The sequence below is a fragment of the Helianthus annuus genome, chromosome 7, assembly GCF_002127325.2.
Source record: "Helianthus annuus cultivar XRQ/B chromosome 7, HanXRQr2.0-SUNRISE, whole genome shotgun sequence".
NCBI lineage: Eukaryota > Viridiplantae > Streptophyta > Magnoliopsida > Asterales > Asteraceae > Helianthus > Helianthus annuus.
In genome coordinates this window covers 24,221,327-24,293,415 of record NC_035439.2, presented here as the reverse complement: position 1 = coordinate 24,293,415, position 72,089 = coordinate 24,221,327, and the positions used below count along the sequence as shown (strand labels likewise).

The 72,089-nt window shown below is 38.0% G+C and overlaps 1 protein-coding gene across 1 annotated transcript; it reads left to right on the top strand.

Annotated features, from left to right (window-relative positions):
- Nucleotides 1-32,365: 32,365 nt before the first annotated feature.
- Nucleotides 32,366-33,228, top strand: LOC110866600. The gene is made up of 3 exons (XM_022115743.1): nucleotides 32,366-32,380; nucleotides 32,487-32,801; nucleotides 32,902-33,228. Exons 1-3 carry the CDS (start codon nucleotides 32,366-32,368, stop codon nucleotides 33,226-33,228), a joined length of 657 nt encoding a protein of 218 aa, XP_021971435.1.
- The last annotated feature ends 38,861 nt before the right edge of the window (nucleotides 33,229-72,089 follow it).

The following is a 72,089-nucleotide window of genomic DNA, read 5'->3' as shown; positions in this document are numbered from 1 at the left end:
AGGGTGCGAGCCTTAGAGATGGCAACACAAACCAATCTCACCACTCGGATTCAGGAAGCCCAGCGGGAAGCACATAAACCAGAAAACCTATGAGTTGAATCACTGCGTAATATGGAAGCGAAATTAGTTCCAAAGGAACACGGAACATTATACTCATGGAACGAATTTGGGGACCACCCTTCGGCAATCTATGAGCACTTATTTTGGACGAAGCTCATAAGTCGAGGTACTTGTTCCGCCCTGGATCCGAAAAGATGTACCTAGACTTAAAAGATTGATATTGGTGGCCCAAGAGGAAATCCGACATCACTGTATATGTGGGTAACAACCTTACTTGCGCCAAAGTTAAGGTAGAATACCAGAACCCACCAGAATTGCTGCAACAACCGGAGATTCCCGTCTGGAAGTGGTAATAGATCTCCATGGACTTCATTACAAGGCTGCCAAGAACAAAGAGGACACGACATGGTATAGGCGACTATCGATCGACTCACGAAGTCTACGCACTTTATACCTATCAGTAAGAAAGGCAGCACAAAGAAGTTAGCAGAAGTACCTCTCAGAGAGACTGTGGCACGTTAGGGAGTACCTGTATCTATCATATCCGACCAGGATGGTCGCTTTGCGCCAAGGATTTGGCAGATGTTTCAGCAAGCCTTTGGTTCACAGTTGAACCTTACTGTCGCATTTCACCCTCAGACGGACGGCCAGAGTAAACGAACGATTCGGACATTGGAAGACATGCTACGTGCTTGTGTGATGGACTTTGGTGGGAGTTGGGGTACTCACCTGCCCTTGGTGGAGTTTTCCTATAATAATAATTATCACACCAGCATTCAGGCCGCCCCATTTGAAGCTCTACATTAACGTAAGTGTCGGTCCCCGCTGTGTTGGGCAGAGACCGAAGATGAACGGTTTATGAGCCCCGAGATTGATTCAGGAATTTACGGACAGGATAGTTCAGATACGTGATCGTATCAGGTCAGCACATGATAGACAGAAGAGTTATGCCGACAAGCGGCAGAAACCGTTGGAGTTTGAGAGTTGGAAATATGGTTTTACTAAAAGTCTCGCCTTGGAAAGGCATGGTACGATTTAGATAGCATGGGAGGTTGAACCCACGGTATATTAGAGCTTTCGAGATCCTGGAAAGGATCGAGACCATTGCTTACAAGTTGAAACTTTCAGAAGAACTTAGCAGTGATCACGACACGTTTCACGTGTCTAGTCTTCAGAAGAGTCTGACTCAAGAAACAGTCATTATTCCCGCAAACAAAATTCACATCACGACAAACTCCGATTCATAAAAAAAACCTAAAAAGGTTACCGACTGGAAGGTTCACTAGACATGAAGAAGTCGCATTAAACTGTCAAAGTTCGTTGGAATTTATGTCATGGCCCAGAGTTTACTTGGGAGCGTAAGGACCAAATCAAATCAGAATATCCATATTTGTTTCACAACTCCCCTACAACCGATATCACAGCTTGAATTTCGGGACGAAATTCTTTTAACGGGGGGAGAATGTGACAACTGGCACTTTTCTGTATATTCTGTACAATGTTAAACAGAAATTAGTGCTTTAACGACTGTGCTGATTTAACTTAATGACATGAATGCTTTCTGATTATTGTCATATACATACATGTGCATCACATATTGCATAATGTCATATCATTATTGCATGCAACACTTTATTAATTCAAATGATGCACGAAACAAAGTTAGCACAGTTATGAGACAAACTAGAAGTACTGACGGGAGTTCAGTACTCAGACAGACAGGATATTAAGACACAGAATGAGCCCGAAACCAAGAGTTACACTAGAATAGTGTGTAGGAAAGTAGGGATCATGAAACTGCTTACCTAGTGATGATTTAGGTACCGGAAAGTGCTAGAAACACACTAAAACTGCAGAATTCTACGGAAAATAACCAAATTCAGCAATTTTCAGCATTTTAACAACTAAATATAATGCAGAAATGTGGTTTAATGGTCCAGAATACTTTCCTAAGTGTCGGGAATCAAAACTGTCATTAAAGGTAACATAAAGCACACTAAACAGCGCAAATTAGCACCTTAACGAACCGGTAACCAACCGAACAACCGGACACCACCCGAAACACCAAATTTTCACTAGAAGCGTTGTTTTATCATTTCCGAGCTAGTTATGGTCACAGGACATCATAACACATCTAATAAGTATATAACACCTAAAACACTAACTAGTCCTCTTGATTTCTAACTAATTCATTCAACTATCCATTACAACTTAACTAGCACCCCCCCCCTATTTCACAGTTAGACACGTGGGGCCCACCCCATGATTTTCTGACAATTGTTTAATGGATTTGTTTCATACATTAGAGACATTTTACCTAATAGTTTATGTGTTGTTGGAAGACTTTGTTTATAACCTTAAGACTTAGCATAACATTCATTTCATCACCTTCCAACTTACACCAACACCTCCCTTCTCTTCCCCTTACCTACGGCCCAAGAACCACCCACACAACCTCCATTTTCTAGTCCACTAACAAGCAATCTAAGGGCATTCTAAGGTGTTATAAGCACATTTAAGAAGGGTGGAGGCATCGGAACTTGAAGGACCACTCTCTAGAGCTATTAACCACCAAGTTCATCATCTTCTTCAACTTTAATCTCTTCCCTAGCCTTGTGCTAGTAGTAAGACTCTCATAACCTCATTTTACTTCTTGTTATGTTGGTTAAAAGATGATATAAATGACTAATCATGAAAATCATCAAAGATTAAGAACATAATTCTTAACATAAAGCTTGAAATCATAAGAAACTATGTTGTTTAAGTATATGTATGGTACTTGATTGTTGATTATTTGTGTTTATGATGTTAAACATCATATGAAACTTGCTAGATTGTGATTAAACACATGATCTAGCAAGTGGGTGGGTGATCTTGTGAAAAATCAAGATGAACATCCTTTATGTTCATCATGAACTTGAGAACAAAGATGATTTTGTGTAAAATGAAGATGAATACATGATGTTAGTTGTCAGACCCCGACCACGTAAAACAACAAAACGTGGCGGAAATGTCGGGGAGTGTTGTAACAGAATTATTGTTTCACAACCATGGATTAAACAAATTTCGTTTTATTGAATTAAATGAGTTACAATGTCTTAACAATAAAGAAACATAACAAAAATTAACTAGTCTTGCATCTTTTAATGTCATTAAGGTCTCGTCCAATCCTATGTGAGCATGTATCAATATCATCATCAAATATCATCAAATATTGTACCTGAAACACATGTGAAAATACGTCAGCATAAAAATGTCGGCGAGTACATAGGTTTTATGAAAAATAGGATCCATGACTTAGGTTTAAGAAAATGTTTAACCAAAAACTTGTCATGAATCCAGTTTAAGTGTTTGCTTTTATAAAACGTTTGAAAATCGATGATAGATATGTATAGTTAAAAGAATGATGTAAGGTTAAATGAATAACCAAGTAAAAATGAGTTTGTATAAAACAAACTATTTTGTAAAACAATGTCTTGTGAAAAATATGTATTTGTGTAAAAATGTATAAATCCAAATGAATGATTTAAATAACGCTACGCCATGTAATATAATACAAGCACTTATATATAGGAAGTACCGGCGGCGTATCCACCATGCTTGTATCACATTACACACGTCTCGTTACTCAAATCACTTACCCACATAAACCACCAATGTAAATTGCCCATGTCTAAACCGTTGTCAAATGTCAATCAAGTATTGTGTAAACAAAATGTCATGTATGGCAAGTGAAATATGTAACAACCAAACCATAGGTAAGAATGCACAAACAATGTACTACGTATGCAACGGATGGACATACATAGCATGATACCAAGTATAAGATGTCTTATAAAACGATGTACTAAGTATGATGAACATACATAGCATGAAATGTTATGTAAAACGATGTATTAAGTATGCACACAATGGGCATACATAGCATGTGATGTGAAATGTACTAAGTATGATGAACATACATAGCATGAAATGTTATGTAAAACGATGTACTAAGTATGCACACAATGGGCATACATAGCAAAAACATAATAAAATCATGTACTAATAGTGTACTAGTGAATCATAGCAAGTATATGATATAAAAGCATGAAATCATGAAAGTAACAAGTAGGCACATGTGTTTCACCCCAAAATGTTTGAAAAACAGTAAAAGAGGGGTCTATGTACTCACTTGAGGGTGCTTAGAAGTCTTAGGATAACCACCAAGCGAAGCTAGAAGATCACGGAATCAAACGGCACCTATATAGGTATCTACATTAATAAACGGACCTATCGGAGGATCGGGTAGTACAAGGGTTCGTAAACCAAATAAGTTTGGGAACTTATGTAATATGGCTTAACAAAGCCTACGTACTAAAACGAAACCTATCCTAAGTGCTTTTGACCCATTACGACCCGTTTAGGTAGCTTACGCCACTTTAACGCGTCGTTTGCGTAAAACGCGTTTGGAATGCCTAACTAGTCCTATGACAAGCAAGGTATGCCTTAACATGTTTAATATTGTTGTTAAATCAGATTAGATGTCAAAAATTTCGTTACATAGACTTAAAATGAATTTATGCATAAAAAGGACATTTTGGTAATTTACCTAAGGCATATAAACTACCTATCATATAACTAACTAAACGTCGTGACCATAAGGTATAACCTCGGAAGGTTATTCCCTATACAACTATGGTCACCTAGTGTGTTTGGTCGGATCCTAAAGATCGACCAATGGGTCGGGTTCGTAAGCATAAGCGATTGATTAGATCGCTTACCTTTACGACCCTAAACAAGCACAAATCTAAAAGCGACGAGCTAAACATGCTAGAACATGTTTAGTAAAGTTAGAAAACAGGTTTGGTATTAAAACAAACGGTTTTAATACCCTAGAGTAGTTTGGTTACAAAATACGCGAGAAAACGCATTTTGGCCGAAACTACGACTCGTCACTTAGCCTAGATAACGTGGTAATCAGTAAGTATAGTTACTAGGGACTATAACCATCGTGATTACACTCACGTTATGAAGTTCAAACGAACTTCGCATTGACCATAAACTGGTTAATGCAGAAAGTCAAACGCAGTTTGACTTTAACGCTAAAACGAATGAAAAACGCGAAAGAATACTTACAGAAGGTCCCCGCAAGATTCGAACCCGATTCACTCTCAGGTAGGAAGCATATACTTCCACTTAGAGAGTGTAGAATCAGATTCAAATGTGAGGAAGAATGAAATGGGTGAGGGGTATTTATAGATTTCCTTGAACCGTTAAGATCGTTCGTCGAAAAACGTGATTTGATCTAGACCTTACATGTGGGCACATGGTTTTCAAATACCATGGGAGCCCCTAATGTGGACTACGTTCATTGAATACCATCCCATGGTTTTGCAAAACCATGGGTGAAAACCATTAACACTTCAAAATGGACTAGGTTCATTGAATTTGCCAGAAATTTCAAAAATGTTCCCTACACTTGTAAAACTTGATTTTTTTTGGCACTTCTAAACCCCTTTAACCTCATTACAAGGCTCTAAAGTGATACTAAAGTATAGGGAACTTAAAATATGCTCACAGACATCACGGATGTCGGTTCGTTTGGCCGTACGGTTGCGTTATTCGGTTAATTACGACGGAAGTCGTAACGAACGCAAAAACGATCCAAATTAAGCGACGAATGGAATTTTATCATGCCAATCACTAAAATAAAATATTTTAATGATTACATAAATTTTTGGATGTCCGGATATATTCAGGACGTAAGATATGCGAAAAAATGCAAACTTATGCACTTTTGACGCTTTTAGTCTTTATTGATCAATAAAGTTTATTTTAGCATACCGAACCCTTCAAAGCCTATTTCTAAGCTATGTAAAGAATATTTAGGGCATATTTAACTTATGATCAAGTTCCGGAAGGTCTGTTACAGTACAAATTGACATACTTTCGCAGTTTGTCGAATTTAGTCCCTGTAAGCGAATAAACTTAATTTCGGCATACCAAACCATCCAAAACTTATTTCTAAGTTATGTAATGGTTATTTAAGGTATGTTAAGCCTATTTCACTATTCCGGAGTGTTTGTTGCATTAAACTGGTTATATTTACGCATCAGATCGCGTATAACCTTCCAGAAAGCGATTTAAAGCCCGAAATCGAACAAGAATTGATACGTGCAAAAGATACACATATTTATACAGATCCCAAGTATGAAATACAATATTTCATTGGCTTGGTATTTATTTGATGGTGGTGGTGACACAGGTGTCACAGTCTCCCCTACTTTAGGAAATTTCGTCCCGAAATTTATTCGTAGGAGTCTATCTGTAACCTTGTGTCAAATAGCCACCAAAGATATGCAAGGCAATATCCTGTCATTTCCTTAACGGAGACTCTTCAGAAATGGAAATGAAGGAAAAATCAGGGATATTCATTTCCCTTCGAGGGAAAATTTTCAGAAACGAAAAATGCACAGAATGAGTCATTTTCCTTAATGGGTATCCTTCAGAAACGAAAATGTACGGAATGAGTCATTTTCCTTAATGGGTATCCTTTAGAAACGAAAATGCACGGAATGAGTCATTTTCTTTAATGGGTATCCTTTAGAAATGAAAATGCACGGAATGAGTCGTTTTCCTTAATGGGTATCCTTTAGAAACGAAAATGCACGGAATGAGTCATTTTCTTTAATGGGTATTCTTTAGAAATGAAAATGCACGGAATGAGTCATTTTCCTTAATGGGTATCCTTTAGAAAGGAAAATGCACGGAATGAGTCATTTTCCTTAATGGGTATCCTTTAGAAACGAAAATGCACGGAATGAGTCATTTTCCTTAATGGGTATCCTTTAGAAACGAAAATGCACGGAATGAGTCATTTTCCTTAATGGGTATCCTTTAGAAACGAAAATGCACGGAATGAGTCATTTTCCTTAATGGGTATTCTTCAGAAACGAAAATGAACGTAATGAGTCATTTTCCATAATTTCTTCAGATACGAAAATGAACGAAATGAGTCATTTTCCACAATTTCTTCAGAAACGAAAATGAACGGAATGAGTCATTTTCCAAAATTTCTTCAGATACGAAAATGAACGGAATGAGTCATTTTCCACAATTTCTTCAGATACGAAAATGAACGGAATGAGTCATTTTCCATAATTTCTTCAGATACGAAAATGAACGGAATGAGTCATTTTCCACAATTTCTTCAGAAACGAAAATGAACAGGGTTAACTCTAGATACACGACAAAACTTGCTGTGGTTTCTGTGCACTAAATTCCATAATTATGTATGCATCCATAATTACGTAATTCCTTGCACAGTCCGCACAATTTGTTTTGTAATGTTTTGGGGAAGAATATCAAACTTATGATGAGGGTGACTAGACTACCATAGGGTCCTTTTAATTAGGTCGACAGATGATCTTTTTAACTAGGCCACCAAGGAGTCCTTTCAGCTATATCATCACATGATATTCCTAACTAGATTTTTGGATCAATCTGTTTAACTAGACCACTCAAGGGGTCTAATTATGGAATAGTACAATATAATCCAAGGGTCTTTACTATCACATAAAAGCCCATTGAGGATTTAATATAGTACCTTTGGCTCTCCTACTATGAATCCCTTATACGAATGATATGGAAGATTCTACGAGGAATTGGATAACAAAAACTTAGATTACACTGAAAACATAAAAGGGAACACATAAGCACATAATCACAGAGTTGCTTAACTCAGTTATTAATTTGTTATCTTTGGACGCGGATACTTAAAGTACACCAGGAATCCAATCCGTGGATTTCATTTGGCACTTTAATCATTTTCAAGAATCTATCTATGAAGATAGAGAAATCTTAATAGGAATTCGGCTTTGTCCTTATTGAATTGTAATGTACGTATTGAATCATACAGAGAATTCAATTAAGGACTCCGATGAATGTTACTCACCCACAAGGATCTAATTATGAGGATAGAAAGATCCTATATGGATTTTGGAGTTTGTGTAACGAGAGGTGTTCCGACACCTTGCACTAGGCGTGCTTACGTTGATACACAAGGTAGAAAGTTCATGAGGTTGAGGCGCTACATATTCCAAGGCAACATATGAAGCAGAAATTGAAGGTTAAGCAGCAGCAGGGTTTGTAATAGCTTTGCTTTGGATTGCAAAGCGGCACATGTTAACCAAATGTCCCCATCGTCTACTGTGGGTACATTTGAAACAGGGTATTCGATTCGGATGATGACGGTGGCATTGGTTGCACCAAGGAGCAGTTCCCTTATACAGCTTCATCCCTGAGGCGAGTCATGGTGATAGCTAAATCAACGGTCCTCTGGAGTACGATGCCTATTCGCTGGGTAATTGCAGCACCAGGTTTAGACATTTAAGTATTGTTGCGATGAAGAGGCATGTTGAAGACAATGGAAGGCATAGGAGGAAACAAGCAAAAGATAGTCAAAAGAGAATGACAACGCATGAAGATTATGACCATTTGTTTGTTACCAAAGGCAAACAAATGAGATAGTGACTAATCAAAGTAAGCGGGTCAATATAATGTATCGCGAAGACATGCTCGCCTATAAGTGGACACTCACCCCAAGAGTTCCCAGGTAAGAGTGACCAGTCCGATACTGCGGATTTGTACGAACACTCTAGCCTTAGACAGAAGACCCAGGGTACAGGCACCCACTCTTCCAGTTTGCACGTGTTCACATTATTTAGACCCAAACCTTGACGAGTTTGAAAACTCAAAAGGCACTAAGCCAAATATGAGTCAAACTGGAAGGGTTCAAAACCTTATAATAAATCATCCTAGAACAGATGATTAGTTTTCAAGGCAGATCAAATTTATGTTCTTGTTGTGGTTGTCACCAAAGGATAAGTGACGGTATTGTTTTATGACTAAACGCAAGTAAACTCGCGTTAGGGTCCTAGGAAGGTTATAGTCTAGGTCAAAGCATTACTAATAACCTAATTCTCTATAACCATTGGCTCTGATACCAACTTTTCTGTCACACCCCGACCACGTATAACAACAAAACGTGGCGGAAACGTCGGGGAGTGTTGTAACAGAATCATTGTTTCACAACCATGGATTAAACAAATTTCGTTTTATTGAATTAAATGAGTTACAATGTCTTAACAATAAAGAAACATAACAAAAATTTACTAGTCTTGCATCTTTTAATATCACTAAGGTCTCGTCCAATCCTATGTGAGCATGCATCAATATCATCATCAAATATCATCAACTATTGTACCTGAAACACATGTGAAAATACGTCAGCATAAAAATGCCGGCGAGTACATAGGTTTTATGAAAAATAGGATCCATGACTTAGGTTTAAGAAAATGTTTAACCAAAAACTTGTCATGAATCCAGTTTAAGTGTTTGTTTTTATAAAACGTTTGAAAATCGATGATAGATATGTATAGTTAAAAGAATGATGTAAGGTTAAATGAATAACCAAGTAAAAATGAGTTTGTATAAAACAAACTGTTTTGTAAAACAATGTCTTGTGAAAAATATGTATTTGTGTAAAAATGTATAAATCCAAATGAATGATACGCTACGCTATGTAATATAATACAAGCACTTATATATAGGAAGTACCGGCGGCGTATCCACCATGCTTGTATCACATTACACACGTCTCGTTACTCAAATCACTTACCCACATAAACCACCAATGTAAATTGCCCATGTCTAAACCGTTGTCAAATGTCAATCAAGTATTGTGTAAACAAAATGTCATGTATGGCAAGTGAAATATGTAACAACCAAACCATAGGTAAGAATGCATAAACAATGTACTAAGTATGCAATGGATGGACATACATAGCATGATACCAAGTATAAGATGTCTTATAAAACGATGTACTAAGTATGATGAACATACATAGCATGAAATGTTATGTAAAACGATGTATTAAGTATGCACACAATGGGAATACATAGCATGTGATGTAAAATGTACTAAGTATGATGAACATACATAGCATGAAATGTTATGTAAAACGATGTACTAAGTATGCACACAATGGGCATACATAGCAAAAACATAATAAAATCATGTACTAATAGTGTACTAGTGAATCATAGCAAGTATATGATATAAAAGCATGAAATCATGAAAGTAACAAGTAGGCACATGTGTTTCACCCCAAAATGTTTGAAAAACAGTAAAAGAGGGGTCTATGTACTCACTTGAGGGTGCTTAGAAGTCTTAGGATAACCACCAAGCGAAGCTAGAAGATCACGGAATCAAACGGCACCTATATAGGTATCTACATTAATAAACGGACCTATCGGAGGATCGGGTAGTACAAGGTTTCGTAAACCAAATAAGTATGGGAACTTATGTAATATGGTTTAACAAAGCCTACGTACTAAAACGAAACCTATCCTAAGTGCTTTTGACCCATTACGACCCGTTTAGGTAGCTTACGCCACTTTAACGCGTCGTTTGCGTAAAACGCGTTTGGAATGCCTAACTAGTCCTATGACAAGCAAGATATGCCTTAACATGTTTAATATTGTTGTTAAATCAGTTTAGATGTCAAAAATTTCGTTACATAGACTTAAAATGAATTTATGCGTAAAAAGGGCATTTTGGTAATTTACCTAAGGCATATAAACTACCTATCATATAACTAACTAAACATCGTGACCATAAGGTATAACCTTGGAAGGTTATTCCCTATACAACTATGGTCACCTAGTGTGTTTGGTCGGATCCTAAAGATCGACCAGTGGGTCGGGTTCGTAAGCATAAGCGATTGATTAGATCGCTTACCTTTACGACCCTAAACAAGCACAAATCTAAAAGCGACGAGCTAAACATGCTAGAACATGTTTAGTAAAGTTAGAAAACAGGTTTGGTATTAAAACAAACGGTTTTAATACCCTAGAGTAGTTTGGTTACAAAATACGCGAGAAAACGCATTTTGGCCGAAACTACGACTCGTCACTGATCCTAGATAACGTGGTAATCAGTAAGTATAGTTACTAGGGACAATAACCATCGTGATTATGCTCACGTTATGAAGTTCAAACGAACTTCGCATTGACCATAAACTGGTTAATGCAGAAAGTCAAACGCAGTTTGACTTTAACGCTAAAACGAATGAAAAACGCGAAAGAATACTTACAGAAGGTCCCCGCAAGATTCGAACCCGATTCACTCTCAGGTAGGAAGCATATACTTCCACTTAGAGAGTGTAGAATCAGATTCAAATGTGAGGAAGAATGAAATGGGTGAGGGGTATTTATAGATTTCCTTGAACCGTTAAGATCGTTCGTCGAAAAACGTGATTTGATCTAGACCTTACATGTGGGCACATGGTTTTCAAATACCATGGGAGCCCCTAATGTGGACTATGTTCATTGAATATCATCCCATGGTTTTGCAAAACCATAGGTGAAAACCATTAACACTTCAAAATGGACTAGGTTCATTGAATCTGCCAGAAATTTCAAAAATGGTCCCTACACTTGTAAAACTTGATTTTTTTGGCACTTTTAAACCCCTTTAACCTCATTTCAAGGCTCTAAAATGATACTAAAGTATAGGGAACTTAAAATATGCTCACAGACATCACGGATGTCGGTTCGTTTGGCCGTACGGTTGCGTTATTCGGTTAATTACGACGGAAGTCATAACGAACGCAAAAACGATCCAAATTAAGCGACGAATGGAATTTTATCATTCCAATCACTAAAATAAAATATTTTAATGATTACATAAATTTTTGGATGTCCGGATATATTCAGGACGTAAGATATGCGCAAAAATGCAAACTTATGCACTTTTGACGCTTTTAGTCTTTATTGATCAATAAAGTTTATTTTAGCAGACCGAACCCTTCAAAGCCTATTTCTAAGCTATGTAAAGAATATTTAGGGCATATTTAACTTATGATCAAGTTCCGGAAGGTCTGTTACAGTACAAATTGACATACTTTCGCAGTTTGTCGAATTTAGTCCCTGTAAGCGAATAAACTTAATTTCGGCATACCAAACCATCCAAAACTTATTTCTAAGTTATGTAATGGTTATTTAAGGTATGTTAAGCCTATTTCACTATTCCGGAGTGTTTTTTGCATTAAACTGGTTATATTTACGCATCAGATCGCGTATAACCTTCCAGAAAGCGATTCAAAGCCCGAAATCGAACAAGAATTGATACGTGCAAAAGATACACATATTTATACAGATCCCAAGTAAGAAATACAATATTTCATTGGCTTGGTATTTATTTGATGGTGGTGGTGACATAGGTGTCACATTAGTCTTGTACATGGATGATTTCAAAAATGATTTCCTCAAGAAACCAAGTTTAAATTACAAGATTTACATAAACATTGTTTTTAAAGAAATTAATCACATTTTTAGTGATTAATCAAGTGTAGGAACATGTTAATGACAAGAAGAATTCAAAAAGAAATATTTTTAGAAAATCATTTTACAAGTTGTAAAAGTCCAAAATCATCAAGAATGTGATTTATAAATAAATAACCACACTTTAAAGAGTAACTAAGCTTACTTAACATCATGCTAAGTTACTACAAGTTTTTACAAATTTTCAAGTTCATGAAGTAGTGTAAAATGCATGATTTTGGCACTTGGTAAGTATTGTATGAATTGTTGATGATTTGTGATGATTTTTAAAAGAAAATGATATGCTATGAAAGCATGGAAACCTCCATTTTTAAGGGGAAACTATGGCAAAATTTTTTTAAAAATTAAACACTTAGAAAAATATTCTTAAACAAGTGTTTACAAGTGTATTTTAACCATCATTTTCCATGTAAAAATTTGCCATAATTTTTGTTACAAAAATTACAAATATTGGAGGTTGTTTTTGATAATAAAAGTGACTAAATATGTATTTAGGAAAATATATATTTAGGTGTCACCATTTGTGTGATTACTTGTATATTATGTCTATTAGTTATATTATTTTAGGACTTGAAATAATATAACTCACCAAAATACCAAGAAATATAACCCAAAATATTACCAAAATCCCAAGAAAATAAATATATAATTTATACCTAAAATTTGGACAAACCGAACAAGGAATATAAACCACATGAATATTCCAGAATTAAATTCCTAAGTATATTTTGGTAAATGGTATTTTGGAAACCAAGAGAACGAAAATATGATTTTTATAACTACTACAACAATATATCATATTTTTGACAAGAAGAAAATATATATTTTCTTAAATAAAATTTAGAACATATTATTTTGGGGTGAACAATGGATTTATATATATTTCCCAGTTAATCTTGAAAATATATTATTTTTGATGGCTTATATGAAGATTTAATTTTTTTTTCCAAGGAAGAAATATAAATAATTTTTTATACATGTTTCTTAAAATATTTATTTATTTTAAGAATATATTCATATTGGTGATTTTTATTGAAAATAATATTCCGGAAAAATAAATACAAAATTAAGTATAAGAATACTTAATAAATACAATAAAAATACGTATTCTCGTACGTATAAATACACACTAGAATACGCCACCAATACCTGGTAAAATACACAAGTCTAAGAATACGAGTATGAATACACCCATACTTGGGGAAAATATACATTTATAAATACATAATGTGTCAAGTTAAAATATATTATTTTAACAAGTATTCTAAAAATTAATAAATATAATTTAAGTTAAAATATTATTATTTTAACAAATAATTATATACTTTGGAATAATACAAGTACATCAAAGATGTAACACAAAGATACTAAGTCATAACAAACAAGACTAAAAGTCGTGGCATGACCCAGCCGTCTAATAAACAATAACACGTGTGTAGGTTGTAGTATGGCGGAAGGATACATACTTTGGGTATACAGGAGACAGGACGCAAATCTGTGAGTTCATGTCCCCCTTTTCTCTTAACTGTTTTTGGATTTTATAACTCTCGGGGGTGAAATACATGTTACAAATATTTCAATGATTTCAAATGGTATGGTTAGCTAAGGAATGAACTGTTAGATCATGTGAGTGGTGGGTAAAACGCTTAAGACCATGAATCCTCGTAGTAGGACCGAGGGACATGAGTGATAGATCTATTTGGGTGTTGCGAGCCCCACCCTTGGGACCGGGATTTGGCCCATGAGGTGACTATGTCTTCCAGCCGGAAGTCCAGTACAAAATCTGCAAGGTTTGAGCCTTCCTGCACCTTGTCACACATATTAATGTATTAGCTACACATTAATTGATCTGTTCATAGATGCTTTCACACCTGATTACAAAGGCATACTTACAATTATTACAAATGTTTACAAGATTATTCGAACACATACAAAAACACATGAACTCGCTCAACTTTTGTTGATGTTTTCAAAATTACATGTATTTCAGGAAACAAGATGGATCTTGGGTGCATGTGTTGTTACAAGACATAAATTTCAAGTTTTGATGTCATCCACTTTTGATTTGTAAACATAACTTGAGGATTTGTTGGTTGAAACTTAATGACTCGTGTTTGTAACATTTTAAAACTATGTGTTAGTGCATTTATGTCTATCGCCTCCGTCAATCCGATTCATAGCTGAAATAGAAGAATTTACGTGCTTATATTGTAATAGTTAGAGATATCTAGGAAAAGGCAAGGTGGCATTTCTGTAATAATGAGGAATCTCATTAAAGCCCCTTGGCCTATAAATAGGAAGCTTAGATGTTAAGTTTAGAACTTTTGCCATTTGGAGATTTGGAGCTTAGAGGCTACAGAGAGAAAGTAAAGAGAGAAAGGCAAAAGGTGATTCGTGGTGCTTTGTACGATTTCATATTCATCAATAGAATTGTTGGTGCATGCATCTGTCGATTTCTTCTTGTATCGAGTCTTAGATTGCATTGTATAGATTAGGGCACGTTTTACGAGACAATAGGAGAATGTATGTGTGATAGCTGCTGATTTCGCTCATATGATCAAGTGTACACTCAGGCGAAATCAGATTAGCTGATTTCGCTTATGTGGACATGTTGGGATTTCGCTCATAAGGCCCTGTGTCTCTTGGAGGGAAATCTGGAACCTATATATAGGTGTCCATGAGCGAAATCACATAAGAGTTGTACGAATTCCATACCGAAGTGCTGCCGGTGTGAAGACTGACTGTAATTGTGTTCCAGTCAATACAATCAGTAGTTAAATTAAAGAATCAGCTGTTTCTTGTTATTCCGCACATGAAACAGAGTAGAACACCTCTGAACGACTCATTCGGGTCAGGTCACCGATCCTACAATTGGTATTAGAGCTCAGGAGGAGGAGTTCTACAGAGATTAGCTGGAATTCATCGAGATTTCTTTCTTCTACACCTTCTTTCATCATTTCAGAAAGTTTTATCGGTCAAAATTGGATCAAAATTTCACAAACTGTGCGTAATTGGACATAGACAAATCCCTGAAAGTTTGAGACCTAAACACGGACTAAAAATGGACAAAATTGACCTCGGACTTGAAATAATATAACTCACCAAAATACCAAGAAATATAACACAAAATATTACCAAAATCCCAAGAAAATAAATATATAATTTATACCTAAAATTTGGACAAACCGAACAAGGAATATAAACCACATGAATATTCCGGAATTAAATTCATAAGTATATTTTGGTAAATGGTATTTTGGAAACCAAGAGAACGAAAATATGATTTTTATAACTACTACAACAATATATCATATTTTTGACAAGAAGGAAATATATATTTTCTTAAATAAAATTTAGAACATATTATTTTGGGGTGAACAATGGATTTATATATATTTCCCAGTTAATCTTGAAAATATATTATTTTTGATGTCTTATATGAAGATTTAAATTTTTTTTCCAAGGAAGAAATATAAATAATTTTTTATACATGTTTCTTAAAATATTTATTTATTTTAAGAATATATTGATATTGGTGACTTTTATTGAAAATAATATTCCGGAAAAATAAATACAAAATTAAGTATAAGAATACTTAATAAATACAATAAAAATACGTATTCTCGTACGTATAAATACACACTAGAATACGCCACCAATACCTGGTAAAATACACAAGTCTAAGAATACGAGTATGAATACACCCATACTTGGGGAAAATATACATTTATAAATACATAATGTGTCAAGTTAAAATATATTATTTTAACAAGTATTCTAAAAATTAATAAATATAATTTAAGTTAAAATATTATTATTTTAACAAATAATTATATACTTTGGAATAATACAAGTACATCAAAGATGTAACACAAAGATACTAAGTCATAACAAACAAGACTAAAAGTCGTGGCATGACCCAGCCGTCTAATAAACAATAACACGTGTGTAGGTTGTAGTATGGCGGAAGGATACATACTTTGGGTATACAGGAGACAGGACGCAAATCTGTGAGTTCATGTCCCCCTTTTCTCTTAACTGTTTTTGGATTTTATAACTCTCGGGGGTGAAATACATGTTACAAATATTTCAATGATTTCAAATGGTATGGTTAGCTAAGGAATGAACTGTTAGATCATGTGAGTGGTGGGTAAAACGCTTAAGACCATGAATCCTCGTAGTAGGACCGAGGGACATGAGTGATAGATCTATTTGGGTGTTGCGAGCCCCACCCTTGGGACCTGGATTTGGCCCATGAGGTGACTATGTCTTCCAGCCGGAAGTCCAGTACAAAATCTGCAAGGTTTGAGCCGTCCTGCACCTTGTCACACATATTAATGTATTAGCTACACATTAATTGATCTGTTCATAGATGCTTTCACACCTGATTACAAAGGCATACTTACAATTATTACAAATGTTTACAAGATTATTCGAACACATACAAAAACACATGAACTCGCTCAACTTTTGTTGATGTTTTCAAAATTACATGTATTTCAGGAAACAAGATGGATCTTGGGTGCATGTGTTGTTACAAGACATAAATTTCAAGTTTTGATGTCATCCACTTTTGATTTGTAAACATAACTTGAGGATTTGTTGGTTGAAACTTAATGACTCGTGTTTGTAACATTTTAAAACTATGTGTTAGTGCATTTATGTCTATCGCCTCCGTCAATCTGATTTGTAGCTGAAATAGAAGAATTTACGTACTTATATTGTAATAGTTAGAGATATCTAGGAAAATGCAAGGTGGCATTTCCGTAATAATGAGGAATCTCATTAAAGCCCCTTGGCCTATAAATAGGAAGCTTAGATGTTAAGTTTAGAACTTTTGCCATTTGGAGATTTGGAGCTTAGAGGCTAGAGAGAGAAAGTAAAGAGAGAAAGGCAAAAGGTGATTCGTGGTGCTTTGTACGATTTCATATTCATCAATAGAATCACTGTTATATTACGTTCTCGTGTGTTCGGTCACGTTCGTGTACGGATTCCGCACGTCACACGTTCGGTTCGCAATCGTTTCGGAGTCAAAACCGGTCCTAACACTATGAATGGATGAACATCATGCTTTTATCATATAGTGGTTTATTATGATTGAATGCAATGGTATTGAACAAGTCACACATCGTACGCTTCCGCAAAAGTCAGGGTGTGACACGATAAAGGCTCAAAACTCACTTTTTGTGGAAAAGGGTTGTAGTGTAAAAATTGTATATAAATAGTCAAATTTTACAAAGATTTGTTAGGCCCATTTTTATAATTTTCTTAATTAGTTCTTTTTATCATGACGTTGTTAGATGTAAATTAATAAAAACATAATGTTTAGAACTTATTTACCCAACTAAACCAAGATAAGTAAAAGAAAAAGGATTTTTTAAAAAAAAAAGTTTGGGGTGTTTAGCGGTTCCAAGGCGAGTTTTGTGTAAGACTTGGTTTTTGGGACAAACGATTCAAGGTTTTAACCTCCCCCCACACTTAAATTACACATTGCCCTCAATGTGTCCCCAAAAGGATTTACTTTGGTTGTATGTATAAAAAGTACGGAAAATAACAAAAAGTTACAGTTACTGGGCACTGAACATGGGGGCGTGTTGGGTGAACACGGCTCGTGGTCAAGGTTCCAGTAACTGGGGTTTTCAAAAAACTTACAGTGAAGTGAGCACGGGTTCGTGCCTGGTGAGCACGGCCAGTGTCACTTTCTGAAGAAAATTTTTTGACATTAGTGGACTGGGCACGGGTGCGTGTTGGGTGAACACGGTCCCATGTTGTTTGTCTGTTTCAGGTAAAAATGCAGGTTTTTGACATTTGGCTTCTGGTTTCTGGGCTTAGGGACCACTACGCTTAGTGTGTCTAAGCCTCCAATGGTACCTACGTGCTACAATACTACCACAACACAACACAACAAAACCATACTAAAACCTAAATTACGAATGTTTAAGTTTATCACCACCACATCACATCTACACAAACTAAAATGCAGAAAGTAAATTATTTACAGAAAGTAAATTGTCTGAACGGGACGCAGCCCGAGGAAGTACCGTAATGTTCAAAAGATCGGGAGAGTTAACCTGAACGACAACCACATCGCCCGCTGCTACCACCACCTAATCAGAATCCATATCCTGCCCCTCGTCCTCCTCCTCCTTCTCCTCCTCCTCGTCTTGAATCACCTTGTGGTCCTGGATGTACGTGATGTCATTCTGCATGGTAAGGATGTTGCATTCCATGCTACCAATCTGGGAGCTCGAGCTTTGGCCCAAGCAATAGGCATTCTTAGAGACTTGGAGGGTTTCCTGCATAATGTTATACAAATTAACGAGATTAGGAAAATCGCTCCCTCCTTGAGACGAGTCCAAGGAATGGTCCGGGAAAAGGACAGTTTGGGATATCTTCGATTGCCACGATCGCATCCAGGTCGTTTGGGTTCCAAGCCCGACCACTTGCATCATTGAAGCGCATAGTACCGTCGGGGAAATCGATGATAAGATTCATGCTTCAGCATACCGAAAGATCAACCTTTGTCTTACCAACACCCTTGTTGAATGCCGATGGAGTTCGCCGAATGTAATTCTTGAATAGCTTGGCGATCCATCCTCCATAGAAGATCGATGTTTGGGTGTCCGCGGTGGCGTTGGCAGCCATGTTCCGTAGCAGCATGTGGGCGACGTCGATGGGTTGGCCGGTTACGAGACAATGAAGGCAAGTAAGCTCTCGTTAGTTGACTACCCATCCGCTGTCCTTTCTTTGACACAAGGCACCACTAAGGACCCGATGAATGTAGCGTATAAGTGGGTCCCTTATTTTGGTGCTCTTGGTTGAGCTTGGGTTGTAGTCGCCATCCCCGATTGTTACCCATGCAGCTTGACGTAGGTTATCTGGTAGTTCTCTAACGGCTTTAGTGAATTCCGGTTCTGCCGCATCCTCCTCGGTATATAGACAAATGTTGATACCGAATTGGCTGACAGACAAGCTATACCATTCTCCCCTACACCTAAACTATACGGCATCATTATCGAAGAGGTCCGGCTCGGTCCTTCTGAACGTGAGTGTGCTCAAGAATTCCATATTGTATTGATGTATGGACCAGCGTCGGGTCATCAAGAATATACGGAGAGGACCAGTAACAAGCGCATCATATCTCTCCCGCTGTCTAACTGTGTCGAGCGTTTCATAACAGACCTGCGTTGGAGGCTCCTCGTGTCGTGCTTGCAAGATTTCATACCGGTTTTGGTACTCTAATTCAGAGGTCTTGAACCTGAGAAATTTGTGCGATGGCATCCTGCAGGAAAGAACCAGTAAGACAGTTGATACGTCGAAAAATATGCAAAATTTTGATATTAGGTGGTCTAGACACGATCCCGTATATGGGGTCTCAATTAGGCACAGCCCCGTGCTGAAGCAGCATGGCCCCGTGTCGAACTGTTTGGTTCATTAGGAGCAGTTTACCCCGAAAATCAACCCCCAACTATCATTTTTGCATAAAACACCCGTTTACCCTTCCGATTTCAAGCTTTCCCGTCAAGAACAAGGGTTTGGTTAAAAACAGTTTGAATAATCCGATTTCCCCAACAATATTTAGCGATTTACTTCCCGAAACACTAATGTAAACTACTTCTAACAAGATCTAAACAAAAATCTGAGATTGACACGGGTCTAGTTCAAGAACCCTAGATTAAACCCGAATTTTTGGTGTTAAACTACATGCAAATCGTTAAACTAACTACTATGATGTTAGAATCATACCTTGTAGTCAGATTACAGTGATCGATCATTGAAATCCGGCAAAAAACCGGTAGGAACCAGGGTCTCTAGAGAAACGGGTCGTGTTGTATTTGAAAAAGTGAAGACTGAAGGATATATATGTTGTTAGTCAATCGGCCACGACCGCCGTGCCTTATTAATTTTTTTTTGTATTTGGGCGTTTGGGCATGGGGGCATGGCAGGTGGGCACGACTCCTTGTTCAAAGTAATAGAAACTTTATTTTTCATTCGTGTACGTGTGTTTGACCTTTCTCCATGGTTCCTTTGGTACTTACCTGTTTCTCGTCAAGTCTTCAAGGATAATGCTTTCCAATTGTTCCTACAAGATCACTAAAAAGAAAAATATGCATATATACAATAAACACTTGATCGTTTATTGATCACATATCTACCTCTTGAAGATCCATTTCAACTTCCTCATCCTTAATGAAGCCTCGGTAAAGCTTAAGACTTTGTCCATTTACCTTGAAAGGTTCACCATTTGGAGGCTTAATTTCTACCGCTCCATGTGGAAAGATTTGGGTGATGGAAAAAGGTCCCATCCACCTTGACTTAAGTTTTCCTGGAAATAATCGAAGCCTCGAATTAAACAATAGCACTTGATCCCCCTCCCGAAATTCTTTAGATTTGCTTATTTTATCATGTATGTTTTTCATGCGTTCCTTATAAATTTTGGAGTTAGAATATGCTTGATTTCTCAATTTGTCTAATTCGTTTAATTGATAGAATCGATTTTTACCGGCAAGTTCTTGGTCTACGTTTATGCTTTTTAATGCCCAATTGGACTTGTGAGCAATTTCTACCGGGAGGTCACAATTATTCCCATAGACGAGCTTGTATGGGGTGGTGCCTATTGGTGTTTTGTAGGCAGTTCGGAAGGCCCATAAAACATCGTCTAGTTTATCCGTCCAATCTTTCTTGTTTTGACCTATGGTTTTTTCTAAGATTCTTTTTAGCCCTCGATTTGTTACTTTGGCTTGGCCGTTGGTTTGAGGATGGTAGGCTGTTGAAAGACGGTGATAGACCCCATATTTTGTTAAAATTTTATTTAATTAATGATTGCAAAAATGGGAACCTTTATCACTAATTAGTGCTTTTGGAGCACCAAAACGAGAAAATAATCGTTTAAAGAATTTTACCACAACTCTCCCATCATTGGTTGGAAGAGCTTCGGCCTCGGCCCATTTGGACACGTAATCAATCGCTACAAGAATGTATTTGTTACCTTTTGATGGTGGGAAATGTCTCATAAAATCTATACTTCAAACATCAAAAATTTCACAAATAAGAATGCCCTTTTGAGGCATTTCATTTCTTGTTGAGATATTACCTGTTCGTTGGCATGCATCACAAGTTTTTATGAAATGGTATGCATCCTTGTGGATGGTTGGCCAATAAAATCCCGAATCGAGTACCTTTCGTGCGGTGCTTGCAACTCCATGATGTCCTCCATATGATCCTTGATGATAATGGCGAAGAATTTTTCTTGCTTCTTGACCATGGACGCATCTTCGGATAAGTTGATCGGCACATATTTTAAAAAGATTTGGGTCTTTCCAAAAAATAGTGTTTTACATCAACAAAGAATTTTGTTCTTTGTTGATGTGACCAACCTTTGACTAGAGTGCCACTAGCGAGGTAGTTAGCATAGTCGGCGCACCATGGTTCTTCTTGATATTCAACCATTCCCAAAGATTCGGTGGAACTTCTCATTGATGAGTTCTTCCTGAGTCGACTCCAAAGCGGGATCTTCTAAGCATGATAGATGATCGGCGGCAGTGTTTTCGGCTCCTCGTTTATCTTTTATTTTAATGTCAAATTCTTGGAGGAGAAGAATTGTCACACCCTAACCGATGGTGGAAACATCGGAGTGAGACGAAATAGATTGCTCGAGACATCATAACACTAATAATTGTGACATGTATTTAAATAATAATTTTCATTCCATCTATAAAGAATCAATTACAAGGATTCGAATCAAATACAACAACATGAATAATGAAATACAATACAATAGGAGTACAAAATTAAAAGTGTGTATCTAAGCATCCTACTAGATTCCATGCATCACCAACATCATCGCTAATCCTGCAACATGTTTTAAAAGCATAGTTCAATACAAAGGTATTGGCGAGTACACTAGTTTTAGACTCGTGCCATATTTATAAAAGTATTTTCAATCCAACATAGCATTTGGTATACAAGGTCAAACTATCACGCATAACAATATGTCAACTCTAGTGTCCACTAGTATTTAGCATCCCTCGTCACAAAAGCAATGAGACCGTTATAGAATAAAGACTTAACAAAACCCCGTCGGGTGGTGTGCTACTCCTATAGCGCTATAATTGTTTAAGCCGAGTTAACAAGTAGTATGTATTCTAGCATGAACCTAGGCATAACAAGGCATGTATACGGATTGAATTAATAAAAGCATGTTTGTGAATTGTGCGGTTTAACAAGTAAAACATGTTGCACCCAAAGTGTATTTAAAAGGGAAAAATGGGTCAAGTGTACTCACAAATTTGCTAAGTCTTCCAATTATCCGAGTAGTGACGAGTTAATGAGATTTATTGTATGAATGGGTTTGGATTGAAGATTAAGGGATGTGTAGATTTGGAATTTAAAGTATAACAAGGTAAGTATACACGAAAATAATCATCTAGACTTAATACTTGTTCTTGACACATAAAACCCATAGGGGTTAGAATGATTTCATAGGTTTAATACCCATTAGAATCGTAACAAGTTACTAGGTCTTAGATGATGTAATCTGGTATTTTGACGAATGGACACAAATTCATCATCAAAGGTTCGAATACTTTGATAGTATATATATAAGTATTTTATAGATTATGTAATTTATCAATAAGTCCAATAGTTCAAGTATGAGGTAGGAGGATAAATCCTCCAATTAGGAACCTCTTTATTGTCATAGAAATCATGTAGGAGGTAGGAAGGAATGTCTTCCATTTAGGCACCTCTAAGTGTTCACCACTACACTTGATGTAAGAACATACAAGGAGGGTCATGAACTACAAGTAATACAAGAATACTAAACACTAATCTATAAGAAATCATCAAGCAATGTGTGGATTTTATGTAGGACAACCCAAGTTAATCCTAAATAACACCTACATCAAGTCTTGAACTTGAACATCAGTTGTGGGTTGCACCCTTGAATAAAACAGAAAGTTTGTAAGGATTAATCCTCTGATTTTGAATGTATCAACCTTATTTTTAAGCCTAACTAACCATAGATGTGGTTATAAGCATAAGGACATAGGTTTGAGATGAGTTTCCTCAAGTTTACACAAGTTTAGCAAAGATTAAATGAAAACAGAAATGAACAGCCTACTTTGGCGCCTTTTTGGTGATGTTCCAGGCTCTGGATTTCCAGGGAGAACCTCTGGAAACGTAGCTAAGATCAATCCAAAGAAGTAGGAAAAAGAATCGATGAAAACGGACAAGAAATGAAGGAATTATGCTTGTTTGAAGAACTTGTGTTGAATCTGTCCAAGATTCCGAATTTGTAGCTGATTGAGGGTGTTTGAGAGTGATTTTGAGGTGTTTGAAAAGTGTTTGAAAAGTGTATGAAGTGTGGAGAAGAGTGGGATTTTATAGGGAGGTGCTTGGGTGGTTGGTTGGTGCCTATTAAATGTAGAAAACACAAAAACAACTCAAAGAAAACACAAAAGACTACCCAATCGCGAGTTATTTAGAGGCTGATCTGCGGATCAACTCCGTGGCGGCCCACGACAGGTTAGGAGGGGGGGGGGGGGGTTCCGCGGGGCGCGGTGGCCCTGTGGCTGGCCAAATGTTTATGTTTTGTCACTTTTGCCCCCTAAACTTATATATAGTGATATTTTAGGTTGTTTTCAATGCGTTTTAAGTATAAGAATCATATTTACAAGTACGAAATGTAATTATATCATAAAACAAATATTAAACGAGTATAAATACGTATATGTGTCGTGAATAAGCGTCGGATTTGTATAAGTTTGGCATATAGATCGATAGTTTCCAAGTTTTACGTTCTTAACACAAAATATGAAATAAGTGTCGTATGAAAGATGTTTTTAAACGTATAAACATGTATGAAGTGTATATATCATAAGTGTAACTAATATACCAATTTCATTATGATTCATGTCTCCGTTTTTACGTCGATTATAACAAAAGAACGATTACGAAGTTACAAAGTTTCCAAAAATAGAATTTCAAGCAAGGGTTTCCAAATATAGAAAGTATGAAAACGCAGGGCGTTACAAGAATCCACCAGATCAAACGTGGTTTGGCATCTTGTTTCCTGAAGAGGTATCGAATGGCGGCATGATCCGTATAGACTATTGTTTTAGAAAGAAAAAGATAGGAACAAAATTTATCAAAAGCAAATACTACGGCTAGTAACTCTTTTTCGGTTGTTGTATAATTTTCTTGAGCATCGTTAAGAGTTTTACTTGCATAGTAAATTGGGTGAAAGTGTTTTTCTTTTCGTTGACCTAAGACGGCTCCAACCGTAAAGTCACTTGCATCGCACATGATTTCAAAAGGTAGTTTCTAATCGGACGTTATCATGATTGGTAATCTGACTAGCATTTCTTTTAAGGTAAGAAAAGCTTTGTTGCATTCCTTGTCGAAGATAAATGGTGCATCTTTTTCAAGTAATTTTGTTTGAGTTCTAGAGATTTTTGAAAAGTCTTCGATAAATCGCCTATAAAATCTGGCATGTCCTAGGAAACTTTGAATGGCTCGAACGGAGGAAGGTGGAGGTACTCGGTAAATGGTGTTTATTTTGGCCTGATCCACTTCCATTCCTTCGTTTGAGATTTTATGACTGTGCACTATTTCGTCCGTTACCATGAAATGACATTTTTCCCAATTAAGGGCAAGGTTAGTTTCCTCACATCGGGATAGCATTCGTTCTAGGTTATCGAGGCATTGGTCAAATGTATCTCCAAAGATAGAAAAATCATCTATGAAAACTTCCATGGTTTTTTCTATCATATCATGGAAGATAGCCACCATGCAATGTTGAAACGTAGTGGGGGCATTGCATAGACCAAAAGGCCTGCGTCGGTATGCAAAAGTTCTATAGGGACATGTAAAAGTTGTTATCTTTTGATCCTCTGATGCTATGGGAATTTAAACATAACCAGAGAAACCATCGAGATAATAATAGAATTTATGACCAGATAATCTTTCTAACATTTGGTCGATGAATGGTAAAGGAAAATGGTCTTTCCTTGTTGCTTCATTTAACTAATGATAGTCGATACAAACCCTCCATCCGATGACGGTTCGTGTTGGTATAAGTTCATTTTTATCATTAGTTATACCATCATAACTCCTTTCTTTGCACTACTTGGACGGGACTTACCCATGGGCTATCGGAAATAGGATAAATAAGTCTGACATCTAATAGCTCAATGACTTCATTTTTAACCACTTCTTGCATGTTTGGATTTACCCTACGTTGTGGTTATATTATCGTTTTATAGTCATCTTCCATCAAAATTTTGTGGGTGCACATGGATGGGTTGATGCCTTTGATATCCATGAGCCTCCACGCGATTACATTTTTATGTTTTTTCAAAAGCTTTATTAATTTTTCTTTTTCAAAAAGTGTTAGATTAGAAGAAATAATGGCGGGGAACTTACCATGTTCGTCTAAGAATGCGTATTCTAGGACCTTTTGGTAGTTCCTTGAGTTCAAGTGGCGGTGGGTCTTCAAGAGACCGCTTATTTTCTTCTTTATTAAGATCGATGGCCGAAAAGGTTTGTTCTATGGCGACTTCCTCTTCGACGAATTCTTCTTCCATTTCCGTATCGGGTGGCTCCGCTTCACCTTCAATTAGGGGGTCGTCATCATGAATTGGATATTTCATTGATTGGTCAAGATTGACATACCTTTTGTCGGACCCTAATTGAAGTGGTAGGTTGTTTGGTTCCGTTAGGTCAAGGCTTGATGGGATTTTACAAATGGTTGTCCCAACATGAGAGGGTATCATCTAAGATGACAAAGTCGGTTGGGACTACCGCTTGGCTTGTTTGAATTAAGACATCCTCAATCATTCCCGTGGTAATAATCGTTTTGCGGTTTGAGAGAAAAATAGTTTGGCATTATGTTAACGCGAAGATCTTTATCAATTAGCACACTACTAACAAAGATGTTTTGAAAAAAACATGGTACTTGTTTTATGTTCATTTCATGGTATTCATCTTTTATTAGTGAAGTTTGATCATTTGTTAACGTGACGCTTACTAATTCTTCGATTTTAGTAGAAGTGTTTAACTCTTTTAAAAACTTAGCATGAGGAGAAACCAAACAATGATTTTCAAAAGAAGGTTGCAAAACGTGAATTTCTGAAAAAGTTTGATCAAGTTTAAAATCTTTAGTTATAGACTTACCTTCTTCTTGGTTTGGTTTATGCGTGAGTTTTTCATTTCGTTCTTCTATTTTTACCTCTTAGATTATTACCTCTTCGATTATTACCTCTTTAGTACAAGTAGGCTCTTCTTTTTCTTGAGATCTGTTAATTAAGAGTTCTAGATCTTTGAGACTTTGTATGACTCTTTCGGCTTCGGGAGTGATAGTTGGTGGTGTGTCGTAGGTTTCAAACGGATTGGCATCCCAGTCAAAGTTTGACTTTGGAAGCTCAAACCTTGGTTCTTCATAAGTGGTGTATGAAGAACTTGGTGTGGTGTATGAGGTTGATGGTTTGAAAAGGTAACAATGTTGTACCGAATGGGATTCACCGCAAATGGTACAATAAGGTTTCTCATAATCATCCTCAATGTGGTAGGTGTAGTCTTCTGAGTAGTAATCCATTGTATTGGAAGATACCCAGAAGAATAACGAGCCTCGGGATCAGAAATAGAATTTAAAAATCTAACAGAGTGTTGACCACGGCCCCGTGCTGAACTGGCACGGCCCCGTGGGCAGTTCTGTATCTGGGTGTTTAAAAAGTTTATAAGAGAAAGTTGCAGCATAGGGGCGTGTCCTGGTAACACGGCCCCGTGTTAATCCTACTGTAAACAAAAAAAAGTTTAAAAACGGACGTGCAGTTTTGAAAAATGTTAGAATTTGATTAGGGCGCTGATTTTAAGCTTTCTTAAATTCCTTGTGTCCCCGGCAACGACGCCAAAAATTTGACGTGCGTGCGGATCTATATATATTTTAGTATATTTTAGCTATTTTTACTCGTCGATTCAAGTTTTAAATTTATAAAACACGATATTCTACTATCACTGTACACACATGCTAGGGCAAGTGCACCTATCGCGGACGTAGTATAGTGATGGCAAGATACCGAGGTCATCCAAAGAAACAAGAGCTTTTAATACCGGCTTATCGTTAACATCTAATCGAAATAAACTTTGAAGAAAAGATTTTTAAACTATGAAATAGATAAACTAAAAAGCAAAAATAAGATATAAGGAAAAACAAATAGACAAGAAGGAATCACTTGGTTCCAACTCCTCTTTCATGTATCCTTTTGATGATTTCTGCACTTTGGGCCTTTTAAGAGATTATCTTAGTTATAGTGGTAGGCCCCTCTTGTGAAGGCGACGTTACCCTCAACCTATTGGTCTGAGTCAGCAAGGATACAGTCCCGCAAGGTCGGATTATTAAAAGATAATTAAGTAAGTTATTAATGCAAAAAGTGGTGGGCCCCCTTCCAGCCAGCGATCACCCTCAACCCTTTGGTCTGAGTCAACAGTGATACAATCCTCGCAGGGTTGGTTTAAAGTTTAGTAGTAATTTATAGATAAGGGGTTCAAGCGGTTTGCACTTCTCCCATGATGGGTAATACCCGCTCCAGCTCGTGAAGTGTTACTAAGCTTGAACCAGGTTCTCACAGGATCTGTTCACTGAACGAGACACAAAATTTACCCAACCACCCTTCTAACCCCCTTCCAGGCAATTAACGCGCTTTATATAGACCGTAAAGACACGAATATGTGAATCAACAACATATGAAGAATGATTACATAAATTTGCCTTCAATATAAAAAAACTAGTTATTAAAGTCATTAATACATACCCAATTAAAAAGTTGCCAAAGATTGGAAATCAAAAAGTAATACATTAAAGATTTGTCTTCACCAAGTGATGTAAGAGTTTAGCCAAGCATGGCCTTTGTTTGACAAAGACTCTTACTATCGATCTTGGATCCCGAGACTACTACACACACTCTAAATGATGGAAGATGGATGATGGTGGTGGATGATGGTGTTGTAGTAGTGGTGGAGTGGTGGCAAGTGAGAGAAGTGGTTTTCCAAGGGATGGATTGGAATGAAACCAAGCACCCCTATTTATAGCTGAAAACAGAACGTTCATCATGGCTCGTGCCTGCCTGGCACGGCCCCGTGGCCATTAGTCTCTCTCCTCTTCATTAACTGCAGTGTCAGACTTCGTACTAACATGGCCCCGTGTGTTAATGGCACGGCCCGTGGCCAATGTACTTGTTGTACTATCTCAGATTCTGGAAATCTTAGAATTGACCACCCCCCGTGTTGGCTTAGCATGGCCCCGTGTTGAGCTTTAGATTTGTCTTTTGTTGTTGTCTTTTTCTTCTGCAGAGAATTCCTACTGGGCATGGCCCATGGTAGGTGAGCACGGCCCCGTGCCAAAGCTTCCGATTTTGTTAATTCCTTGGTTTGGATGTGGACGGGGGCTTGACGAGTTACGTCAATCCTTCTTCATTGTATTTTATGTTGATTTTTGCTGTTCTTTTGCTCATTTTGTACATTTAAGCTCTTTTGACCCTGTTAATTCAAAAGGAACAAAGAAACGGGCTTTTTCCAATATTAGTACTGAAAAAGGGTTGATTTTACGCCGTAGTTGATATAAAGTATATGTTGTATTTTAAGCACATCAGTATTCTCCATGGATGCGTCCAAAACGTTTTTTCTGAGTAAGATCGGGTGGAGGTGCTCTAAGCCATAAGACTCTCTGAACTTCTTCAGGAATCAACTCTGGATTGGGATTAGCTTCAATCGGTGTGTCATTATAGGCAACGCCCCGCAAGTATTCAAAGTATACTTCCACTCCTTCAATAGATTGAACGTTCATAGTATAAGACACATTTGCCCTTTGCTCATTACCACTTGATCGACATCTTCATCTGATCTGAGTTCTTCCACTATTCCAATGACTTCATCATCTTTCTCTAAGTCATCGTTAGAAATGAAATGCTCCCCAGTTAAACCATCATGATCCGAATCATCGGACAAAACACCAAGTTCACCCTCAGCTAGACCTTTACTTCCATCACCACCTGTGCCTTTGTTTGACTCCCCCTCAACTGCAGCATCAGTTGCAGCTTCCATAGCTTGTGAGCTACTTGGCTGCTCCCTTTGCTGTGGAGCGTTGGGATCTTTGTCTTTATCCAAATCATCTTGTCACTTTTTTAACTCATCTAATTTGCACATGGCTTGAACCTGAAGAGGAGTATTCTCCCCCTGAGCAGCAAAGAACTCAACAAGCTCAATGACAATCCTGCGAATCTGTTCAGTCGCAACAGAAAGTGTTTCATGGGTCAAGAGGAATAAGCCATATCCCTCTTGATTAGAATACCTAAATGGATGGCTTGTCTTTTATATTGAAAGGTTAAATCTTTAATCTTTTCTTTGTTTTATGCAGCTTTCTTTTTATGCTCATCCAATCCTTTTTGCTGCTTCCTGTTCACTTCTTGAATGTCAATGATAACCTTGATTTGTCTTTGGATGGCCTGATGAGCTTCTACAAATTTTTCCCGCATAAGCTCTTGGAAAAGGCTTATCACCACTAGGCGAAGTTCCTCGAGACTGTGGAGCTGAAGAAGAAACCGTAGGCCTTGGAGCGACAGGGTGAGGAGGTCTAGGACCAAATGCAACCTTTAGACGAAACTTTTTCGATGACTTTGGTGTATATGCAGACACAACAGGTTTCTTCAATTGAGGACCAGCAGGTCGAGTATCACGAGGATAAACATAACTCGATGAAGAACAAGGAGGCAATGCAGTAAAAACAAGAGGCACCGTAGAAGAACTAATTCCCACGAATGTAGCAAACAGATTGCCTGATCCTGGGAGTGATGGAAATGTCGAAAATAGTGGTGTAGTCGAAACTCCAAACAAAATCAATGGGTTACCTGAGCTTGAAGACGAACCCAGAGAAGAGATACCAGTAACAAAGACCGTAATTGTTGAGCTGGGAGCAGAGAAAGCAGCTAATACTGATGGAAGGGACACATGAACATCACCAGAAACTGAAGTGACTGCTGGAGCTGAAACTTCAAAAGATGAAACATTTACCAAACCCGAAGACGTTGGAACTGAACTGGATCCTTCTCCAAACCTTCTTCTTATGTACGTAACAATGGTACGAGACACAGAAGCCAAAGCACCACTCGACCTATCATCAGAATTCTCATCATCAATATCAGAAGAATCATCTAGAAGATTTTCCAAGTCGGAAGTCTTTTCGTTCCAGATGGACAAACGTGAGGCCCACTCGGAAGAGGGATCGAGAGAATCGACCTTAGCTCGAAAAGCTTGAAGCTTTAGTTGTTCTCTATCAAAAAGCTTACCCAAGAGATCTTTTTGAACCAACGCTAAATATTTTCTTTCGGTTAACATATCTACATCTTCTTCCTTAACTAGAATCCCCTTTCCTTTAGATGCGCTAGAAGACGGAGCATCCGATTCCAAGGCAACATCTATCACATCTAGCACTCTATCAAACAAAATATTTTCTGAACTTGGATCGGGTTGATCAAATGAAATGTTTTGTATAACCTCTTCCATGATGACATCCTGCACTTGATCACTGACAGACTTATTAACCGGTTCAACAACTGGTTCAGCAGCAGATACTACCACAGTAGGTTCTGCCACAATGGGCTCGGGAACAATAGGTTCTTCAATAACCACCAACGGTTGTTGAAGATCAACCTGAGGCTGAACAACTGCCGGCTGTTGAAGAACAACATTAGCTGCATCATCCTCGTCTTCATCATCACCAAATAAGGGGTTGTTTGTTTTTGCTTAAAACGTCTGCAAGGAGCTTATGTCTGCAGGCGGGCAGACATAAGACCTTAAAGACTGTTTGTTTTTTTTTTAAAGAAGATTTGATAAAGTGCTTTTATTAGCTTTAAAAAAGCCCATATCTAACATCTTCACAACCCCGTCAGATCTTCAAACATATCACGCTCCCCAGACGACTCATTCGCTTCTCCTCCTGCCACCACAGATCTTCTCCTCCCGCCGCCACAGATCTTCTCCACTCGCTATCATCGATCGAACTTCCACAGGTACAATTTTCATCTATCGAATCGTTTAATTTTTTCCGATTGTTTGCGGTTTTCTAGGGTTAGGGTTTCGGTTTTATTTAGGTATTTTTCAATGATTATAGCTTGCATTTGTGGTTTATTCAGTTCTCATGCGTTATTTTTGAATGAACTGGTAGGAGAATATAATGGAAAGAATGCATTAGAGGCTCTTTGTTCTAACATTAGGGTTTAGATGTCCGTACATGTGTTATTATCAATGGCGGTGACTGGTGAGAGTTGGATTTTTGCACATTGTTTTGTTTTACAATCATTTGAGAACAAAAATCTGGCAATAAACTTTAATTTTAGGGTTGAGATTTAGAAATTCATGTTAAATTAGGTGTTCTTGAAGACTATTGTAGCAAAAAGGTGTTCTTAAGAGTAACATAAACACATTACAGAACATGGGCTAGCAGGTATGGTATCCCCATCGTACTTTTGTAATTAACAGAAGTGTTTAGAAATTCTAAAATTGAACTATAAATTAAAGAAACCTCGCCCCAAAAATAAAAGATAGGATCATTTGGATCTACAAAAAATTGGCTTAACAAGAAGAATGCTTTACCTAAAGTTTAAATAAGACCGATGACTTAAATGATTGTCTCATATGTACGTGGATTGGTGGGAATACAACAAAAAAAAGTAAAGAAAAGGATTCATACCTCCAAGATAATCATCATCAAAACTAGGAGTGAGTGTATTACAAAAAAAGTAAAGAAAAGCCTCCAACTTAAATCATCTATTCAAACTTGCCTGCAATACTAACCTTAACCATTTCTTCTATAAGGATACCGCAATCCCAGAATGGTTAGTTATGGCTGCGTTTTTTGTAATTTATGGCTGCGTTTTTTGTAATTTATGGTTGTGTTTTTTTGTAATTTATGGCTGCGTTTTTTTGTAATTTATGGCTGCGTTTTTTATGGCTGCGATTGTATCTTGTTTGTGATTGAATTTTAGATGAAAACTAATGATGATCGACAACAATGGACGCATGAGGCTATCAAATGCATGTTAGAAACATGTCTTGAAGAAATAGGGAGAGTAGGTAGAAATGGACAAAGCTTGCGTAGAGAGTCTTGGGGTAGGGTAGGAGCGAAACTTATGGAAGAGTTCAGATTTGATTTGAATCAAAAGCAAATTAGAAATGCTTTTGATACCATGAAATCAAAATATGTAGGATGGTGCTATTTGAGAAACAAGACTAGAAATCTCTACAACCCACAAACAAATATGTTCACTTTAACACCTCAAGAATGGGATGACTTTAAGAAGGTGTGATTTTTAGAATTCCAATATCTTGTGATATATTAATACTAATAAGAATAATGAGAATAGAAAAGTATTTATTGTAGTCCCTATTAATTTGGCGCAGGGTCACCCAAGGGTAATGTCATTGATAACACAACCATTGCCTCATCTTAACCTTTTCATAGATGTGTTTGAAGGCCTTAGTGCAACTGGTGGTAATCAATGGACATCCACCCAAACATCTAGGGTTTCATCATCCCCACAAGTCCAAACACTTCAGATAGAAGGTGCTAGTGTTCATTTAGAAGATGATGGAGACTCTCATGAACAAAGTTTTCGATTGGGTGATGGAGATCCTATAAGTAACGACGGACCTAGTGTTCGACCCAATGATGATTCGAAGTTAGGCCCAAGAAAAAGGCTAAAACATCTAAAAACTCCATTACCCTAGATGACTTGGCTAGTGATATGTGTGATGCACTTAAGCATATGGTGAAAAAAACATGGAAGGACCATCAATTGATGAATGTTATGAGAAGTTGAAATCAGTTGGGTTAGAGCCTATAGATCCCTTGTTTTTGGGAGCATTTAGCATCTTTGGTCAGTCAACATACATGAGACAAGCATGGATGACATTGCCATCAGACCTTGAGGTGTTGAAAGAGTGGATTAAGATGACCGGGACGACACTAGGGATGTTCAAGTAGGGAGGGATATGGGTATTTGTTTTTGCTTGTTTTGGTATGACATTATGTGTGTTTAGTGTAATTTGAACCATTATGTGTTTTGTTTTTGGTTGTTTTGGAATGACATTGTCAAACAACTATGTAATTTGAACCATTATGTGTTAAGTAAAATGGTAGTTTTTGAGTTTTTTTTTGCTTGTTTTTGACAGGTTTCTCATGGATTATAATCAAAGGTTATTGCTCCTCATTGTGATGCTATTTTATCTTAGATACTTTTGGCTGAGACATCTTAAAAGAAAAAGAGATAATACTTCGATTATGCCTGGACACCATTTTACTTTAGAGTTGTTGCAAGGGAATGAAACACAGTGCATTGAACTCCTACGTATGTCGCGTGATTCTTTTGTTCAACTTTGCACACATTTTAGACTAAAAGGTTGGCTAAAAAATAGTAAACATGTATCCCTTGAAGAAAAAATGGCTATGTTTTTTATGATGCTTGGTCACAATCAACGTTTTTCGGTTGTTAAGCGTAGATTTCAACACTCGAAACAAACAATTCATAAGTATTTTCATGAAGTATTGTCAAGAATGATGTAGTTTGCTAAAGAGGTTATTGTACCAACATCTCTAAATCCTAATCCAAATATTCCGGGGCATCATAAGAGATTACGAAAAGTTTTTAAGGTACGTTATACAAATACTTTTGTGATTTCCTTCCACGTATATTAGTAACTATTAAATTCTACATAGGGAGCGATTGGTGCACTTGATGGTACATTGATACATGCTATTGTCCCTGTTGAGAAACAACATTTATATAGGGGAAGAGGAAAAGGCGATTGCTATCAAAATGTTTTGGCCATATGTGACTTCAACATGATGTTTACGTTTCTCGTGGCCGGATGGGAAGGAGTGGCACATGATTCTAGAATATTGTTCGAATCTTTAACAAATGCAAATGCACCATTTCCATTTCCTCCTCCGGGTATATATTTATGATTCCAACTTTATTTTTTATATTATATAGTTTGAAGATTGAATTGTTTTTTCAGATAAAATTTATCTATGTGATGCTGCTTAGGCACACACTCGAGGCTTTATGGCACATATAGAAATGTGAGGTATTGGCTTGGAGATTTCCATTGAAATCGTGCATTAAACGACAAGGAAATATTCAACCACACACATGCAAAGCTTAGAAATGTTATTGAACGTGCGTATGATGTATTAAAAGCACGTTTTCTAATATTAAAGAAAATGGCTCCCTTTTCGTTGGTTACGCAACGAAATATTACCGTTGCATGTTTTGCGCTTCACAATTTTATACGGAAAGAGGGTTTAAGCGATAACCTTTTTGATCAATATGATCACCCAAATGTACGCCTTCAAGATGGAGATGGAGATGAACATGTACAAGATGGTGGTGAAATAGGGATGAAGAAGTACCACGACATGGAAGTTCAGCGGACCGTGAATTTATGAGTCAACTTCGAGATCAAATAGCACAAGAATTAATGCAAAACGGTGTACTTTAAGTTTATTTTACTATTTTTTAGGTTATTGACACTTGGTGCTATTATGGTTTTTTTTATGTAACTTGAATGCTAAATGACTTTTATCAACTATAATAAGTATGATAGTTAAATAATTTTCAGCTTATACAGAAGATATCCAGTTTATAAAACAAGCAGTATTATATTTTCAGCTTGCAGACCTTCAGACCACATCTTCAGTTGCAGACATAAAATCAACTGAAATCAGTCTATAGACAGTTTTTGTCTGCAAAAACAAACAGCACCTAACTGATTAACGCCTGCAGATATAGTATTCCAAACATCATCATTTTCAGGGTTATAATCATCGACCAAGATAGCACCCAGCATCGGTCGAAGTTCAGGTAACCGTGGAGAGCGAGTAGTAGCTTTAACGTTCCGGCAATCAACAAAGATACGTTTACTCATTTTTGTAAGTACGAGCTGTGGCAAGCCATCATGAATCGGAAGATCCGAAACAAGATATCAGAATAGAATAATAAGGAACCGAGGAATCAATAGACGAGCATCACCTGCTACATAACCAATTTGGGCTTTGAGAGCCCCGAGAATCATACGAGCGAAATGGTAAGGTTGATTAAAAGTTAGGCCGATCATCGTCGATAACTGATTTTAACCCATGTCGACCATTCCAGATTTTTTTGGAGCAAAGCATTGCATGATAATGTGAAAGAAGAAGCACCATTCTCACGAAGCATGCCTTTAAAGATCTGTCGGGTTGGCAGATTGCCAGAATATCCGAATCAAAAAACACCGTGATCTCTAATCTGAGATACGTAGAACACTTCACCCAAATCGAGTTCTCCCAAATGCAACATCCCGAACGACTTCTTCTGTTATGACTAATTGATCACCGTTAACCGTTGTCTCGATCGTATTATCGTTCACGTGTGCGGTCGTAAAATACAACATATAAATTGTATCAAATACGGCGTAAAATCAACCCTTTTTTGGTACTAATGTTGGAAAAAGCTTGTTTCTTTGTTCCTTTTTAATTTACAGGATCAAAAGAGCTTAAACGCGCAAAAGGTGCAAAATAACAGAAAAAAACCAACATAAATACAAAGAACGAGGTTTGACGCAACTCGTCAAGCCCCAATCCACATCCAAACCAAGAAAATGGCAAGATCAGAAGACCTGACACGGGGCCGTGCCCACCAAACACAGGCCGTGCCCAAGACTGGATTCTCTGTAGAAGAAAAGACAACAACAAAGGACAAATCATACAACCAACATGGGGCCGTGCTAATGCAACACAGGGCGTGGTCAACTCTAAGATTCGCAGAGTCTGGGATAGTACAATAAGTACATTGGCCACGGGCCGTGCCGTTGACACACGGGTCCGTGTTAGTACAAAACCTGACACTGTAGTTAATGAGGAAGAGAGAGAGAGAGAGAGAGAGAGATGGCCACGAGGCCGTGCCAGGCGGGCACGGGCCATGGTGAACGTCTGTCTTGAGCTATAAATAGGGGTGCTTGGTTCCATTCTAACGCTGCCTGGAAGGGGGCCTACCATATTTCGCATTAATAACTTACTTAATTATCTTTCAATAATCCGACCTTGCGGGACTGTATCCCTGCTGACTCAGACCAATAGGTTGAGGGTGACGCTGCCTGGAAGGGGCCTACTATTATAACTTAATGATAATATCTTAAAATGCCCAAAGTGCGGAAATCATCAAAAGGATACATAAAAGAGGAGTCGAAACTGTAACAACTGTGCCTACAGTTATCACTAACCAATACCGAACAATATCGTAAGCAATAAAACCTTGTTTTTTATTTATTGGATTGTGTAATTATCCATGATATTTGCATAATATCAATCCTTCTTCAAATTCGAACTCTTAAACATTCTCTAGAAAGTTATACATAAACTGTTACGTAAACGTAATTAGTTTAACACGATGTACACTCCAGAATAGTGACATAAGCTAAACATACCCTAAATATCCTTTATGTAATTTAGGAATAAGTTTTGAAGGGTTCGGTATGGCAAAAACAAGTCTATTCAATCCCAAGGACTATTTACGACAAAATACGAAAGTCTGTCGATTCTCGTAGCGACGTACACTTCGGAACAAGGTTATAAGCTAAACATACCCTAAAATACCCTTAACATAGCTTCGAAATAAGTTTTGGAGGGTTCGGTGTGTGAAAATATGCTTATTTGATCACAGGGACTAAAAGCGTCAAAACTGCGAAAGTATGCAGATTCACGCATATTCTGCGTTTTGACCATATCCGTACATCCAAAAATTTTTATAATCTTTAAAATGTTATATTTTAGTGATTGGAATGCAAAAATACCATTCGTTGTGTAATTTGGATTGTTTTCGCGTCCGTTCGAATGTTCGTCGTAATTAACCGTAAAAACGCGACCGTACGACCAAACGAACCGATATCCATGATGTTTCCAAGCATATTTCAAGTCCTCTATGCTTTAACATCCTTGTAGATCCTTAAAATTGGGTTAACGAGGGTTAAACGCGTCGAACAACAAGTTTAGAGGCTGCAGGGACTGAAACTGCCACAATTAGAAAGTTCTAATCAGAGTGGCTCGCCTGGGGCGACCCATTTGCCTATTTGGGTCGTGGCCTTCGAGAGCCTTCAGACCAGAAGCTTCAAAAACAGCTTCCAGCTGTTTCCTGCTGTTTTCAAGCCTCGTTTTTGGATCTTGTGGGCTATTTTGTGCATTCTCCAAGGCTTTCAATTGTGTCCACACACTTGGCATGATCATATGCTTCCTTGGTGACCAAACAAACATATGGCATGATCCTAAAGATATAAGAACACTATAAATAATGGCCTAATTCATTCTTTAAACTTGCTCATTTCCATTCTTCTTCTGTCCAAGCTTTAATTGGAGGCTACCACATTTGTTGGAGACTTCCTAACTGAGTTTTCTAGTCATCTTTTCATCCTAGAACACTTGTAAGTGTTCTTTCTAGTCTTGTTTATTTATTTTTAAGCTATTTCAAGCTCAAAGTCAAACAGTGTTTGACTTTCGGCTTTGACCATTAATTGGTCAAGACAAAGTTCAATTGAACTTTGTAAGGTGATCGTAATCACGATGGTTATAATCCCTTGCGATTATACCTACTGGTTACCACGTTGACTAGTCGAAGTGACGAGTCAAAGTTTCGATCAAAATGCACGATTATGTGCATTTTGTGACGAAACTATTTTCGGGTATCAAAACACTTTGTTTTGATACCAAATCAGTTTTCTAACTTAGTTAAACATGTTTAACTCGTCACTTCTAGTTTAGTGCTTGTTTAGGGTCGTAAGTCAAGCGGTCTTGACAACCGCTTAGGCTTTCGAACCCGACCCGTTTGGTCGATCATTAGGATCCGATCAAACACATATTGTGACCATAGTTGTACAGGGAATAACCTCTAGAGGTTATACCTTATGGTCACTTAGTTTGGTTAGTTGTATGATAGGTAGTTTATATTCCTTTAGGAAATGACCAAAATGCCATTTTTGCGCATAATTTCAATTTAAGCATATGTAACCTAAATTTTGACACTTAAACTAATATTGCAACAATTATTAAGCATGTTTAGGCATATAAGACTTATCATAGGACTAGTTTGACCATCCGAATGCACATTTGCGCAAATGGCACGTTAAAGTAGCATAAACTACCTTAATGGGTCATAACGGGTCAAAAGCACTTAGGATTCATTCTAAATCAGAATGTAGACTTTTTTAAACCATTTCATATGAGTTCCAACACTCCTTTGGTTTACAAGACCTCATTCTATCCGATTCCTCTGATTATGTACCGTTACTATAACATAGTTACCGATGTTAAGACCCGTTAGGACACGTACGAAGCTTGATACTTCACTTGATTCAATGATACTTTGCAATCCCAAGTGAGTACATAGCTCCCCTCTTTTATGCTTTCAGTTGTTTTGGGGTGACTCATATGTGCTAAATGCTTTTCAAGTTTTCAAAACAAAGACTATGGTTTATATAAAACACGACGATTTCAATAATGTGAACGAACTTGTTGGTGCGTTAGTCGAAAGACGAATGACATTCATTAGCTTTGATCAAGCCGACCAGTATTATGTTATGGTACCATAGGATCTGACAAATCCCGTTACTAGGCTATTCACTGGATTTGGTGGGTAGTTTGGGGAACGATAGAAACTGTTTTCTGATTAACAAATCATGTGTTGATTTGTTAGTCTTGTTAAAGAGGCCTTTCAGGGTCTACTTAAGATACCCCATGGGTGGTATAGTCGAGTCACACAGGTTTGAATGTATTCATTAAAGAACGACCAAAGGTTTTATTTCACATTTTAAAACACAGATGATTGAATGATGATTTATAACATGAACGATTTGGACGATTGGTTTTTATAACACAAACGATTGATAACAAGGACGATTTTAGATGATTGGTTTTTGGTAATTGACTAGATAATGAGAAATGTGTAATGTGATAAAAGCATGGTGGATACGCCGTTGGTACTTCCTATATATAAGTGCTTTTATCACATTACATGTCGTAGCGTTATCTAGATCACTTGGACGAATGTTTTCAAACAATGTCACACAAGACGATTTACTACCTAGTTTTACAAAGACAAATTTTTTCAGTCAAGATTGATGGCTACAATGGTTTTGTTTTACTTATATCAACTTGTAAAGTTGATAAAATATATTGTAATATGATTTCAAGGATTACACTCGTTGACTCTCGAAGTTGGACGAGGTATTGCAATATGAATTCAAAGCCATGGATTTTACATACCAAACCAATGTACTCGCCGGCATTTTTATGCTGACTGTTTTTCACATATGTTTCAGGTTCTATTATGTGACGATTGTTGATTGCTTGCTTCATATAGGATGGACGCGGGCCTTAGTGACTTTGAAACTTGAAAGACAATTGTTTGTATTTAATTGGTTTGTATCAAAACAACGAGTCTATTAACGAAATAAAACGAAACTTCAAATACCATGTGTTGTGAAACAACAATTCTGTGACATGACTCCCCGATGTTTCCGCCACGGTTTGTTGTATTATGCGGTCGGGGTGTTACAGGAACCAAGTGATTCCTTCTTGTCTATTTGTTTTTCCTTATATTTTATCTTTTATTTTTAGTTTATCTTTTTATAGCTTTTAAAACCTTTTCATCAAAATTTGGGTAGATTAGACGTTAACGATAAGCCGACATTAAAAGCTCTTGTGTCCTTGGACAACCTCGGTATCTTGCCATCACTATACTACATCCGCGATGGGTGCACTTACCCTAATGTGTGTGTAGAGTGATAGTAGAATATCGTGTTTTATAAATTTAAAACTTGAATTTGCTAGTAGAAAGAGCTAAAATTTATATTAAAAATATACACACTCTGACGCACGTCAAGTTTTTGGTGCCATTGCCGGGGACACAAGGATTTTGAGAAAGCTTAAAATTAATGGCCTAATAATTTTTATCTTTTCTTTTTTAGGTTTTTCTTCTTTTTCTTTAAATTTTTCACTTTCTGCAGAATTGACACAGGGCCGTTTCCATTCTCCAGTAATCCCAAATCTATTTTCTGCCAGATACAGGCTGCAGCATAGGGCCTGTTACCCTAACATGGGGCTGTGTCAAACTAACAGTTTGTAGGAAAATAGTAACCGCCTGATCCTGACGGTTAAAAACTTTCTAGAAAACATGGATTTTTATGATTATTTTTACCCTCGCCACTCTTACGGTGAATGGTGCGATTATTGTGGGTAGAAATATGAAGAATCGGAATGTGGCGTTCCAAACTTCACTCCCCACTATTTAGGCCCATCGTTTTCCTGTGACGATCACCTTATGATGGACGGGAGTATAAATGATAATGAAGTCCATCCACCTGAACTCCATCAACTCTCTCGCCTAGACGACTTAGAAGACATAAGTCAAATAGAAAAGAGGATTCTCCAAAAAATAAAGAAATAGAATCCTTGATGAAGGCGTGATGTTCATCAAGGATCCCAACCGAAGGAGAATCGATGGAAGAAAAATCAGGTACATACAACATCAGGACCAACAAACCTACCCTAGATGCTTGCGAAGACAAAGGCGATAGTCGTCCCTGTTTCGATTTCACGATGACGGTCCCCTTTACAGAGTGTGAATTTAACACTAATGGTTTCGATAGGAGCGATTCGACTCATACCTTCTTTAACAAGAGCTCGGATAAGGTAAATAAGGGATGGTTTCGTTTTTCGATTTTAAAAATAGGCTTCTATCTTTCCAACAACCTATTGCGTTTTCGTACCTCTCGCCAGAGCCTAAGGTATATCCGGCAATACGGTGTTGTTCCAACCAGTAAGGAACCACCCAATAATGGATAATTCGTTAAAAACCCTAGACAAACTTCATAAATTCCCTGAACACGGGGCCGTGTTCCTTGAACACGGGGCCGTGCCCATCATCCTTCAAGAACATCGGGCATGGTGGACTAACACGGGGCCGTGCCCCTCGCGTTTTTCCAGCACGGGGCTATGTCAGTGATGACGTGGCACGTGTTTCACTAACGGACAACATTCTCTGACGCATGCAGATGGCACGGGGCCGTGTTGCCCAGGCATAGGGCCGTGTCAGCGTATTGTCACTGTCTATACTTCTTTTGGTTTCATTTGACCTTCTTGTCCTTACTTCTTTTGGTCCTTTCCTCTTCTTCCTTCCACCAAGAACTACATTGAAGCTTGAAGCTTCAAGCTTAAAAAGATTCAATAGGAGGTTCAAAAGCTTGATTCTTAGCTCAAAGTTTTGCAATTCTACTATAGTAAAACATTATTTTAAGTTATTTACGTTAAGAAAAGTAAAAAATCAAACAAATTTACATTAAAATAAAATTTCTTGAGCTAAGCATCCAGAGCAGGTGGAGCAGCATGGGGTCGTGCCACATAGGCACGGGGCCGTGCTAACTGGTCTGATATCCCATAACTTGTTAACGGTTGGTCATTTTTCCTAGAATGTCAAGCCAACAAAGCGGGACTTCATCAACTAGCTCCAAGAATCATCAAAGAGGGAGGAGACTCTCTCTTGAGGCTACTCCTGTTAGATATGTGAGTGCTTTAAGGGAGTCTCTCGAGGAAATGACCATGATGGAAGAAGTTCTTATCGACCGGGTGAACTACCTCTCCATGGGTCGAAAGGATTGCTTCAGGGAGATCAACCTTTTGCACCAAAGGTTGAACATCTTGGCTATGCCTCCGATGGAACCGATTTGGCTACAAGAAGATTGGAACCTCGCAAATGAGGTCATTCAACCCATCCGGTGGGAAGATGAGATCTTGAAACCTCCCCCTCTCAATATCTCCTTTGAGGTTCTGGTGAATCCCGCTCCCCCTCAAGAAGAAGTCGAAGAGGAGCCCTACATCTTCCTTCCAAAGGAGATAGAGGAGATGCTCAATGACCTCTAATTGAGTACTCCCGGAAATAGCTCAAGTCCTCAAACATCTAACCTTCTTACATCTAGGAAAGTAGCTATAGGGTTTTTAAATAATGATTTCGGGGAGGCATTCTCAAGAATCTATCTAAGTTAGGATCTGAGTTTGACTTGATTGTGTCATTTTAATTAAGATAATTAATGGAAGAACATAAAACAGAGAATAATTGCAGCGGAAATGAATGTAAAACTTTGTAACATAATCAAGGAAAGATTAGCTTTGATCACATAATGCTTTTATAGTCAAAAGATTGAAAGATTACAATAATTCAACTTATGCATGCATGAACACTAACTCCCCCTCAACCTGAGCTTACTATGGTTGTTCGTACAATTTGAGTGTGTGTGCAAAAGAGCTGAATAGAATAGTATAGGCACTGTCTATTTACAGTACAAATCCTAACCACTAAGCATCTTTGCTAACATCACCTAGACAGTGACAGCTAACAGTTATAACAACCTCTAAGCACTGATTATACAAAACACTGTTACATTGATAAACAAACTATATTAAGCACTGATGAAGCAATCCATGATGATGCTTTAATCACTAATGAGTCTGAGCAGTGCTTTCCTCTTAGGTTGATCAGGCCTTTGAATCCAGCAGTACTTTGTCTTCAAGAACACTTTGACAATCAGCAGTAGATAGGCCTTAACAGTCTTTGTAATCAGCAGAGCTTTGATACAACAGTCTTTGTTGTTAGAAGCCACTGCCATTGGAGGGAATTAAGTTCAAACATTGCTTATTGAGGATCAACTATTGAGAACCAGTTTTGGCTTTTGTATCATATGTTCTTCAAGGAAGGTTTACATGGGCCAACAATCTCCCCCTAGAACAGATGATGCCAAAACGCTTCCTTATCTTGATCTTTATTCTCTCATCAACCTTTCCCTGACTTGCCCTTTAAACTGGAGCTCAAAATCCAAGGAGTCGGTGTCATTTTCATCCCTTTGAAGTTGAAGGTTCAAAAGATCTTGGAGGTCAGCTGCACTCAGAGCTAGTGCATCTTTTTTTGATATATATTCAACTCTACCATTAGACTTGAGCAAACTTAATATGTGGGTCTTTTTGTCAGACTTCCACTTTAGTATTTTTGGGTCTAATGGGTTTCTCGGGAGAAGTTTTATTTTAGATGAGTTAGGGGATTGAGGTCTGCTTGCCAACCTTTGAATAGTTGCAACAACTTGAGCTTGGAGTTGCAAGGAAGCCTTATCCATTCCAAAATCTATTTGATTTCTGATTGCCTCTTTTCTAATTTCTTCTTCTCTCTTTTCATGTTCCTCATGAATCAGTTGTTGTCTTTTTCTATGGTTCAAGATACTGATGGATACATCTGCTGATGAGAACAACTTTTTAGAGGGAAGGGTCTGCTGAGGTCTAACAGTGGTTTCATCATTGTATACTGGCTTCTGAGGCACTAACGGATCTGTCTCTCTTAGTTCTTCTAACTTCTTGTAAGTTAGATCAATATTCTGCTTAGACCATCTTGCAATGGCCCTAGCAGTCCCATAGTTAGCTGCTACAAGTTCTGCTCTCTTTCTCTTATACCTTAATGCTTCATCTACATCAACCTTCTTGTATTGTTTCCAGTTGGGAGCAGATTTTCGCATTTTAGGATCATTGTTCATCTTTTCAATTCTATCAACTTGCTCCTTAAGTGCTTCAAGAGGCCAGTCTTTGAAATCAGACCTGTAGGCTTTGTAGGGCTTTGTATCCATGATGATGTTCAAGAAATCATCCCTCAATGTCTTTTGAAGCTCAGCATTTGGTGGCAGATTTGACATTTTCTTACTAAGGTCCTTAGCAAATTCATCTAACTTCTTGACTTTACTAAGCCCATGTTGCATACGACCTTGTAAGTTGCTGTCTCCTAGCCCTTTACTCTCTTCTTTTGCCTGATATTCTGCTTGCTTGGCCTTTAACTTTAGATATTCATCAATGTTCTTGGGTTTCCTGAAGCCATGAAGAGATGGGAAAGATCTTTTGGATGGATCATCCTTTTTGTAAAATTGTATCATTTCATCTTGAACTGCAAGCAGTTCCAGAGGGAAATTTACTGCCAATGGAATGTTTCGTGGAGTGTAACCAGCGAGTGGATGTTTGGTTGGGTTGGTTTTTGGTGATGGTGGTGGTATGAATGGAGTAGGATTAGTTTGAATGAATGGTGTAGATGATAAGGGAATAGGTGCTTTTTGTGAATTTTCTTATGTAAACAGATTTTGGAGTAGGAGGGCTTTGTGAAAAGAATGTGCTACGGGTGTCAGGGTTGATTGTGATGGAAATTGAAATTGGCTGGAATCAGTGGAGTGACTAACAACTGTTGAAACAACTGGTGTCTCAACCGCTGTTGTCTTAACATCTGTTGAAGCTTTTGTTGCATCAACATCTATTGCAATGGATGTTGGTGGTGGTGATGAGGGATTTGGTTTATGCTTTTTGTGAGGTGTATTTTATGGTGAAGGTTTTGATTTGGGTGTGTCAGTGTTTGGCTTTTTGGAACCATCAGTGGTTTTGGGACCAGCAGTGGTTTTAGGTTGGGATCAGTGGTTGGTTTTTGTGGTGGTGAAGGAGGTTTAGGAAATGTAGCAATGGGTGGTTTATTGTGTTTGAAAGATTTTTTCCTTTTTGAAGTTTCAATTTGAAGCACTTTATTTTCTTTCTTCACCTTTTTCTCTAACTCCTGCCCCAACACATTTTGTCTACTTTCTTTAGTATCTTTTCTCTTCTGTTTTGCTTCAATCTCCTTATCTGTCTGCTTGTTAAGGGTATCATTAACTCCCTTTTTCTTGCCAGTTTCAGATTTTCCAGAAGATTTCAGAAGATTTCTAAGCAGGCTCTGGCTGTTGTTTTTGCCAATTCCTTGGTGTAGGTTTACCAAAGTTTTTCAATGAGTCTTTCTCCCCTTTTTTGGCATCATCATCATCTTCTTTCTCTAAGATAGGTGCAGGGGTAGTGACAGTCATTTTTTCAAGGGCTTCTTTGATGCCCCTGATGTCAGCCTGTGTATCTTTATATCTTTCCTCAACCATAACCCTGATAAGTTCCATGTGTGAGTTATGTTGAAGCTCAGCAAGTTCCTTTTGAGCAGCAAGGATAGGTTGAACTGAATTCCAAAGTTCTTGGGATAACTGCTGATGAGATGTTTGACTTTTGGAAGCATCCACCAACTGCCTCATCTTATCTTTCATATCAACAACAGTTGTTTCAATGTAGATAACCTCTCCGTTAAATCCAGATATTTTAAACCATCACCCAACTTAATGGGATCATTGATTTCCCAACAGTGGTGGTTGTATCTGTTTTTGAAGTAGGAGGAGTCTCCAAGTTTTCATCAACAGATGCCCCTTTTTCTTCGTACTGGGGACTTCCCTCTGCTACAGTGGATACCTTAGAAAACTCACCAGTGGTTAACTTGAACACACCAGTGGTTACCTTGGTAGCCACATCAGTGGTTACCTTCAAGGGAGTCTGACTTATGAAACTACTGTCCAGTTGTAGATCAGTGAATCCAACATATGTAGTAGCTGCTTCACTTGAACTACCAACTAAAATTTCAGGAAATTCTAGTGGTGTATCCTCCTCACCTGTTTGTTGGTTACCCAATTGAATTGGTTTAGACACAGCCAATGTAGAAGTTGTACTCTCAGTAATGTGTGGGTGAGAGAGGCCATTTTGGGTCCGAATCTCAATGGCCTCAAATAGAGGTATAATGGTTGGTGGAATAGGAGATGTGGGGAGTGGTGTTGAAAGAGAATTTGCCCCGGGATGAGGGCTGTTAAGCATACTCTCAAGTGAGGGTAATACTTCATATTGTGGGGTCCCTGTGCTTACAATATGTTCCTCTTGGGAGGAATCATGAGGAGTTGTGGTTTCTGGTTGAAATTTTTCCAACTGTTGTGAGGAAGTAGCAACAGTGGTTTCCAGTGACATTGGTGTTGTCATAGGGTTAACCTCTGGGATCTCATCTTCTAGGGTACCCTTATTTGTGGGTTTGGTGGGCTTTGTGGTTTTCTTTTGGTCTTTTTAGGTTTGGATGGTGGGGGTTACACAACAGTGGTTGTGCTGATGTGTTCACCATGAGCAGTAGGCTCTGCAACAGAGGTTTGAGGAACATATGTGGACTCATCTAAAGTTTGCTCAGACCCCTTTGCTTATATTTTATAAACTTTTGACTCTTTAGCCATAAGTCGAGTAAATGTTTCAGAAGTAAGACTGTTTATGTTGAAGGGTGTTCCTTGTTCAAAAGCTTTACAGGAAGTTTCTATTTTAAATAATAGCTTAAGAACCTTGGGAACAAAAGGAAAGCTGTGGTTTTCTTTTCTTTAACATTTTTCACATTATTGACCAAATTAGTAAACAATGCTTGGGAGTAGTTAAAATCTGTTTTTGACATAATTGCATACCCCAAGTATTGAATTTTTGAAGGAATTTCACTGAAAGCAGTTGTTTTGTTTGATACACAAGTGAGCAGGGTATGGAACAAGAATTTCATAGGTGGTGTCCTTTTTGCATTGTTGCTTTTGTCAATTGTCCATCATACCCTCTTTCAATCAAATCCAATTGATACTCACTTTTAGGAAAAGAAGTTTTACCTGCTAGATCATTCATCTGAAAAACCTCTGAAATGGATTGTGGGGTTATTGGTACCACAACATCTCCTACTTTTGAAGTGATTGCCCAAGGCTTTTTATCTTGTTCCTAAACTTCAGCATTAGCCCAGAAATCACGTAGGGTGTCTTGATAGATGGGTGCATCACAAGTAAGCAAGGATTTGTACTTTGATGAAGATAGGGTATCAATTATGGAGTGAAACTCTGTATTTTTATCTGTCTTTTCGAATGTACAGAGGTAATTATGGGGGTGCTTGATGATAAGAGCCATGGTCGGAATAAGAAATCGCGAATGGTTGAGAGAGAAATGAAGAAGAAGATGGTAACCGCTTTGGAGAGTTATTGAATTCGATACGGCAGTGAAAGCTCTGTTTGGGGTTTATTAGGGTTTTGTAAAAGGGAAAAAGTGAATGCTGACGTGGCAGCGATTTCAAAGATTGGACGGTTAACATCTGCCCACGTGGCAACCTCTGATGGGCAAAGTGGATGACAGTTGTTTGGAAACCACTGATGGGTAATAACAGTGGTTGGGAATAGTGCATGAAATATCAGTGGCTGATTTTTATCTATCAGTGGATAGACATCAGTGGTTGAAACACTGATGTTTAGTCAACAGTGGTCAACAAGGAAATGAGGAAACAAAGGTTATCTTTCAACAGTGGGTGAAGTTTTAACTATCAGAGGTTTGAAGCAAACAGTGGATATGGACAGACTTTTAAGAATTTATGAAAATTTTCATTTTAGCTATTTTTAAGGGTGGATTTTTGATTTTCTGAAAACATTTTAATGCTTTTTATTCAAGGATAAGAAGGTTTTAGCCTTCTAATCCAAGTTAAGCATGCAATCCTAGAGATCAAGCTTTCAAAGGTGGATGTGTCTAATGCTTTTGTTAGCACATCTACCAGCTGATCTTTAGTTGGAACATGATGCAGAGAAATCAAACCTTTTTTCATAGCAATCCCTCACAAAGTGAAGTCTGATTTCAGTGTGTTTGGTGGTTGAATGGGAAACTGGATTTTTAATGATATTTTCAGCTGCTTGACTATCCAACATAAGAGGAGTCTTTAGAGTAGTTATACCAAAATCCAGTAACTGATTTTGAAGCCACAACAGTTGGGTTGTACAGCTTGCAGCAGCAATGTATTCTGCCTCAGCAGTGGATGTGGAAACAACTGCTTGCTATTTGCTTTGCCAAGACACTAAGCAATTGCCTAGGAATTGACACCCTCCTGATGTAGACTTTCTGGTGGTGTTGCATCCAGCAAAATCACTATCTGAGAAACCTGAAAGCTTAACATTCCCATTAGTAGGGTACCAGATACCAAGTGTGGGAGCACCTTTTATGTATCTGAATATCCTTTTCACAGCAATGAGGTTAGACTTCCTAGGTGCTGACTGGGATCTAGCACAAATACATGTTGCAAACATGATGTCTGGCCTTGATGCAGTTAGGTACCATAAAGACACAATCATGCTTTTATATAAGGTCTGATCAACCAAGTCATCTTTTTCATCAGACATGACAAGCTTTGTGGTTTCCAGGGGTGTACTACATGCTTTACAATCATTCATCTCAAATTTGTTTAAAAGATATTTTACATATTTTTTTTGATGAATGAAAGTTCCATTTTGCAATTGCTTAACTTGGAGACCCAGAAAGCATTTTAGTTCACCCATTGCACTCATTTCAAACTCTACTGTCATGAGTTGTCTGAACTCTTCACACATTGCATTGCATGTGCTTCCAAAAATGATGTCATCCACATAAATTTGGATAATCATCAAATCTTTTCCTCTCCATTTTAAAAACAGTGTTTTATCAATTTTACCTCTTGTAAATCCAATAGAGATGAGACAAGTGGAAAGAGTTTCATACCAAGCCCTTAGTGCTTGTTTCAAACCATACAAAGCTTTATTTAGCTTGTAGACATGATCTGGATAAAAAGGATCTTCAAAACCATGTGGTTGGCAAACATTTACCTCTTCCTGAATTTTGCCATAAAGGAATCCATACTTGATATCCATTTGAAACACCTTGATGTTGTGGTTGACAGCAAAGGCTAAGAACAATCTGATGGCTTCAAGTCTTGCTACAGGAGCAAATGTGTTAGTGCACCTACGTCTGCTGACTACGTCATTCATCAAGTCTAGAAGATTAGAGATGACACAGACTCCTAGAATAGATATTTTGTATATGGACCGCTTTTTGTACAATTGCTAGGATCGTTTTTGTGTCATAGTTGTTCTGGATCGCCTTTATGGACATGCTAGGATCGCTTATTGGACTTCGAGGTGGAACCGCTCATACGGACATGTCATATGAGCGGTCCATGAAGTCTATATATACCTAGGGGCGATCCAGCACATAGTAACAGTGTGTTTTCTTCCGGCGAGCCACGAAGTGCTGCCGAAGTGCTGTTAGACCTTGTAAAAGTACTTGAAATCAATACAACAGCGATATTAAAGTGAATACGGCTTCAATTGCACCAGGTTATTAGTTTCCGCCTCTTAATCTGGACTAGATCTTCTCTGAAAGACTCGTGAGATCAGAAAACGATCCTACAAGTGGTATCAGAGCTCAGGAGGAGGAGTTCTTGCCTTTGTAGCTGCTATTCTTCTGTTTTTCTACCTTTTCTTCACTTTTTCGAAAATTTTTCGCGATAAAACAAGCTCAAAATCACACAGTGCACTCGAATTCATGAATTAACAAACCCTTGAAGTTTTCAGAACTAAAATCGAAGTAGATAGAGATTTTAGGTGTTTTGTTGATTCAGGTTCGCTCGAAATATGACGTAAGCACTGGAACCGCTCGAAATTTTGGACTGGAACCGCTCGAAATATTGTCTGGAACCGCTCGAAATATTGTCTGGAACCGCTCGAAATTACCTTGTGAACCGCTCGAACCGACATCTTGCTTGGATCGCTCGAAAATTAAAACTTGAACCGCTCGAACTGTTATTGTTTGACTCGCTCTTTGGACTGATCTTGGACCGCTCCAGACTCAAAGGACTGAATCGCTTTTTCAAACCTTGCTTGGACCGCTTATAAGTCAACATTATTGGACCGCTTATTAGTCCGATCGCTCGAGTGGACATAGTGTGTGGACCGCTCATTTGGATAATCAGTCATTTCTTTGGGCCGCTTTTAGGAACTGATTGATAAAATTTGGAAAACATTGTGAACTTTTGAACGTTTGAAAGATGGATACTGAATTTTATAACGCTTTTGCTACTCCGACCTCGATTACCCAAAGTGCTTTGATTGAAAATGAAACCGGAACGTCTCAAAAACCACCGAAACTCATGGATATTGACGATTATAATGTGTGGTCGGAACGATTCGGAAATTGGGTAGAAGCTTATCATCTTGATGCGTGGGAACACACCGAAGTACCATATACTAAACCCACGAAAGACAATGTTGTGAATGGTATTCCACTAACACTTAGGGAAATGAGTACTGTGGATAAGAAGAAATATCGAGATGAGAAGCTTATGGTGAGTCTACTTCAACAGGCGATAAAAGAAGACATTCTGATCTTGCTTCAACATGACGGAACTCCATATTCAATTTGGACAGAGTTAGAAGCAAAGTTTACAGGAAGTGATGAAATGTTAAGAAACAAAATGTCGCTCATGAAAAAGGAATTTGATCTGTTTAGGGGATTAAAAAATGAAACCACCAAACAAATTATTGACAGATATTGTAATTTGGTAAGAAATATGACAAAATTGGGTGTTAAGAAAGATACTGATGAGTTAATTGAAAAACTTGCAGATGCGCTTCCATATGAGATCTGGGGAACATTCTTAATGATGCTGAAGTCAAACAAAGAAGAATACAAAAGAATGAAACTAGGAGACTTCATCAAGCATTTAGAAGCTCAAGAGATGGAGCAGAGAAAGATCGCTAGGATGAAGAACTACGATGGAGAGCAGGATATCAGTTTGTACTACAAGCATGGTGCTACTGATTCAACAAAGTTTTCTCCTAAGATTGAAACTGCTTACAGTGTCAAAGATTCTGCTGAAAAGACAACACCCCAGGGATCAAGCAGCAGCACAAGATTCTCATCTTTTGATCCTAACATTTCTGTAACAAAGAGTGGTAGAAAACTTCAGTGTAACATTGTGTTAAGCCTTGAAAATGATCAAGACTACTCTGATGATATTGCTAAAAACCAAATGTCTTTGTTAGGGATGATTCTGGAATCTTATAGTTGTTTTGTTGCAGAAAAGATCGGTAATCCAATGCTCACGAAAGAGGATTACGATCAAATTGATGCTGAAGAAATGGAGTTGATGGATATAAAATGGTGTATGGCGAGTGTGATGAGACGTGCTGAAAAGTTCAAACAAATTACTGGCCGTGATGATTTTCGTGATGAAAATGTTTCAGCTTTAGGTTTTGACAAATCTAAAGTTACATGTTTTCGTTGCAGGGAGAAGGGGCATTTCAAGAGGGAATGTAAAAACCGTGAAGCTACCGGTGCCCAGAATCCTTTCGGAAACAATGATTATCACAAGAAGGCCATCTATCATCAAATCACTCAACCAGCACCACAGCATCAGGCACAAACAGCTCATGGAAGAGATGTGATTGATAAAAAGGCTTGTGTTGTTAGTCAGGGAAAGTATGATAATTTTACTTGGGAAAAGTATCTTCCAAAAGAAAGCAAAGTATGTGTAGCTGAACAAAATGACGAGAAGATGGCTGAAGGATTTACTTGGGATGATTTTTGTCAAGATCAAGATTTTATGGCCAAAAATACTTCTCATGCTTTCTTTGCTAATGCTTATGATTTGAAATGTGCAGAAAGGTGCAGAAAAGTCATGGAAGCTGCTGAAGAGAGACGAAGACAGATCAGAGAGGAGGTTGAAGAGGAAGAGAGATTGAAGGAAGAAGCAAAAGCGGAAAAATTGAGGAGAGCTCGATTTTTAAATTCAAGCAAGACAGTCAAAGAGGTTCCTGAATTCGAGATTAAAATAGAGGCTGAACCGGTCATGGTCCCAGAAAAATGCATGAATTGTGATTCTTTGATAAAGCAGAACAATGAGTTGTTGCACAACATTCACAAGCTGAAAGAATCGTATGATACAATGAATAGAGAAATCAACAAATATACAGATTCTGATGGTGAACAAGCTGAAGCTATGAACACGTTGAAAATAGCTTATCTGAGACAGCTTGATACAGCAAATTATAACATTAAGAAGTGTGCAGATCTCGAGCTTCAGTTAGCGACACAAAAGATAGAAACTGAGAAAGTCAAGAAATTATTGGACAGCTACTCATGTTCTACTTTTGTTGTTGACAGGATTTATCCGGTGGTGAAAGATTTGAAGACCTTTGAAGAAGTGAAGATTGGTGAAGAAGAACAATCCGTGACAAAAGATGAAGAAAAAGTGAAAGCTTCTGGTAAGAAACCGAGTGTATCCTACAATAGATGTCCGCCCCCGGTCGAAAATGGATATTCACCCCGAAATCCTAATTCAGAAAGAGTCAATAAAGCGATCAATCTGAAATGGGAGTCTGGGCTGTCGGATAACTTGCCAGAAAGTATCGATGTCACGTACACGTCATCAGACACTGATCATGAGTCAAAGTTGATAAAAAGTATGGTCGATCAGGTGTTAGACAAAGATGACAATGAGGAGTCAAAACCCGAGTCAAAGTCTGGGTCCAGTGCGTCAAAGCAAACAGTCAAAAAGGACAAACGGGTTTATGACAAAGAGTTTTTTCTTTCGAAATCTAATTTGAATGATGAATCAGTCAAAGTGGCATATACTTTGAAAGATTCTGACAAATTATATTCAGATGAAATTTTTCCAATAAGAAGTGTCAGAATTGAAATGATTCAAAAGGTTTTCAAAATCACAGAAATTAATATTTCTGAAATAAAAATTTTAATCTTAACGGAAAACCTAAACAGTACACTTCAAGAGATCAACAAAGAATTAACAAGAAAATGGGTTACAATTGTGGTTATAGTTTTCAACAGAAATCAAACCATAATCGTAATTTCAAAAAGAAAGGTCTCGGTTTTATTCCACCGAAAAACTATAAAAATGAAAAATTTTATAAACAAAAAAATGTGTTTGTTTCAGGGAAAACTTCGGAAGCTGAAAAAGAAAAATTATTCAGAAATCAGACAAATCAGGAATTCCTTGCCAAGAAGCAAGAAGAACCAAAGAAGACCGAAGTTCTGAAGAAGGTTGAAAAGAGATCCTGTTTTCAGTGTAAAGCTGTTGGTCATCTTGCGAAAGATTGTCCGAAGACATTCAGACCAAAACAAGAAATCTCAAGAAGAATGAAAGAAAAAGTTGTTGAAACGACTGAACTATCAACCCGGAAGTTTACAGGCTTTGAGAATTCAACTTATGAAAAAGGAGAATCTTCAAAGAGTGCTTCCAAACGCATAGCCAAAGAATCAAATCAGAAATGGGTTGTGAAAGGTTTAGGTAACAGTTCTGGTGATGAATCTGATTCCATAAAATCAGAGGAGCCATGTGTTGAAGGAAAGGTTGTAAATAAAACTCCAAAAGTGGACGATGTGAATTTTCCGCCACTACATGCTAAAAATTACAAATCTAAAATCGGAAAAGTTGATGTTCCAAATCAATTTTATTCAGACAAAAGGAAAATTGATGTTGGAAAAACTTTCAACGGCAATGTGAAACGCATCTTTGGAAAAATGGCCAGTGGTAAGGCCCAAAGCATTCAGGAGTTTTATGCTTCCAAAGGATGGGTTTACAAGTCGGTTGAAAAGAAGGATGAAAATGATGAGGTTACACCCAAGGAAGGTCAGGCTTGGGTGGATATATTTTTTCAAGAATGAAAACCTGACTTGCCGGAGATCCCAAGATGGTATTGCGGATCATGAATCGGCATCTTTCTAAATCTGTTTGTGAAGTTGCAGGACTTGCCGGAACTCCCAGGTTTGTAAGTGAGGAGTAGGAATCGGCATTTTGAGAATTCAACCTAAAGATGGTAATTGGTTGAAAAACAGGTTTGAAGAGCTTGAATTGCTAAATTTACAAGTGGTTGTATGGTAGTGATTGGTCTAGATCTTACAAGTGGTTAAATCAAGGTCATTGAATTGGACTTGATTTAATTATCATTCAAGAATTTGGTAAACAAAGTGATGATTTGAACCCCATTTTACAAAAGATAAAAACAACGAAACTTATTTTCCGGAAAAACCATTCTGATTAAAACAAACTTAAGTGTTTTGAAATCATTATGGGAAAATAGTTTGTTGTGAGGGGGAGTTCTGATTGTTTAAGCCAAACGGATGGAGAATTGAGGTGTTTTTGATATCAGTTGTCATGCTCTGTACAGTTTGTTTTCAATTTTCTTTAGATGTATTTGAATTTTAGGGGGAGTAAGAATTTTTAGAAAATCCAAAGACATCAGAAAATTTGAAAAAGCCTAAAACATGATAAAATCAAAAATGAGTTTTTGTTGTATGAAAGAGGAAATGATAGTACATCAGTGGACTATCACAGCACGCTAAAGAATTGGAGAGTCAAAATGTGATAAACAATCTTACTGCGGATGTGTCAGTAGATTTTCACACATTTAGTAAATTGAAACGAGATATAAACCTAAATCAAACTTGCTTGATTCGTGGGTAACTATTCTTGGATATATGGGTAACCCCCGAAATCTTGTTTGAAAGGTCCCGTATTATGAGATACTAGGTCTTTATGCTCAGTGATATCTGGGGTATTATTCCGGGACTTCTGCTGTATGGAAATACTGACCTAGTCCCCGAATAATACTTTCTGCAAAAAGCTTTGAAATATAAGCGTCGCCCTCAGCAAACTGATTAAACAATAAAATTGGTAATCTTTGCTGTTGTAACAAAAGATCCTCTAAAGGGGACCCACCAAAAGTCGAAGCCGTCATCTCTCTGCGTATACGGAAGTATCGACCTGAGCTCTCACGGCCCTCGCACATTACCCCTTTACAGATATCATCTGTGGTATACTCACCTGTAAGACTGAATATTTGGGATCTGGATGCGGGAGTATATTCAAGTGGAGTGAAACACAATTAAGTTTAAGTCTTTAAAACATTAATATCGTATCTCGAATCGATTGAAATCTGTGTTGAAAATTTAAGTGGACAAAAATACTGACAATCTAGGTAAATTGTTTAGAACTTAATATGTAATCAAGCTTAACGGTGTTTGTGATATGTTTCATAACTGATATGATCCTCTGGCACGAACTCACAAAAATATTGTCTGTAAATATTTCATTTTCTGCATTTACTTTCATTCAGAAAATCCAAAAAGATTTTTGGTGTGTTTTAGCATAAATTTTGAAAAATCAAAAAGATTTTCGACAATTGATGCTGAGATGCTGATTTTCGAAATTCAAAGTGCTAAACTTGAAGAACTGGTTTGGGGAGTGTTTGAGAGTTAAATGATGAAGTTGTTTTTTTATAAAAACCAGAAATGTTCTTGAATGCAAAATCATTATTATTGTGATGTATTCATCATAGTTTCTAAAATTGTTGAAAAGTTTTATTTTTTATAGAAACTTATGGTTGGGTAGAGATTGTGCAGGTGTTAAAGTGCCAAGGTTACGATCTTAAACCTGATGAAGTTTGAATTCCAGACTAAGATCCCAACTGTGTGAGAGGGGGAGTCTGAAGACACCGAGTCAACAATCAAAGAAAGAAGATAGAGAACGAGGATTCTTGGAACAACAAATATTTCAAAGGCAGATTGTCAATTGATGAAGAATGTAGATTGCAGACTGGAATGAGGACATTGATGAAGACTCCGTCAACATCCGAGGGGGAGTTTGTTAGTGCACCTACGTCTGCTGACTACGTCATTCATCAAGTCTAGAAGATTAGAGATGACACAGACTCCTAGAATAGATATTTTGTATATGGACCGCTTTTTGTACAATTGCTAGGATCGTTTTTGTGTCATAGTTGTTCTGGATCGCCTTTATGGACATGCTAGGATCGCTTATTGGACTTTGAGGTGGAACCGCTCATACGGACATGTCATATGAGCGGTCCATGAAGTCTATATATACCTAGGGGCGATCCAGCACATAGTAACAGTGTGTTTTCTTCCGGCGAGCCACGAAGTGCTGCCGAAGTGCTGTTAGACCTTGTAAAAGTACTTGAAATCAATACAACAGCGATATTAAAGTGAATACGGCTTCAATTGCACCAGGTTGTTAGTTTCCGCCTCTTAATCTGGACTAGATCTTCTCTGAAAGACTCGTGAGATCAGAAAACGATCCTACAAAATGTCTCATAATAATCAATGCCTTCTTCTTGTCTATAACCTTGAACCACAAGCCTAGCTTTGTTCTTGACAACAATGCCCCTTTCATCTGTCTTGTTCTTGAAGACCCACTTTGTGCCAATTGGACTAACTTCCTCTGGCAGTGGTACACGTTCCCATACTTGTTGTCTTTAGAACTATTGGAGCTCTTCTTGCATAGCTTCTACCCAACTATTGTCTTTCAGTGCCTCTTGGTACTTGACTGGTTGATGGAGTGATAGAAAGCCAATAAAAAGACAAATGTTTTGGGATTGACTTCTTGTGAGAACCCCTTCATTGATGTTTCCAATCACTTGATCAGGTGGATGAGATTTAAGGAAGATTAGATCCCCCTTGTATGGAATAATGGCATTAAGAGGTGAAGGCTGCAGATGTGAATCATTTGAGCTAACATCTGTTGGAGACTTTATGATCCAACATCTGTTTGAAATGGAAGTGGAGGAATGGGAGGAATGGGTGTGGCACAATGTTGATTTTTATCCAATGTTGATGGATTTTTATCAAAAGTGGTTTGAGATGATGAGATGGCAGAGGTTAGAGGGCTACTTTGGTCAACAACTATTGATGAAGCAGTGGATGAGCTTTGACAGCTGTTTTGAACATCTGTTGCTCTGGTGGTGGATGTGATTTTGTATTATGGGATCACAACATCATATCCATAGTCTTGTGGTGGAGATTGTGGGGTACCTGCAGGGTTAGTCTTGACAGACACATCTTCAAATGTAAATTTATCAATGTCAAACAGTTCAGCAGGCTTTGCTGGGATTTTTAATGATGAAAGTTCAGTGAACTTCACATTCAAGGTCTCTTCCACACACCTAGTCCTTGTGTTAAACACTTTATAGGCCTTGGTAGTGGTTGAGTATCCCAGATGGTAACCACAATCTACCTTGGCTGCAAATTTTGAAATTTAACCTTTTAAGTTTAGAATAAAACATGGGCAGCCAAAGATTTTGAAGTATGTGACCAATGGTTTGATTTTGAATAGAGTTTCATAAGCAGTCTTTTGATGCCTGGGGTTGATCAAAAGTCTGTTCTGCACATAACAAGCAGTGTTTATAGCCTCTGCCCAAAAAGTTTAGGGTAAACCTGAGTCTGCAAGCATTGTTCTGGTAGCTTCAATCAAAGTTCTGTTTTTCCTTTCAACCACTCCATTTGTTCTGGTGTTCTTGGGATGTTGTACTGCCTTATAATCCCTTTTGACACACAGAAATCATCCAACTCCTTGTTTCTAAACTCTGTTCCATTGTCACTTCTAAAGATTTTTACTGGCAAGTCAAATTGCTTTTCAACCTGTTTGACAAAGTCTTGCAAGTTACCTGCAATCTTATCTTTAGAATATAAAAAGTAAGTCCATGTAAACCTAGAAAAATCATCCACAAAGACCAAACAATATCTTTTCTTTTTCAAGCTCATGATTTTAACTAGGCCAAACAAATCCATGTGCAACAACTGCAAACACTTGATTGCTTTGGACTCTTCAATGGACTTATATGAGCTTTTATGTTGTCTACCTTTTAGACAGGAGACACAATGCTCAAGACAAGTAAAAAGTTTTTGCGGGAGACCTGTTACAAGGCCTTGTTTAGAGAGTGTAGTGATCGTCTTGAGATTTGTGTACCCAAGTCTTCTGTGCCATAATTCTGTCTCTTTGTTAGAGGCAGCTGAGAACAGACAAGCATCAGTCATTGGGTTATCTTTTGACATATCAACTACATACACATTGCCACTCTTTTGAGCAACAAGAAGTGTTTTACCCCCGGCTATGACTACTTCAATCTTTTTCACCATTTTTGGCCCAACAATCTTGCAGTTATCCTTAGGGAAGAATGACCCATAGCCTTTGTCACTCATTTGTGAAACACTAAGGAGGTTAAAATTCAAATTGTTAATAATATTGACATTCTCAAACTTGAGATTCCCATTCTGAACTGTCCCTGACCCCAAAACCTTTCCTTTTGAATTGTTACCAAAGGATATATCACCCCCTCCATGGTTTTTGAAATCTTTGAGTAGGGCTCTACATCCAGTCATGTGCCTGGAGCCTCCACTATCTACATACCATAAACTATCTAAGCATACAGAAGCCCCCTACACATCAAGTAAACAATTAGTTCAGGGGGGTCTCCAGAGCCAATAAGGCTTTGGATGGGGTCACAGATAGGTCAACCTCAAGTCCAGGAGCATGGACAGTGGTTAGGTCAGGGTTTTGAACAGGTTTTTGAACATTTTTCTCTAACCACTGTTGTGGATCATTTCCTATCAGATGTTGAAAACAGAAAGGATGCCTATTCACTTTGGGCTTAGATGGCTTTTTGTAATCTTCATAATCATGTGGGACCCTTTGGTATGGTGGTTGACCATGTCCTCTTGGGAACTGGTTTGATGGTGGTGCTTCTGTCACTTGTACCTCTCTGGGAGCAGAGGTTTTGTTCAACTGTTTTGTAACAGCTGTTTGGACAGGCACAAAAGGTTGTTTGTTCTTGGTGGATACTCTCCAGTGTTTTTGAAGTGTACTCTTTCGACTATTTCTCCCCCTGACGGCAAAAGCCGCATGCCGTTAAGTTTCAAAAGATATTTAAACCTTGAATTATCAAACGGTTTTGTGTGAAACTCAGCTTTCTGTTCATCGGTGTGGATTTTTTCAATTCTAATCAACTTCTTTTCGTAGCAGTCACTAATGAAGTGATGTCGAATTTCAATATGTTTAGTCTTAGCATGATGAACATGGTTTTTAGTGATATTAATTGCAGCCTCATTATCCACAGAAATAGGCGAGTTAAGAAATTGCAGACCATAATCTCTCATCTACTGTTGGATCCACAAGATCTGTGAACAACAGCTGCTAGCGGAGACATACTCAGCTTCGCATGTAGAGAGAGCGACCATGGTCTGTTTCTTACACTGCCAATTTACCAATCAAGTTCTGAAGAATTGGCAGCCATTGGTTGTAGACTTTGCATTCAGCTTGGAGCAACCATAATTTGAATCAAAATAGTCCTCTAGGTTGAAATCGCCATCTTTAGGATTCCATAAGCCTAAACTCGGAGTTCCTTTTAGATATCGTAAGATTCGCTTGACGATGATCAGATGAGAAGCTCTCGGACTCGATTGATAGCATGCCACGAGGCATGTCGGATACATTATATCTGGTCCGGACGCCGTCAGGTACATGAGCGAGCCTATCATCAACCGGGACAAAGTCTCGTCGACTTTATCCCCCGTGGGATCCGGATGAATGCTATGGTTGAGCGCCAATGGAGTAGACATTGTAGAGGTTCCCGTCATGCTGAATTTCTCCAACACGTTGTGAACATACTTGGTTTGGTGAATGGAAATCCATCCCAGCAGTTGATCAACTTGCAGGCCTAGGAAGAATTTCATCTCCCCCATCGAGCTCATCTCAAATTTCTGCGTCATGACCTTCTCAAAATCTTTGCAGAGTGCGTTGTTTGTAGAACCAAATATAATATCATCCACGTAGATTTGGACAATCAGCAGATGACCATCAACTTCCGGAGTAAAAAGAGTAGCATCTACCTTACCATGAGTAAAACCGTTCGACAACAGGTGCTGAGACAGAGTCTCGTACCAGGATCTCAGGGCCTGGTGCAACCCGTATAAGGCTTTATCTAGGAGGTAGACCTTATCCTTGTGGATAGGATCGGTAAAGCCCGGTGGCTAACCAACGTACACCTCTTCTTTAACTTTGCCGTATAAGAACGCTGATTTCACATCGAACTGATACACCTTAAAACCCTTCCATGATGCAAAAGCAAGGAATATTCGTATCGCCTCTAGCTGAGCAACAGAGCATAAACCTCAATGAAGTCAATACCCTCCTGCTAGCTAAAACCTTGAACAACCATGCGAGCTTTGTTTCTCACAATAACTCCTCTATTATCTCTTTTGCATTTAAAAACCCACTTAGTGTTTATCTTTCAATGACCATCGGGTAGATCAACCAGCTTCCAAACACCCAGCTTTTCAAATGGACTCAGTTCTTCCTGTATTGCATTGACCCATGACTCCTCAGTCAGTGCTTCCTTATACATCTTAGGTTCCACCAGTGAAATAAAGCACTTAAGAGAAAAATCATTTTGCAATGGATCAACTTTAGTATAAAAACATGAAAAGCCCTGATCAATTTGACGTCTTGTTTGGACTCATGTTTGCAGTTCTCCGATTATAAACTCCTCAGGGTGATATGAAAGTGTCTTAGGCATCACCTCTCCAAGAACTATCACATCGTCCTCCAAATTTGAGATGTTCTGTTCCACATTCTGGTTGACTTCTCCTGTCTGATCTCTATTCTAGACCTGCTCCCCCTTAGATTCAGAGTCACCTCTGTCGAATATTGGACTGTCATAGTCTAAACCTTCTGATTCATCGAACATGGTGGCTGGAGCATTCTCAACGGGTTCTGCTGGTTCTACTGTCAGAGTTTGTTTTCCTGCTTGAGTGTGACTGGGGCCAGCTTCTGCATCGTTAGTACCTTCTTGATCTTCAGTATATTCAACTGGTACTTCATCATGCGAGGAAGCTCGATGTTGCTGAAATAGCACTATCATTTCTTCGAAAGATGGTTCCTTTGGAAGCTGAAATGATTCCCACAACTTTTCGTAATCAAACAACCACGAATCACAAGGTTTCTATGTGGGCATTGTGTATCCCTGGCAATCTACATGTTGAGCTTGAATTATTCGATTGACGCTCGGTAGATATACTCATCTGAGTGGACTTGCATACCCAACAAAGATACCCTCCAATGATCTAGCACCGAATTTACCATCAGGATCTATCACCGTGCATGGAGAACCAAAAGGCTCAAGATACTTTAGGTTCGGCTTTCGATTAATGAGTAACTCGAAACATGTTTTGTTATATGGCTTCCCTGTCAACACTCTGTTCAAGGTATACCATGCTGAGGCTACGGCTTCGCTCCAAAAACTCACAAGGAGTTTTGAGTCAGCTAACATTATATGAGTAGCCTCAATCAGTGCCCTGTTCTTTCTCTCTGCTACCCCATTTTGTTGTGGCGTGTAGGGAGCGCTGAACTCATGCAGAATACCTTTATCATCGTAGAATTCGGACATTCTATTGTTCTTGAATTCTGTAGCATTGTCACTACCTATTCTTCTAATTGGCAGCTGGTACAAATTTTCAATCTTTCTGAACAACATCAACAAACTCTCAAATACTTCGTCTTTGCACTGCAGAAATAGTACCCATGAGAATCTCGAATAGTCGTCCGTCACAACGAGGCAATAAAGATCTTCGTAATTTAGTTCTGCAGTTTCCTCAGGTGCGATTTCTTCGTTTGTTTTCCCTTTTTACAGCTTATACACTCATCGCCCAGATGGAAATTCTTCAGGTTAACACCTTCCGCCAAATCATTATGGACTAAGTAATTCATTATCCTAAGATGAATGTGAGCCATCTTGTGGTGCCATAATATTGACTCTTTTTCAATTACTTTGGATACGAAACACTGAGGTTGGTTAGTCGTAGTGTTTGCGACACTCATGTCGAGGACATAGAGGTCATTTTCTCTCGGTGCCCGCATCAAAACCCATTCCTCGGGGATAGCAAATCCTGGCTTGAGGATCATACATTCTTTGTCATTAAAATGAGTGGTAAATTTTCTGTCGCAAATCTGAGAGATACTTAGCAAATTGTTCTCCTGTTCGGGAATATCGTTAACCTTCTCTAATGAAACTTTGCCATTGGTTAAAGTACCTTCCCCAATAATTCTCCCTCCTTGATTACCTGCAAATCCAACATAACCTCCCTTGATTGCTCTTACTATGTATAATAGGGCTAGCATCCCTATCATGTGCCTAGAAGCTTCGCTGTCCATTATCCACTTTGATATTGACCTTGAGAACTCCTGCACATATCAGATGTGATTAGTTGAATAGAGCAACCCAAGCCTCCACCGACTCGGGTACCTGAATACGGCTTGTACACAACATGGGAAAATTTTTATCATTTTTCTCTAAACCATTTTCTGTCTCAACTTCAACCTTCTTGAATGAATCAAGTTTTGGATCACAAGGTTGGACAGATTTCGAAACATACTTCTTGACCTATGGGGCCGAAGAAGTTTGTTTCTTCTTTTCACCAACTAAAACTTTAGGAACGAACTTCTTTACCGGTGTGGCTGGAGAAGTTTGTTTCTTTTTAGTTTCAGCAACAGAAACCTTTTGAACATTCTTCTTGACTTGTGGAGTTGAAGAAGTTTGTTTCGGTTATGGTTCAACAGATGTTTTGTTTTGAGATCTAGGCTTCCATGTTTGATTGTTTGAAACAATTTTTTAACTCCAGATTTTGATTCTTTCTTATCATATTGTTTTGAAGTCTCACCAGTTTTCTTAAAACCTTGTTTTACTGGTTGAGATTTGATTTTAGAATCATTCTCAGTCTTTGGAATCTTTTTCTCAACAAACATTGGAGCCTTTCCTTTAACATCATTAGGTTTCTGTTTGTTTTCCACAACAACAGACTTAGGCTTGTTGTTGGTACACTTTCTAGCAATGTGTCCAACTTCGTTGCATTTAAAATAAGTCCGGTTATCTGGAACCCGACTCGTTCCCCAAGTTTGTTTTTGTGTTTCACGTTGACCAAAGAACTCTTCATTTGATTTCGTGAAAATCTCAGATTCTTGATCAACAAGTTAACTTGAACTTTTAACAAACTTTGTTTTCTTCAAATACTTTGGTTTTTGAAAATTCCTTTTCTGATGTTGCTTACCACCCCATTGCCCGTAACTCCCATTGTTATGATTTTTATTCTGAAAACGTGGGTTTCTAGGCTTGTTGTAATAAGCTTTATCTTTTTGAAAGTTCAAAAAACCGTTTTGAGCTCGACAAATTCTCAATCTCTGACATCTCAAGTTCCACAACTTTGAAAACCTTTTCTGTCACACCCCCAAAATACCACATGCGGAAACCCCCAAGGCGTGTGATATACTAGGATCTAGCCATCAACCACATTGAACTTATAAAGATAAAATAAGACTTTCATTGATTTAAAATAAGTGTTACAGTACAAGAGTTATTATCCAGCAGAAGCATATAACATTTTGTTATGAGTTTCATAAAACTGGTGTATAAAGTCATCAGACTTGTCTTGTGATTCCTTGTAACTTGACCCATGACCACTCCAGCATCCCAGACAGCAAGTTCCAACAACATGTACCTAAAGGCGTGCAAGGCATGTAACAACAAGTCAACAACAAAGTTGAGCGAGTTCACAGTTGGTTGTCCAATATAAAGGTGTTCCAAAAACCATGAATTTTTTCAAAACCATAAGTTATCCAGTTCATTGTTTCCCAAACCATAACTAGTGGGGGCTACCCCATGTTAACCACTAGACCATTACCATATCGACAACTGACTGAAGTAAGTTGTGCCCTACGTCAATGTCTATCATCATTGACTAAGTGCCCAGATCCATTAGTCCACTCCCGTCCTCTGCGGCACGGTGTGAGGCTTGTCAAACCTAATAGCGCTATTTAACTAATGACCCGCTCACCCTTGGCCTGGCGATTAAGTCAATATAAAAATGAGGGACTTAATGATAGAGTTTTGTCTAGTAAGTTATATGTTGTCGTCCTTCCAACTGAGGACGGAGGTACGTAATCTACCCAAGGAGAATACGCTGGTTAAATGTTGTTATCCTTCCCAACGAGGATGGAGGTACATATTCTACCCAAGGAGAATATGCTGGTTTCGTTTTAGTTTCTTAACCCATTCCCAACCATCGGGAATCCCATGCCTTATAGAAAGTGTGAACTCACCTTGGTTTGCTCGGTATGACTAGTTACTTGTTCCATATTAATCAACCAAATCCTATTGTGGTTACCAATAACAAATCAGTTTCGTATACACGTGAATTACATATTAATTATACACGTTCCACAAGTTGCACGCAAGCAAATCATACATCGTTATGCAAGTCGTAACATGAAATCATTCAACAACCCATATTGTCATATAACAAGTATTTGGATAATATGCAAATTCATATTATCAGTTCATACAAACACATAACATTTTTTCATAACAGTTCATCATCATCATGAAATCAAATAGTAAGTATTCATGTCCCATGCTAGCTTTTCGTCACAAGTTCACACTTCAAGAAAAGGAATACTTAGCGGGCCATAACTTTGCTAAGTCAAGTCCATTCATGCGGTCCAATTATAATTAAGAAGGTTTAGCCCATTAAAGGTTGTCGGCCTAGTGCTACATAAAGGTGCATGTTTCCTAACAATAGTGGCCCAATCACAAGAGATTAATTAAACTCCTCATTACTACTATACGGCCCAAGTCAATTAAATCAGGATTGCATGTGCCAAAGTTTATGAGGTTCAATTGGAAATTGTTGGCTCATTTAATGCAAACAGTTATCATATGGCCGACAAATATCATATGCACAAAATTATCATTGGGCCGATTGAATTAGTGGGCTGCCATTTCGTTTATTACCTTTTCTGTAAACACATGGGCCATCAATTTATAAAATCAGAGTGATTCATGTGATCACTGACAGTGTGTAACCTTTATTGGACCGATATAATTGTATTCAGTCAAAGCACATGGGCCATTTCACTAATACTTAAATAATATTCAATCAAGATCATGAGACTTTGTCAGTTTATCACATGACGAACTCTAACTTTTGTCGTGTAGATGTGTGTGACGAAACTCCAGGTTTCGTGGGACTGAAGCATGGCGAAACTCCAGGTTTCGTCGGACTGAAGCATGGCGAAACTCACATGTTTCGTCGACTGGTATGTTCGTCGGGGGATTCTTGCTGCTAAACAAATTGTTTTCAAAGATTTCATCCGGTGACTACTCAATACTCTTGTATCAAACAGTTGCAGATCAAAAGCATAGTCCAATTCATACACGTATAAACATTCGGCAGTAACCATCGTTCATCACCACAAATCATTTACCAACTCTACGATTTTCACAACACCATATAAGCCCTAGTTTCTATCATGCAGATCCCTTTCTAACAATCCGTTACTTCCACATAGAGTTATCAAATCACATATTCATATAAATTATAGTAAATAAAACAGTGATGATGACTAACTAAAGAGTGTGCTATGAATGCAAGACGGCAGACGATCAATTCGTAGAAAGGATAGGGCTTCGAATAGACTGAAGGTTTCGAGAGGATGGGGGCTTCCTTCGGTTACAATTGAGGGAGTAGGGAAATTAGCGTTTGATTAAACTATAACAACTCTAATATACACCACAAACAAATCCCTAGGCCTGGAGCGATTTGGGCCGTGGGCCCTTTTGGCGAATAATCATCTTGACGAAACATAAGTTTCGTCACAACTGTTGATGATGAAACCCCAATGCATGACATATTAAATATTAGCACTTAATATTACACAATTTAAAATCCACCAATTAGCATAACACAATTTCAGACAGTACACATTGCTAAAAACTAGAACACATTGTCAACAAGAGTTGCGGAATGAGTGATACGTAAAGGAAAAAAACTTGAAGTCTCGGGTTGTCACATCATCCCCAACTTGAAAGAAATTTCGTCCCGAAATTTAGCACGTAGTTACTAAGGAAGCTAGTTAGGTTGCGTGGTTTCTTGGTTTTCCTGGGGTGTCACATCCCCAAAATACACCACTCTGACACTTCAAAGTATAAGTGACGCAAAATTTTCCTTCCTCAAGGTATATTTACACGATATCCAGATAACCAGTCTACACTGCTACTGCATTGAGATCATCAAGGATAACAAAAAGGAAGGTCGATGTTAAACACTTGTCCCACAAGGTCGAGTTTGCATCCCAATGAACGTACAAGGCTTCCATTGGCTTGCCATCCGCCGGTCCCATAACAAGTTTGGTTTCGAGAACCACCAGGGTTAAACGGAATCGAGACGAAGCGGTTAGCTACCCATGCAAGCTACCATGTTGTTATTATGCTTGGCGTCGCCTACGCCAATCCTAAATGCCCTTCCACAAGCATCACTACCAGTGTTGTTATGATCACGTGGATTTCCAAATTCTGTTATCGTTCCCTTGGTTGTTGCCGTGACTGTTGCCTCTCATGTCGTTGCTTGAAACGGGTCCATCTTGTCACATTTCCGTGTCACGTCCTAAGGCGCTACTCCTTGTACTAGCAGTTACACATTCCACACCATGGCCAGTTGTCATCACCAACGTCCCAATTGATTCGTAAGAGTTGGTTCCCATGAGCCGCTGACTAGGGTTACAGATTCGGTTGAAGCCAATTTGCTGATGCTCATTGCCGGAAATCAGGGTCGTCCAACTACTGGGGTCGGTAAAGTGCTACAATTACCCTTTGTCCATCGTCCTGGCAAGTTGACTGAGTAGTACACGGTATGTTGCCAAGGTGTTGCAGAAGTGATCGCACTTCGGGGTCTAGGTCGTCAGTACATTGAGTTCCCACAAACAAAGAGAAGTGAGGGAAGTATAGGCCAATCATTCAACGTTGCAATATCCAACTCAGGGATGTTCGTACAAGCATCTAACGTTCTACATAGTTCGCTAGGCATTCAGATGGGTGTTCAGGTGACACTCGATAGCATTGAGCTTCGAAAGGTGTAACACCTCGAACATTCATGTCCAATATTATATCGACATGTGTCATGAGCTTTAAACGTGTAAAAGATTACTTATGAAGGACTAAAGTTGACAAACAAAGAAAGTATGTGAATAAAAGGATTCAAAGTGTCAACAATGGATAAATATATCCTTCAATAACCCTACACGATGTTTATACCCTTAAACGAATAAATTATGGATCATACAAAGCCAACTGTGAAAGAACGTAAGAGATTACAAACTACAGGGGTTAAAAGTGTCAACATGTTTAAGTTATACCTCTGATTAATCTTTTAGGAAACCCAAAGCTTTGTAACGATTAATTATACTCACTAGAATAAGTGATAAAAATTTCACAAGGTTTCGATAAAGTATGAGAAAGTTATGATAATATTTGTATACGAGGGGTTAAAAGCGTCAACGTTGAAATTAAAGGCTTTACGGGTGATCATAAAGTTAACCGAGGACTTAACGATGTTTAGATATGCCTTGGAGCCCTTAAAACTCAAGTTAGAGGGTTGAAAATGCAAGAAATAAGGTTAAAACCATGTTTGAAAAGGATCAGGGGCCAAAATGTAATAAATGAAACTTGTTTAACCTGACCCGGCCCTCATATCGGCCGCGTAAGGTCCTTAAGGATCCTTACGCGGGCCGCCTAAGCCTGCCAGCGTCAGAAAAATTGCACAGCTGCCAGTTCAGGCCTGTTAACCGACTTTGAATGCTTGTTTTACATACCAGGGGCTGCCCCAATGGTATTTCATGCAATAGGGGCACCTGTAATGATCTGAAACCATGCATAGACTTATTTGGAATGATCCTATGCAATTTAAATCCATATATATTGAAGCTCTTTGTTGCAACTTTGGACTTGCACATTCAAGAGTCATTCAAGGCATTCTCTGGAACTTCTCTGATCTTCTTCAAGTTTCCTTAGGATCCACAATCGTGCTTAGGACCTTTGTAAGTGTTAGTGCAGTTTGTCTGTCAACTTCGTCTGGTATCAAGTCTTGCATTAATTCATGACTCGAAGTTCGAGAAATCAAGAAAAAGACTGAAGACTCAACGCCGAAGACTTCGTCAACATCCAAGGGGGAGTCTGTTGGTGCATCTAGTGTCTGTTAACTTCGTCTTTATCGAGTCTTATGTCTAGATAGGATAGATCAGGGCACGAAAATCTAGAATGTGTGATTTTAGAGGTAATTCCGCTTGAAATGACACTAGGTCATTTCAAGCGAAATCATATTAGTTGTAATTCCGCTTGAACCATTACTTGGTGATTTCGCTTGAATGTGTTTGGAGCGAAATCAGGTTCCGCTTGGGGCTGTTTCAAGCGGAATCAGGAGCATTATAAATAGGTGATAGGTTGTGTCATTTCGAGCGGAATCTGGTCATTAGTTCTGAGTCGAGGTGCTGTCCATTTGTCATTTGAACGTGTAAAAGTTTAGGAAATCAGTAATAGATAAAGAATTGAAAAGGAACAAGTTGTTTGACATTGTTTGCATTGATTCCGCCTTTGTAAATGATGATGAACTACTCATACTGACTATTTAGGGTCACACGACGGTCCAACAAGTGGTATCAGAGCTCAGGACGAGGAGTTCATACCAATTCAGCTTGACTTCATCGGATTCTCTCACTTCTACACCTTCTTTTCTGATTTAAACAAAATTCAACGGTTGAAATGGCCTGATTTTGACATATATCAAGCGAAACATAGTGTTAACTAATCCCTGAAAGAATTGGACCTTAATTCGAACAAATTCAGACAAAATTGACTAGTTCCGCTTCAAAATCAGTTCGAACATGCTGACATCATCTTGATTCCGCTTGAACTAGCTTGTGTAGTTTCAAGCGAAATCAGCTAAACATCTTATTCCGCTTGAAAATTTTGGTCTGATTCCGCTTGAAATCAGATTCCGCTTGAAAAATATTGTTTGATTTCGCTTGAATTGAGATTCCGCTTGAAAGTTCAAGCGAAATAAGTGATTTCGCTTGAAAAGTCTGTTTCCGCTTAAAAAAGCTATTCCGCTTGAAAAGCTATTTCGCTTGAAACTGATTCCGCTTGAAGTTGCTGCTTTTCAAAATTTCAAAAATTTTCTAAGTGCTTGTTTGTTTGTTTCCAGTTGGTTCCGAGGTAATTCAAGGATATAAAATCATGGAAAAAATTGTTCCTTACAGAGACACCAGAACAGCAGAAGAAAAATTAAAAGGCAGACAACAGAGAGCTGAATGGAGAATGATGAGAATTTCTCGTGTATACACTGAAGCTAAGAGAGCAAAGAGATGGGATGCTGTTAGAGAATGTTACCTTGATCCTGAAGGAAATATTGCTATTGATTCAAAGACCCTTAGTCTTGAAGCTTTGGTTGAGCAATTTGCTGAAGAAGAAGAAGCTCAACAGAGAAAATGGTGGGGAGGTGGTGAAGAGAAAGAAAAAGAAAAGGATGAAACTTCAAAATGTGAAGTTGTGTGCTCAAAATGCGAAAAATTCGAAGCAGAAAATGTCAAACTCTTGAAGGATGTAGAGAGTTTGACAATGGAAAACAAAAATTTTAAAGAAAAAGAAAAAGATTTTGAAAAGTTTAAAATTGAAAATAAAGATGTTTCTTGGATAAAATTAGAAAATAAAGTTTTAAAAGAAAAAGAAACAGATTTTCAAAATCAAATAAAATTTTTAGAAAATGAAAAATTTGTTTTTGAAAACAATAAAATTGAAAATGAAAAGACAATCAAGTCTCATCTTGAGAAAATATCTCAACTTGAAAATGAAGTTGAGAATTCAAGAAATAAAATTGATGAGCTTGAAAAGAAATTAAAAGGCTTTGTGACTTCATCATCATTACCAGATCTTGTATGTCCAAAACCGATCAATTCAGTTCCAATAAATGATAATGTCACAAATTTTGACAAAGTCAAAATTGAAGATTGTGATGACGAATCTGATGACGAAAAAGAAAAAGAAGAAAAAAGAAAAATCTTTTTGGAATTAAAAGAAAAATTTAAAAACACTACTTTACAATCTACTGAAATAGGTGAATGCTCAAAGCAAAAACATGTTAAGAAGATTGTAGAACAAAAACAAAGTATTAAAAATTCAGAAAAAGTTCAAAATAAAAATAAAAGCTCATTAGTTCAGTCATTCAATCATTATGAAAAATCAAAAAAATTGAAAAATCAAAACTCACAAAAAGTTGGTAACCAGTGGTGTAGGTTTGACCACAGTTCTCAAATGCCAAATCAAGGATACAAGAAAGGGCATGATTACCACAAGGCAACTCAATGCTATGATCTAAGTGTGTGGTATGAAGATGGTGTGTGGTATGAAAGTGGTGAAAGGTATGATAACAGAGTGTGTTACACTTGTGGCTATCAAAGACACGTTGTTGTTAACTGCCAAAGCCAGAGATTTGAAACAAGAAGGTGCTATGAATGCCACATCAGAGGCCATATTGCAAGAGATTGCCCAATGAGATCAAAGGAAAGATCGAGGGCTGAATCTCAGAAATGGTGAAGAACATAGTTGAATTTGAAGAAAATCCCAAAAGACAGAAAAAGAAGAAGGAGAAAGTGAAGTTATCACAAGGCAGAAAGACCGACTGAGGAAGAAAAGGAAGAAAGTAAGAGAGTATCTAGAAAATATTTTGTCCTCGGATACAACTGGTAATCCGAGAAAAAGTTCTGATGAATTGCTTTCCTCAACTGCAAAGGCAAGCAAAACGAATTCATCAGATCCAAACCTGAGGACAAAAGGGGTGATAAAGAAAGTTAATTTTTCAGATAAAGCCTTTATCAAAGTTTTAAATATAACAAAGATTGTGAAAAATCATGCACGTCACGAGTTGACAAATTTGGAAAGCTTAAACATTGTAGAGATTGGGTTCCACTAAAGAATGGCAATGAATTTGTTTCTGAGAAAACAAAAGAGTCATCTTCTGGTGATGAATTTAATTTGTCAAAGTCAAAAGATCCATGTTCTGGTAATGATTCTGACTCGTCAAAGTTAGAGGAGCCACGATCAGGCAATTCTGACTCGAAAAAGTCAGAAGAGCCACAAATTGAGGTAAACAGTGTTGAATCTGAATTGTCAAAATCACCCAAGGCTGGTCAGGCTTGGGTGAATCTGTTTAAATGAAAAACCTGACTTGCCGGAGTTCCCAGGTTGGTAAGTGTGGAACAAGTATCGGCATCTTTCTTGAGAAATTCACATGTTGGTAACTGTGATATTTCGAATTACAAAAGATTAATCAAGGACATTAAGTTGTACTTGATTTATTTTTTCCAACAAGTGGTTAAAGAAGAACAATGTGATGAAAAGAACCCCAAATTTGTGAAATGACACACAAAACTAATTTTCCGGAAAAACCATTTTGATTAAAACAAACTTAAATGTTTTGAAATCATAATGGGAAAATAGTTTGTTGTTAGGGGGAGTTCTGATTGTTTATGCCAAGTGAATGGCGATTTGAAGCGATTTGATATCAGTTTGTCACGTTTCTTGTTGGGATTGAACCCTGCCAAAGGAACAGACAATTAAAGCCAAAACTGGATCAGAGCAGTGGATCCAGAATAAGCAGATGTTATGCATGCAAGTCTCTCCCCTTGAAAGTGGTTTCAACATCTGCTGACCTCCTATCCACTGATCATACAAACTGCTGACCTATAACTACTGATCAAGTCAAAGACTAATGAAGAACTAAAGCTCTGCTGCCCAATCTACTGCCTTGTTTCAAGCACTGCTGATCATAACAAGTACTGCTGGGTTCCCAGCAGTGGAAGGATGCAGCAGTTGTTTTATTTACTTTATGTAATGAAATGTAATATCAGTAGTTAGCATAGCAGTGATTGTATAGGTCAGAGGTTAGAGTTTGTTAGGAGGTTAGATGTCACTTTCATGGTGACGTCATCTTAGATGCTCAGTGGTTTGTTGCGTGCCTATAAATAGAACAGTGCTCTGTACTGTTCTATTAGCTCTTCACCATCTTCTTCCTGTACGAACAAATTACTGAGCTCGGGCTGAGGGGGAGTTTGCAAAGCATACATGCAATTGTAATCAAAGTTTGAAATAAATTTAAGCATTTG

Coding starts and splice junctions, on each gene's coding strand:
- LOC110866600 (XM_022115743.1), top strand. Junction 32,802..32,901: donor AATGGGATGACTTTAAGAAG/GTGTGATTTTTA, acceptor AATTTGGCGCAG/GGTCACCCAAGGGTAATGTC.